We start from the raw sequence: 72,089 nt of genomic DNA on the forward strand, positions 1-72,089 counted from the left end.
GCAGTAAATAGAAAGGGGGATGGAAATGACACCTGCAGAAAAACAGCATCTAAAGAATTCCTTACCTTTTTAAAGATTATTTTTAGAGCAGTTTTTGGTTCACAGCAAAACAGAGAAAAATACACAGATTTCCCATATGCCCATTCTCACACATGTATTACACACACACACAGCCCTTTGTCAGCATCATTTACCAGATTACTACACTTTTTGCAATTGGTGGACCTATACTGGTGCATCACTATGGCCCAGAGTCCACAGATCACTTTAATATTTACTCTTGTTGTTATACATTCCGTGGGGTTGGGCTAACGTATAATGGCGTATACCCTTCACTGTAGTGTCATACAGAGTATTTTCACTAATTCTCTGTGCTCCACCTATTCATTGCTTCCTCTTCTCTAAGCACTTGTAGCCACTGACCTTTTAATTTCTCTGTAATTTACTCTTTACAGATTGTAATATAGTTAGAACCAGACTTCCTTCTTTACCTAGTAATAATCATTTTCACTTCATTCACATTTTTCTATAACTTGATCGCTTGATTTCTTTCCAGCACTGAAGAATATTCTATCATCTAGAAGCACCACAGATTATATACTGGTTGCTTCCAAGTTTGGCAATTAAAAGTAACGCTGCTATGAGGACTCCAGTTTGCAGATTTCTGTGTGGGCATTGCTTTGCTCTTTACAAGGACCAAGCTAGCAATGAATTTAAGGTCCTCTTCTTACCTATTGACCTTTATCACGTCCAGGACTGTTCCTTATTCAGTCGTCTATTCAGACCTGTTGGGTCTGGGTATGGCGCTAGGGGTTAATGATGCAAAAGGAAAAGAAAACAAGTCCTAACTTTCACAGAGCTCAGATTCCAGGGGAGAAGCACAGACAAGGGAGAAGAAGTGAAATAATTTTAAGACAGTGTTAGTGAATAATTATAGGGAAATGTAATAAGGAAAACTAATTCCTTGTTAGGGAAATGTTCTACCATCAGTCTTCAAACTTGGAAATATTGGAGAAGTACCTTTCCACGGAACAGCAAATAGTTTTTGACCTGGTAGACTCTCTAGGTCATAAGTAAGACAAGAACCAAATCAAGGCAAGCAGAAACACTGAGTAAAAGGCTTAACTAAAAGATTAAAACCTCAGTAACTGAGTAGCATTAGAGAATAAACGAACTCCAGCTGTTGTATCAAAATTCCCTACGTTCAGTGGCTTAAAGAACAGTCATGTATTTCTCCTAGTCTGGAGGCTGGCAAGTCCAAGATCAAGGGAGCTGACAACTTAGTTCCTGAGTAAGGTTCTCTTCCTAACCTGTGACCATCTGCCTTCTTGCTGTGCCTTCCTCTGGTAGAGACAGTGACTCCTCTGGTCCTTCTTCCTCCTTTTAAAAGAACATTAATCCCATCGTAAGCAGGTCAACTCTTGTGGCCTCATTGTGGTCTAATTTTCTTCCCAAGGCCCACTTTCCAATACAGTTCCTTTGCAGGTTAGGGCTTCCATGCAGGAGTTTTGAAGAGACACAAGCATTCCATCCATAGCAAGTGTGAACACCCTGCCAGGACACACACAGAAATGTTTTGGCCTGTTTACAGAGGTCAGAAACTTTGTACTGCAGTCAATGGTCTGGTTCCACACGGTGAAGGGTGATGTTTGCTACTGCTCCCACCAGACTTCATTCAAAGAATGAACATGAGTCTCTAGTGCTGCGCAGCCCGACTACCAATGCACGAGAGTCCCAAGTTTCCAGGACAAATTCTTCATCTTCTTTAGACATATTTCCTGTGAAAACAGTGAGAGGCATGAATTGAAGAGCTATACACAATTTCTTTTTTAATATTGCAAATAAGGACATTACTCTCATGATTATTACATAACAAAATAAAACAAAATATTTAATAGTATTTTCAATAAACGTTGACATAGTGGCAAAGCAATTCAAAAGCCTACCCAATTCAGTCCTAGGAAACACTACTCTGGGTCAGGTGTGTTGCTTTGCTTTAATATAACAAAGAAAAATAGCATATCTTACATACCTTCATATTAATTGGCTCTGTTTTGTAGGTGCCTACAGAGCTATGAGGAATGATTTAGTGTTTCTCGATCAAGTATAAGCAATACACTACTTGATTCTTTGTGAACACTGATGGATGATAAGGCCATGTTCAGAAAGAGCGCCATTTGAAAGAATATTCTTCCACGCTTTGGTCATTTTCAAAACAATGTGCAAGGACTAAAACTAATGCCAAAGTTATTACCTTTAGACAGTGGAGGAATAGTACCACATGGACGATGTAGACGATTATTAATGCCAATCCAGTGTGACACGGTGCAGCAAATGGGGAACAACATGTCCTCTCACTTAATGTTTCAGGAACTATTGATGAAAATTGAGGCTGAAATATCTGCTGTCAATCCATCATGGTCAAATATGAAAGAAACTGGACTGTATCTAGCCAGACCAAGATGGGCACAAAACAACTGAAACAAAGCCTTTGTAAATAAGGAGGAGAAGAAGGTTGAAGGGAGGGATGGGAATTCCTATGATGAATGTGGTCATTATGTATATCAAAGGTGTACCAATAAAATTAATTTTAAAATAAGTAAAATGCAACTGGGAATTGGTAGATCACATGACAAGCTTGGATGGTCCAGGGGTCTCGTTGCCAGGGGCACTATCTCAAGGATGAAGTGGGGTGCACTGGGAATTGGAGGACAAAGACAGCAAAACGTTTTCCGATATCAACTGTCAAAGATGATGAGCAACTGCCAGGCTCTTCCAGCAAGTCTAGCTTGAGTCACTCCCTATGTCTTGTGTGTCTGTGAATTGTGACAACCATTAAACTTGCTGTCAGAATTGGGCAGAAGGACATGAAGAAAATATAAAGAGTTGTGGGCCTATATTCAAGCACCAAACAATACTGATGTTTTTTGGCGCTTCACGAGCTGTTTTGGAGCATAATTTTGAAACAAGAAAACTAAAATGCACTTTTACTGGAACCATCTAGCTAGTGCCAGAGAGACCCTGTGGGTTAACTGAGCACCACAGCGTGGTAGAGAATCAGGTGGGGGCTGGGGTGCGAACCTTGGCTCCACCAGGAATAACCTGTTTGACAAGGCGAATTACATAACCTCCTGGAATCAGTTTTCTCACCAGGAAAATGGAGTTGACTCTAGTTGCTTTTCAGAGCAGAGTCACTTTATAAAGAAAATCTGAGCATATCTTCTTTCTTGTTGCCAAAATGAGGCAAAACAACTTTCCCTGGTGGGAAAAATGAGCTTCAAGACCTGCTGTTGTAGAAGGACAAAAAGAGTATTTTTTCAGTGAAGCCTATACTGTACTGCCTCTGCAATAATAAAATGAAATTATAAGGATAATTGTCTTTGAGGAGCAAAGCTAGGTGGTCACAGGAAGGGATTTGGTGGGAATGGCCCTCTCACAGTACAGTTTTTTTTAATATGCAGCATATGCATGTATAACCCAGACAATGAAAGTAAAATGCAACTTTCTAAAATAGCATTCAAAATCCATCCCCCCTTTCTGTGACCATCTTTATTCTAGGAGAATAGCAACTTAATGCTTTACTCTACTCCTTGGGTATCAATCAGTGTAAAAACTGCCCCATGTGAACACTGGAAGATGATGGATTACGATTGGAAAGAATCAAACTCATCAATTATTATAATTTTTCTTAATCAAAATATGAAATATATTAACAAGTGAAATCCTGCTATAGGAACCCCGCTTATCTGAATAGGATACATTCCAAGACACCCAGTGAATATTACATATATTCTGTATATTGTGTTTTTTTCCTATACATATATACCTTTGATAGAGTTCAATTTATAAGTCAGGTACAGTAAGAGATTAATAAGAATAACTAATAAACTAGAACAGTTACAACCATATTGGTAATAAAAGTTTTGTGTTCTGTTATTATACTGTACTCACACTTGTTCTTGTGATAATGTAAAATGATATAATGCTTACCTGCTGAGACAAAGGGTGGTGAATAACAAAGGCAATATGAGGTTGCATTAGGCTACTGTGTAAGGATTCTAAAATAAACACAAGCACTGTGGTACCTAGACAGTTGATCTCACAACCAAGATGGTGGCTAGGTGACTACTGGGCAGGTAGCATATAAAGCATGGATACATTTGATAAAATCATGATTCACCTCCTGGATTGCATGAAGCCATATGGCACAATATTTCATCATGTTGCTCAAGACAGCATGTCACTTAAAACTTATGAATTGTTTACTTTTGAATTTTCCATGTAATATTTTAAGATGGTGGTTGACCACAAGTAACTGAAACTGCAGCATACAAAACCACAGAAAAAGGGGTGTTATAATTGGCTTATCATACCCTAAGAGAAAAAAAATATCTAAGTTATGAATTTTTCCATCCCTTTCTCCTAATTAGATTTGTTTAATCAGTGGCCCCGTCTTCTCCACAGTGGAAGTACAGTCATCTGCTTTCTTTTTTGCCAAACATTAACTTCAGAAAGACAGAATCACTATCAGAGAAGGGAGGATGCAAATGTAACTTTTTTTGTGTGGAAAAGCAACATAAAAGTTACTATTTGTATTGCCAGGCATGTTGTCTTTTAGACTTTAAGTTCTCTGAGGGGAAGGCATTTTCATTTTCTTCCTCATTTAATTATTATCAAGTCTACCTATGCTTAAAATGGACATAATTTGATAAGAACCATTTCTGTGACTCAGAAGCAACATGTCGTGACATTTGATTTTGCAGCTGAGCAGAGCTCTCACTCTTACTTCATTGAGTCCTCATGCTGTCAGTGCATCTCTGGGCTCCCCATGGCCACAGGTCCCAGACATCATATCACATCACCTACTGCAGGTCTGTGGAGCACAGGGTGACTTTAGTGCACTTTCTAAGCAGCCGCCCCAGCAAAGCACCCAACTACAGGGCCTCCCATACTCCTCATCTGTTTACTGGAAAATCTCCCTTGAGAGAAACGACATTCTTCAGCTTTTCCTTATTTTCCCTTTTGCTATATTTATTTCTAATGTCTTAATGAGTCTCTTAATGCTCAGGAAACCTGAGATTTCTTCAGAAAGATAATGGGAATTGAATACATTTTTTGTAATTTTTTTTTTTTAGAGAAAAGAAAATGCTCTTTAATGTAATTTCTCTGTGTCCATACTGCCTAGGCTTCCATACTGGAAGTCTGTGTAAGGCAGAGCTTTATGGAGGAAATCTCTTAATTCTAACAATAAGGACTGCATTGAGTTAATCATTTTAATGATTCATGTTTAAATGAAACCATTATTTTCCAGAGCCTGCCAAAAACTTACCACAACTCATTCATATGATTTTATTACAAATTAAGATTCCTATAATTTTGAAAGAGAGATGTACCCTTCTAAGGTTTCTCAGGAAGGAAATACCTCAGCTTCAGAGCAAGGAACTGCACTTTAAAAAGGAAAGAAAGGGGAAAAAATTGTGATAATTCTGTGAATGGGAGATGAGGCCACCCTCCCCTCAGCATTCCGTGGTGGTTTAAAAAAGAGCCCCATGAACCACAGTGTGTCTGAGGAACACAGCCAAATCCTACTGGGACTCACTCAAAAGGAGATACAAAGAGGGAGGAGAGTAACAAACATTTAAGAAGCTTAATTTTGGTTTGTTGTCATTGTTAATCTATGGACTGATCAATCATCTGCACACCGTAGTACCTAGGAGATACAGGAAATAAGACATAAGATCACACAAAGATCATTCACAATCTTTTTTTTTCCTTTTAAATTTTTCTGTCAGGAAGAGAGGTATTATCTGCTCCCCTAGTCTAGAAACAGGAAATTCCAGAATGCTCCTAGAGGTAGAGGGAATGGGAATACAAGGATGGAAGAAAGAGTGGGCAACCTCTCTCTGACGACACAGAGCACAGCTGCTAGAGATGCTCTGCCTAACAAAGGCACAGAAATTGGAGATCCGTCCTCTCTGCCTTCCTCCAGTCTGCAACCCTTTCCCCCACATTCAGTATTTGTTGCCATCATATTTAATTTTATTTTACACACTGAAGCCTAATGTCCAGGTAAGTGATGGTTCAGAACCATTTGAAACAAAGATTTTCATGACAGTATTTCACTACTTTTCCTGTATATCCCACATACACAAGCCCATGAGGATTCTGCCCACAAAACCCAGCTGTAAATGTGAAGAAATCAGCAAAGCACCATGAAGAAGACATCTACACAAATAAGCAGAGAGAGAGCAGTTCCTCAGCACCTCCAAACTCCGCCTTATCTCCAGTGCCAAGAGCTCAGAGACAGTACCCTTCCCTGGAAATGGCTCAAGCCTGTAACACTAACTGTTTGCAATACCTTAGTCATCTTATCCTTAACAAGTCACCTCGCTAAAGATCTAGTATTATTTAAAATACAAAAGAATTTTCAGGTTCCGTGGAGCTCTTCACTTAAAATTGTCCATATGCATATTGATAAGTCTGAATAAAATACAAACATCTAAATTGTCTGTGCTATCAATTATTACCACAGATGGCAGCCACAAAGGGACAAAATATTATTGTGATCATTTTCATTCCTTGTGAAATAAGTGATTATGCAACATCTCCAAAATTTAGTGTTAAATTTTTTCAGTACACATGTCAAAAATAATTATGGGTGGGGGTTGGAATTTCATGCTTTCACTGGAAAAAAAAAAATCAACATATGTTATCTTATGCATGGAATGGTACTTTCCCGGAAGTCAGGGTTTTGGTTATTTTTATCCACTCTGTGACTGATGAAAACTGGACTTTTCACTCCTAATCTATGACAGGTGGCTAGTTGAATGTCTGTGAAGAAATTGGTTAACCTTCATATCCATGCTTTCAGTTTACTAGGAAGAAAGTTCTGCTCTTTTCTATCCGGGTCTCCCCGTAAAGAAACAGAGGCAGTACCGGAAGCGGAAGTGCTGTCTCCAGGCTGTAGCATGAACCTTACAGGGGTGCTGCCCCGGCCCAGTCCACTGTCGCCTTTGAGTCTACTCTTCATCACACATCGTTTGAGGGTGCCTCAAACCCGAGGCCAAATTGACACAGATATAGAAACTTCTTAATTGAAAAGCTAGAAATCATACACTCAGTTTTAAAGAAGCAAAACTTGTGAAAAGGTACAAAGACTCCTAAAATACATTGTTGATTACTTGTAAAACTTGCAACTGAAGAGTGAAACATCATGGTAGAAGTAGAAGATTTCTATCTGCATTGAAGAGCATTCCTACAAGTAAACAGCCTAAAGATACCAGAGAAAAAGGCTTCAAATTCCACAGATATAAATCACGATATATCTGGTTCCAAAAGTCAACACCCATTTGCTCCTCAAAGAGCTCAAACAACAGAAAGAAAGTCTTCTCTCTATTAAAAATGTTACTTAAAGTGAATTCCAAGAGAATCCAAAGGGGGGGAGGAAATTTCTTATTTTCACTATAAAGGTTGGACTTTGAAAATAAATGCCTATTGTAATTTCTGAAACTACAGTTAGTAAAACAACTTGGTAAACTTTTATTTATTCTTTGACTGAATGGAAACTAGATTAAAAAAAAAAAAAGATCTTACTCCAGATTTCAACTTTAACATCCTACTGTTGTCTTCCCTGGATTACAGGAAGGTAAAGCCTGTGAAAAATTTCATTATCAATGACAACAACAAAAAAATGGGCTAAGCAATAATTATACTTGGTTTTCCTATTCTAACTGAGCTACGACCAAAAATGATGTTCTTAACCAGGCAATAAAGACACACAGTACAGTTGATCAAGAAGGTGTAGATTTCCACATAAGGGTGAGCAAAAAGGGAGGAGCAGAGGCAACCTGAGATGCACACCTGAGATGAGAATAATTAACTAAAGGTCTGTTAAAACTAAGATGAAATAAAACATCCATGTTCTTACCAATCTAGAAAGACTTATTGGAGCTGGTAGGGTTTATTGTTTGTTGCTTTGCTTTGCTTGGGAAATGTACATTGCTTAGTGGGCTGAAAACTCACAGAAGGTTAAAAAAATTAACTAGGATGATCAACCAGGAGGGCTCCCACCTTGTGTGCACTTGGGGAAGTCTGCTTACCCTTGGGACCCTAGATCTGCCACAAAATCTCTGGAGAACAAGATCCTAGTAAAAGACAAGAAATTTGATGAGGACCTAAGACAGAAATTTTGGGGGAAAAAATGTCCAAATTTCTGCAACCTGGCAAAGACAGCACCAAGGTAAGAGAGAGGCAAGTCCCAAAACCACCGGAAAGGAAGGCGTTGCGAACCATGCAACACTGCTTTCTTAAGGCAGCTTGCCACTGAACGGCTTCAAAGCTGGTATCCAAGAACAGTGTGACCTATTTATCTCTAGTGTCTTAATATGCTGCTGCTGACCACAAAGTTGGTAAGTTGAAGTTTCTGTGGGATATTATTATGAAACACTGCACATCCCTAAATCATTCCCTCTCAACTGTTCCTCAAAAGCTTAAAAATAGCACTTAACTCTCAGAGTGACTCCACTGGCTTATAATAATTCACAGACAAGTTCCTAAAAGGAAGTAGGAAAAATATGGAGGTAGAACTTAAATTATCCAACAGGGATTTGTGAACATGGCCAGAGATGAATAGATTGGAACTAACAGATCAGACGGAGTCTGACATTCACAGTGGGGTTTATGTCATCTAGATCTCAAATCGCCTGTTGGATTTAGAGAGCATGTAGAGGTTCACAAAACCAAGGACGACTGGTCTGTGGGTAATAAACATGGTAGATTAAGGTGATAGTCAAGGAGAAAAATTCCACTTATCCTTATGTGTACATGATGTTGACTGTCAGTTGATTTTCTGTATCTACATGATAACAGTTGCACTGCCCAAGGAAAGATCATGCCCAAAGGTGGGCACCAGACAGGTTGTCTGGGGAAAGTGGCAAGAGCAGGAAGTGTGTGGGTTCGTTGCCCAAGTCCCCTGTAAACACCACAAAACAACATTTTTCTTTTGCTTTAAGCCACATTCTGTGAGCTTGTAAGTTAATTCATTAATTCATCGAAATTTATTTTTCCCTCATCACACATCAGGCAGTGTGCCAGGCCCTGAGGACACAAAAGTGAATAAATAACATAATTAATCATAATAATAGCTTCCATTATTGAGTGCTTTGCATGTGCCAGGAACTCTACTTCCATTACACAATGGAATGCACACAATAAACTTCTAAAGGAGACGTTATGTTCCCATCTGCAGATGCAAAACTAAGATGAAGACATGACATGTCTAAGAGGCCTGTGTGGTGCATCTCTCAGAGAACACCAGCGGGGAAGGAGGTAAGGGAACCACGGTGTGCAGTCGTCTATGGAATTGCCAAAAAAGATGGCAGAAGAAAATGCAGCACGCTAACTCAGCTTGGGGCAGGGGGAAAGGAGAGGACACGAGCAAGTGGAAAGAACATGGGTGTGGGGCGTGTGTGTCTATGTTAGCGTGTGCGTGGCCATGTGTGTATGTCCCTGTGTATGTGTGTGTGGGTATGTCTGTGTATGTGCCTGTGTATGTCTCTGTGTGGGTGAGTATGTCTGTGTGTCAACACGCGTGTATGTGTGTATGTGTGTGTGTGTGTGTGTGTGTCCTGGGCGGAGAGAGATAGGCACTGCAGATAAGCCATCCCAGAAGAAAGCGCGTGGTGCAATGCGCCTTTCACCCGTACCACAAAGCTTCCCTCTGCGTTTCTGGAAGACAAAGAAGGTTACAAAGAAAAAGCAACAGGGTTTGTGTGCAGTCTTTCAGAAATGACACAAGAAGCTGTGACAAAATACTTTTTATCTGCTTGAGGAAGGAGGACATTTATCATAACAGATTAATTGTTCTTCTTGAGTTAGATGTTGTCCCGTGCATCTATGTATCCAGTGTAGCTAGGTAGTAATGATGGGTTCCTAGACAAAGAAACCAAAGCACCTGGGTCCAGAGAAATGCTCCAGAGTGGTCACCGTAAGTTTAAACGCTTATATCAATGTCTGTCCCAGTACTCAAAGCATTTTAGGTACACGTCTTTTTAAACTGTCCTCAAAACCTATCATGTACTCTTTTGAATGTCCTTCAGGATAGCTGATCACCCAGTAAAATGCTAAGGTTTTTGTTTTTTAAGTCAAAAATTATTTTGAACTTAGCCTATAAGGTAATCAATTAGGTAAAAATAACTGAAAATAACAATTAAATGCCAGGCACTAAGCTATGTGATTTTTATAAATCATCTCATCTGATATGATTCTCAGCATGAATCAGTTAGGTCCATTTGGGGTTTTTTTGCAGTATTAGGGATTCAACTCAGGGAATCACACCTGTCAGGGAAGTGTACTCCCATAAGCTACATTCTCACCTTTGTTTATCTTTTATTTTGATGCAAAGTCTTGCACATTCTCAATAAGTCATATAAGGTAAGTGTTAATGTTCCCATTTAATAATATTTCTTCTTTCTTTTATATAGGTATACATAGGATAGCTAAGACAGTTGTACTACTGATTTCTGCTACTTTATTGAAAGGAACAGTTAATGTTTAATCATTTGATCAATCTTACATGCTTATATTTGTTTATCTGAGTAGCCAATCTGGACATATCAATATGTAATACAACCACCATTGGTAATTCCGTCACCTTGTCTGAAAATAAGTATTGCTTGTATTGTTTTTGTGTTATTTTGTAAATGTCTGTGTGTCTGTTAATATGTTTTCTTTCTTTTATCTTTAAAGCAAAAATAATAATAATAATATTTCTTTAATCATTAAAAAATTAGTACACATCGTTGCAGGGGTTTTGGAAAAATCTAAGAGTACAGAGACCATAAACTTCCGTCAGGGTCTTACCACACAGATCTAATCATTGTCGGTAATACCAAGCTTCTCTATCTAATCATCCTCCTGTAAGTATATGACTATGGTTTTCCCACCCAATGAATCACAGTGGGTATAAATTTATAACTTTTTGCTTAAAATTCAGAATCATTTTTTGTGTCACTGAATTTCTTCTGCAAACTCTTTTCTCACTACTTGGTGTCTCTATGTGCAGGAGAACAGTTCCAGTCTTTCAATGTTGCAAAGGCACATTCTTCATAGATGTGTCTTGGTGGATTTCTGTGATCATTTCCTGAGATCATTTCCTCGAGGTAGAATGGCTGGACCCAGGGCCTGGATAATTCTAGAGGCTGTTATAATTCTGGCTTTTTTTGATAAGGAAATGAAAACTCAAAGTACTTTCCAAGGTTATAAACCCAAAATGTAACAGAGACTGGAGAAGACCCAAGACTGTAATTTTCTGAAGCCTATGATTTTTTCCCACTAAAATAAATTAACTTTGAAGGAAAAGAGAAATATCAAAAAAAAAAAAAAAAAAAAGAATTTTCATGTGTGTAACCAAAACTTCTCCTGAAAGAATTTTTTAAAGAGTTAAAATACGTCTTGGATTTGCAGTTTCCTTAAATGACTCTTTAAAGAATCAAATTCATTCCTGAGTTTATATTTTGCTATTTCCCTTTTTAAAGCACTCACTTTGCTTCATTGTTACACTCTTAGATGTCAGTTCTACCCTTCATGAGTTGATCATATTATTCACCTTCTGGCCTAAACATTGGATTTTTGGTTGAAATGACTAAAAGCATAATCTCTTTGGAATTTTGGGACAAACTTAATTACAGTTCTGGCAAGCCATAGGCAGGTGGGGGAGTCCACACCAGCATGCTTCGAATACCAAATGACTAATAGATAACCAGTCTTCTTTAAGTCTGGCTCCATTCTGATAACTAGGGAGAAAAAAAACCCTTTCCCACCCAGAGTTCTACTGGTTTGTGACACACATAAAGACTGTTTGCCTGGAAGGATCAAGGAAAGGAGCCATAGAAGCACAACCAGCTCTGTCCTTGCACGTTGCCCTGAAATGTAGTTCAAAATGGATCTGAAAAACACCAGAATGATAGAGAAGCATGCTAGAAGGGGTGAGTGCGTGTTGCGTTGAAACTGTATTTTTAAAGTGGAGCCTACAAGTATTTTCAAACTGTCCCTAATCCTTTGGCCCCAGGCACTCTTTTCCTTGGGACAGGGGGAGGACAAACCAGAGAGGATTTGAAAGATAAGGCAGTGGAAGAAGCTGACTCATGCTTTCAAACCTTTGGTAAAGACATTCTCAACCAGCTTTCCCTGGTGTTCTGTTTTTTGATCAGCAAACAGCCTGGCCCTGCAGTGTCTCAGATCACTAGCCTCAACCTGTGTGTTTCACCAGCATCTCAAATGCAATTGAACCCAGAAATCTGGGTTCCTATCACCTCCTCTGGTGCCTCCCATGGCACTAACAGCACCTGCATGGACAAGCAACTGAGTCCTGCTTTTCTTTCCGTGCCGCTTGCTATCACCCTGGTGTCAGCCTCTAGCTTCCTTCTTTCCAACTCTGTCTTTTCACAGTGCTTTGGCCACATAATAATCACAAGCCAGGGGCCTGCCGGAAACCCTCCACTGGCTTTTTGTCTCGGAAGTTCAGCCTCTGTACCTTAGTACATAAAGCTGAGTCCCTGCCCTTAACTCTGCCCTCAGCCTCTCCGTGGACTGTCCCTGCCAGCCCCCCACCCCTCAAGTCCAGCTGTCTCCCCAGGAAGACACTTGCCCCAAGCCTTACTCTTACCATCCCAGTGGCTGGACTGCTCCCCACACCCCGTCCCCATGCTGCTGACTTTTGCATTCAGATCTCAGCCCCAACATTACTTCCCTAGAAGGCGTATTTTGCTGTCTTTATATCAGTCATGGCTAGAGGACATTATCTCCTGCTCATCTACATAATTGTTTACTGTTCTGTCTTCCTCACTAAAAAGTAGGCTCCTAGGGAAAGAACATGTCTAACCACTAATCCCTACAAGCACATAAAAAAAAGTGCCTAGCCAGAGTAGCTAGCCATTTAATAAAAAAAAAAAAAAAAAAAATGTGTCTAATAAAGGGATCAACAAATGACTGAGAGATGAGTGGATTTATTACTATTTATTTTATTATTACTGTTTTAAATTCCTCAAGAAAACATGTATTTGGTTCTTTTCAAGCTCAAGCAATGACACTGTACTGCCTTACATTGAACTACTACCTAACCTGCTCCAAGTTATAAATTAGGCACTTTTCATAGTTGGATTAATTCATTGGCTATTTGCACACTAATTTGTCAGTGGCCTGAAAGAACTGACAAATTTTCCAGAGTCCCTGACTTCTGACTACCATCAAGTTGCTAATCATAGAATTTAGTTCCCTGTGTTTTAGACAATTAACTCCTGGTATCTTCTTGGATTTTAAACTTAATGCTCTTTCTTTAAAGAATTTCAAATTGAAAAATAATTTCTTCAAGATGTCTGACTATAATCTTGTATCAAATGCACAAATAATTGATAAAATTCAAATTATTTTTCTTGTCCCTTAGGAAAAAAAGGGGATTGCACCAAAACCATGTACATGATGTATACAAACAGAGATATCAGTGAGTATATGTAAGAGCATATTAACATTAACGGGTCTGTTGTATGTAGGAAATTTACTGCATTATATAACCCGTGAGTGGCAAAATGGATCCAACAGTAGGAACCCCTCATCTTGGAAATCTTTATGACTACAGTACTGTCCCCTCATTATTTCTTGCCTAAGACATTAAAAATAGCCTGGCAAAGAATGTGAAGCAAAATAAAGGTCACAGCTCCTATGTGGCACACTCTAGCAGCACCACAGGCTGGGGTGCTGGTGTCACATTCGTGGGGACACATTCTTGTGGCTGGCACAGTGCTTCTAGGTCATCTGCTCTGAATGAAAAAGGATTTTCCATATATGTTTACTCAATGCAGGTTAGGATTTGGTTGCACATTTCATACAAACTGTGAAAAGTCAATGGTAGCAATTCAATATGCTAGCAATGATCTAAATGATATGCTTACTTTGTTCACCAGAGCATTATGGGGAAACACTCCTCAAACCATCCCTTTGATGCCGTGTTAGGATTTATGTCAGTTATTTCCACGTACCTTCCCCCATTTCGGTGCAGTCCTTCACTTTCCTCTCCGCTTTTCAGCAAAGCCATGTCCCTGGGAGACGAGAAGAAAATGAGCATTATCAAGACTCAAGGGATAGAGAGGTCGTGTGCAAGAATATCTGGGGTGTCTCAGATGTTCTCTGAGTAACTCGTGCAGGAGGATGCTGAATTCTGCTAGTCTCTAATAAAAATGTGAGGAGCTAGAGGGCTCATCTTTCTCAGATTTACCTCCTTTCTCCCAGGTCATTTTGTGCTCTTAAGAACTTGATTTCCCTGGCTGTGTCTGGAGCAGATGTTGCTTTATTGTTTCCTAACATGATGTTAACATTACACTCACAAAACAGTCTACAGAGCCTGACTTCTGTCAGCACAAACTAGTTATAACACAAGCTGGAAATTTTTCCCAGCCCCAGTCAGTGCGTCCCTTTAGGCAAATTGCTTAACGTCCTCATGTATAAACTGGGATCCATAATTATATCTGAGATCTTCAGAGAAAAGGTCACATTCCTTGTTTCTCCAACTCATTCCCCACAGGCACCTGTCTTTTTACTTTTCAGCGAGGAGAAATTCCCACTATTCAAAAATGACCCTCCTTGTTTAGTGAGCAGGTGCATAAAAACTTTCCTAGGACGTTATTTTTATTTTTTTCAGTAGCACACCCCCACTGAGCTACATTATCAGCCCTTTTTATTTCTTAATATAGGGTCTCACTAAGTTTTCCAGGTTGGTCTCAGATGTACAGTGCTCTCCTGCCTCAGCCTCCAGAGTAGCTGGGATTACAGGTATGCATCACAGTGCTCACCTAGGCTCTTTCATTCCAAATGTGTCTTTGTACTTCAAATATATGGCTCCTTCTTGAAATTTTATATATTTTCTCAAACTTGAATGTGTATGTACTCAAAGACAGATTATCAAGATGTAATTTTGAAGATAGAATACATTATCAATTTGTTTTATTCCTATATATATATATATAGAACTTATTTTTCTACCTGAACTACAATTGGTCTACTGAGTAAAATAAATGAATGCTTTACTTATGAGTCTCTTGCATGTACTTCTAGAAGACAAGAGGAGTTGGAGAAGTGTAGGAACATATTGTAGGACTTGTGGAGGAAAGGGAAGAAGAAATATGTGACTGTGGCCCAGAGACAGACAAACCCATTGCCCTGCTTCTAAGCTTTTTCTCCCAGAGTGGTAAGGTCCCAGAGTAGTAAGGTCCGGTATGATGCTGAGGCAGGAAGATGGCAAGTGCAAGGCCAGCTTGGGCTAGACCATGAGTTCAGGGCTAGCCTGGACTACAAAGAAAGATCTTGTTTCAGAAAACAAAGTGACAACAAAAGCATTCTAAATAGTTTTACTAACCTAGTTTTACTTTTTAAATATTAACTAGAGAATATTTGTCTACCTGCTTAAACATTTTTCAAAAATAGTAGACTATATCAAAAGAAATCTGGCAAGCTCAAAGTCGTGAGTTCGGTTCCCGGTACCAGAGAAAAAAAAAAAAAAAGAAATATTTAAAGCATGCATAATCATAAAAAAGCACTGTATCTAAAATATACAAAGAACTCCCCAAAACAGACAAGAAAAACCCAGTAACTCAGGAACAAAGCAGGCAAGCAAAAAGACACTTAACTACAGAAAAAAAATGAATAATCAATAAACACATAATTTGAAGCTCAATCTTTTCAATTATCAGAGAAAATAACACTAAGTCCACAAGATAACTTTCCATGTCTACTAAATTAGTAAGACTTTGAAAGGCTATTCCAAATGTTGGAGAAGATATAGAGCAGTGGGAACTATCACCCACTGTTGGTAGGAGTGTACTGGTTACTGACTGTGGAAAGAAATTGGCATCATCTAGGGAAGTTTCAGATATGTACATTGCACAAGAATGTCTCTGATGGCCTAGAAACAATCTGACTGTCCATTGAAAGGCGAATAAGTAGGTAACGAGTGGTGAACTTGTACGATTGAAGACAGTCAGCCCTGCATGTCTGTGGCTTCCATACCCATAGATTTAACCAACTAAGGACAGAAAATACTAGGAAAATAATTGTGTCTGTATCAAACATGTCCAGGCATTTTCTTGTTATTATTCCCTAGACAATACTGTATAACTACTATTTACAGAGTATTTACATTGCACTGGGGATATAAGTACTCTAGACCTGTCTTAAAGTACACAGTAGGATGTGTACAGAATACATTTAAGTGTTACTGCACTCCAGAATATATGCAAGTGTTTCTCCACTTCATACAAGAGGTTCATCCATCCACAGATTTTGGTATCCTCAGGAATCCAAGAACTAATCTCCTAGGGATACTGAGGGACAACTGTAATTTTCTCTGTGCAACAGATATGAATGAGTCCCACAAATAAAATGCTGAGTAAATAATCAAATCAGAGAAGAGATATAAAACACATACCTTTCATTTATAAAGTTCAAAGACTTGTAAAACATTATTTTGTTAGGGATATATACATAATATATGCATATACCATATATAACATATACATATGGAGTGTGTGCATGAATGTATGTAGTTATAAAAATATTAATGAAAAAAGTTACCTCTGAAATGAGGGAGAGTAAGAAGTAACTCGTAGGGAATGTCAAAGAGATTAGGAAAGTTTTCTTTCCTAAACTAAGTAGTAAACAAAGAGGGAAAAATTTTATTGCTATTTTACTTATTTTATAATTATTATTTTATTGGTCTAAAACATTTCATGCTTTGTAAGCAGCTAATGAAGAGATACACATAGGTTGTCATTATCAAATGCCTTTTGCAGAAACTGTTTATTCAGATGAAGATTAAAAAAGTGTAACTCTCTCTTCAGCTCTCTTCTGTTGACATACGGGGAAGGGTGTCTCATCCAGCATGGGCTTAGAGCGTTCCTCTCGCTGTTCATGTTCCGCATAGCTGTGAAGTTGTTGCATCAGTACTAATCACTGGTCTTACAGCTCTGCTTTGTGTTTAAGAGTGAGTCTTCTAGAAATCACCCCACCCAGAATGTTAGACAGACTCTCCAAAACATGTTTTTCAAGTGCTGTGAGGCCAAAAATTACTTGGCACAGTGAACATGATCCAATGAACACCAGGTCCAAAATATTCTGTGCTTTTAAAGCCTCGATTACAAGATTGCAGAAAGGGTGTGATTAAGTTTTCTCCTTGGAAGATGTTGATGTATGGCCATAAAGAAGATGAACACACTGAGTACTGTTCCACGCCAAGGAGAGTCCAAAAATACGTAGATCCTAAAACTATCCAAGTGACAATTAATGGCTCTCTAATTGGCACGCTTTCTTCTGTTCTGGGCCCATCTGCCCTCATTGTGGCCTCCGTGCCTCCTTCTCTGGTGACACGCACCTCTGTCACTATTGCCAGGTGTTCCTGTCAGCAGATCATTAGCGGCAACATCAGGCCTTCCAACAGTTGTCAGCGGGCCAGCATGTATCTCCCTCGTTGAAATGCTAAGATCCATACACATATCATATAGAAGAGAATTCACTCCCTATTGGAGAGAATCAGGAGCTCTACTTTTTCTGAGCTATATTGCTTTCGAGACCATTTTTTTAACCATTTCTGGTAGTCTTTCCAACGGAGCTACAAACGTCTTGACTCATACAACATCTGTTCTCAATTACAACTTAACTCTACTGGAATGCAAATCAAACATGCCAAAGTAACCTTGCATATTTACCAGTGCCATTTCATTTTGTCTCAGAGCTACCCAAGGAAGAGGGCATCTCTCAGACTACTGTGACAAAAACTAGAAATAAGACTTACTCAGTCTGTTATTTAAATGACCTTTTTTTCCTCTTGAAATTATTCCAAATACTTCATAATTTTAATGCCCAAAGGAGACTACCTATAGAACCCTCCCTCCTAGGTGAATGGCCATTTCTTACTGATATAAGGGGTCAGCGTCCTGTTACAACTTACTTGAATCTACACCTATTGTTTGGTGACTGAACTCACACTGTGTTCCACTTTCAACCTAGAGCTAGTTTTGACTCAAATCTGGGAGTGTGGCTGTATACTTAGGATGACTGAAAGTAACCTCTAAGTATAGAGGGTAAAGCTAATCCTTGCAGGATTACTAGAATAATAGAACTCTGGTTGAAGTTTAAAGAATGACACAATATTATAATACAAAATATCTGTGATATTTTCTAAGCAAGAATATTTTAACAGTCTAATACTAAAGAAGAAAATGACAATGGCATAAAATCAGAATAGGGATATATCATTTATGCAAGCATTGCTGTAGCACTAAGAATCAGAAGGCTTGGTCAGCCTTATCTATGTGGTCATATGGAACGCTGACTGGAGAAGACCAAGTCATCTCCCTTCCAATTTCTTCTTTAGCTAAATAGCACTAGTAACTCTATCTACTTGCTAATGGTATGGGATACATTCCTAAAACAATATTTATGAAGCACTCAAACTTCTTTCAATGGGAGTCCCATGTAAACACAGCCCTACACTTTTATGTACATCTATAACCACACTCTGCTTGTGGCAAACACCACCCTATACCCTAAAAAATGAAAAATTACCTTTCTAGTACCATACTATTTGTAGTTAGCTTGCTCTGAGAAATAAGATAACATAAATAGATAAAATTTTAAATATATCTGAGGTATATGATATACCACTCAATATTTTTCTCTACAGATTGCCTCCATAAATAGTATTTTAACACCAACATTTTATTTTTAACTACTGCCCTATTTTCAATGTCTCTAATTGGAGTCATGTATCAATCAATAGTGTTCAGAAAAATGTGGCAAAATGTCACCACACTGACTTTCTCACTTGACTGAAAAAGAGATGTTAATTAATAAAATGAAGCTAAGGTATATGGCAAAAAGGGAAATGGTAAAGTTGTTTGTAAAGAATAAGGAAGCTAAAACTCACATCACCTCCATTGTAAGATGAAAACGGGAGATAAAGAAGCTTATGGTTGGGTCCGGATTCCTGCCCCACAGCTGTGTTTTGAGTTACACCATGAATTCGATGTCACATCATCTGATTACATGGTCCTATGGCCTTTCCCTCCACCCTCAGAAATTCCTAACACTTCCTGCCTATGTCTCAGTGGACAGGACCATCACCTATGGGAGCACATTCCATCCTCAGTCTTAGAGGCTTTTTAAAGGAATGAATTTTAAGCATCTTCTTCCAGTAAAAATTGCACTAAAAAAATTGATTAGTAAATATAATTTCACCAAATCAGTCTTACATATCACCCTACATTACACCAACCTTCCTACTTCAAACTTAACATACTGGAAAAATACAAGGCATTCACGCAAATGTTAAACAAATTGGTAGTGCACATCTATTTGGATTTATTATTTGTTAGACTTTAGTATTAAAGATTATGCTTTTTGCTTTAAGTGATACAAATATGATCCAGATAAAACCTTGTCTGAAGAGTATCTTCTATCAGTGCAGGGAAGAGGATAGGAAAGAGGGGTAAAACAAAGAAATAGTACACAATGAATATCATCGAATGAACACCAAGGAGAAGTATAAAATACATTGCAATGACTGAAGAAGAAGAGGTGGACTGGATGAAGTTGTAAGGAAAATCTTCACGGAGAATATGTGTTTGAAATGGACCTTGAAATACACTTAGAATTTTACAGAGAAAAGATAGCCAAAGAGAGAAAATGTGATACAACTGCAGAAAGGAGCCATTTTCACAGTATATTTGGAGGGCAGCAAGTAAACAAGTCTAAAGGGAATATAGAATATTTGTACTAGATGAAGGAATAAGAGATGAGAAGAGTGAGGTCTAAATTACAATGAGCCTTGAAGATTACAATAAGGATTAAGAGTCTAGTCAAACAGCTCAGTAATACTCCAAGAGTAAATAAAACCCAAAAAGTATAGTAGATAATATGAAAGGGGAAGAAATTGTTCAAAGGAAGGAACAACTGGGATGAGGTAAAGAAGAAAAAGAAAGGAAAAACTAAGGCAAAAAAATAGTATATATATATATTATAGATAGCTGGGATAACTGTACTGCTGATGTCTGGTGGTTTACTGAAAGGAAGAGTTAATGCTTAAATTTTTTTTATAGTTTGACCAATTTTGCATGCTTATATATGGTAATCTGAGCAACTGATACGAAGGCAACAATATGCAGTAGAACAACTATTGGTGAATTCCTACCATCTTGTCTAGTGAAACTGTATTTTCTCTAATGTTTTTACATATTATTATTTTATTATTCTCTTTAATGGTTTGATCAATCTTCCATTCTTACATCTGGTAATCTGAGTAATTTCATGGAAGATAACAATATGTAATACAACAACCACTGTTAATTCCTATCATTTGGTTTGAAACCCCACATCATTTTTAATGTTCTTGCTTTGTTTTGTTTGTATTATGCTATTTTTTTACTATTCTCTTTAAAATAAAAAAAAAATTTTAAATAATCTGGTCAAACAGTCCAGGCTGGAAACCACCAGGTTTTGGAGCAGAAAAACAGCCTAATAGAGAGATATACCCTAACTCAAATAATTTGCCCACAGTTGTATAGGCTCATTCTAGAAAAGTAGGCATTGAGCAGATAGACCAGTCATAATGCTTTTGCAGTATGCTAAGGAAAAAATAATGAAGACTTAAATCTGAGTGGTAGCAGTAGGCATGAAAGATCCCTGGGTGGGATCCCAAGAAACACACTCTGAAAATCAGATGTTTAGGCAGCAAGTCTATTGAACCGCACTTTCAGAAACCACTTTCAGGTAATGTGAAAAGTTAGGACTAGGTAAAAGTTAGACTGAAATACAGCAGCAACCAAGGACAGAGCCAATTCTATATGAGATTTTAGAATTGGGATGGTCCCTTGAGGTCTCCAATGAGTCTGAGCCTTCACACTCAGTGGACTAGACATTTGATACAGAGGAAAAGGAAGAATCTTTACAGAAGTAAAATCTGAATGGATTGGCAGTTGATAGGATGTAAAGGTAGAAGGGGAAAAATGTCAAAATTAAAGCCAAGCTTCAGGAACACCCAGGAAATACCTAACAATGAAGTGGAATACCTGTTTTAGGGCTGAGGGGCCACTGCAGTTGGGATACATTGCACCCCTTGTTTTACGTCTAGGGAGTTGGAAAGCCTATAGTACATCACATTTGTGTTAATTCCAGTGCCATAAGGAAAAATAAACAAAGATAAGATGAGAATAGTTAACAACAAGAGCAGCATAGGAAAATGCAAAAGGTCAGACGGAGATTCCAAGCAGACATGACATAACAATTGGAAAGCAGGAATTAAAATAGACATTCCTTGTTTAACGACCAAGCTCCTATAAGGAACTGTATATAGTGTGTACATTATGATATTCAGAACAAAGAAATGGTCAAAGGAAACTCCAACTTGATGACTTTGCTTTTATTTTCATAACTCTTACATGCAGTACCGTAATGTATAGTGGAACATTAAACCACAGTACTGCACTGTACAATGAAATCAGCAAAAATTATAGTACTATATAAACAAAATGTACTGTATAAGAAAAGACATTGCTAGTTCAGATTACCAGGTATCAGCAGTACAATTATCCCAGCTATCCTTGTAAATCCATATATATTTTTCCTTCTTGCTTTCTTTCTTTCCTCCTTTCCCTTATCCCAGTTGTTCCTTCCTTTGAGCAACTTCTTTCCCTTTCACAGTATCTGTCGTACCTTTCAGGTTTTATTTACCTTTCAGTTTCTTACACTAGGGAGACAATGTGATGTTTACACATACAAGTCTGATTTATTTCACTTATGAGTATGGTCTCTAGTTGCATCCATTTTCCTATAAAAGCCTCAGCTTTATCTTTTTTGAAGATAACAATATGCAATATAACAACTGTTGTTGAATCCCTACTATTTTGATTAGTGAAACTCTGCATCATTTCTAATGTCTCTTATTATTTTTTATTCTCTTTAATTGTTTGATCCATCTTGCATTCTTACATCTGGTAATCTGAGTAACTTGTTAAAGATAACAATATGTATTATAATAACAATTGTTAACTTCCTGTCACCTTGTTTTAAAATTCTGTATCATTTTATTGTTTTTGTATTGTTTTGTTTTGGTTTTGATTGTTGTTATTTTGTTTTCTTTTCCTTTGAAGTAAAAAAATAAGAAAACAAGAAAAGACATGGAAGTTCTGTAAAAAAGATATACAAAACTCTACAAGAAAAAAGACGTGGTAAGTCTGAACAGTCATTAAACAGGTAGGTCATTAAATGAGGAATTCCTACATCTAGCTGTAGATGATATGATGAAGTTCCTGGAAATACTTAGTCATTCAGTGATTAAAATAGAAAGAATAAAATAGCTCAGTAAGATATTAAGATATAAAATTAACCTGTAAAAGTCAATAGTCTTCAAATATACAAGCCACAATCAATTAGAAGACATAATTTCTTTGCAAGGGCCATAAAAAGATAAAATACCTGGGAATAAACTTAACAAGAAAAATATGACACTTACATGAGGAAAATCATTAAGTTCTGAAATATTTCTGAAAAACACTAAAGTAGTCTTCATGGAATAGAAGTCTTCCCTTTCTCTGGGGTAGGATGACTCAGAATTACAAAGATATCAATCACGTGTAGAAGTGTATCAATTCAATGCAATCCCAATAATCATGCAATAAATCTGTGTAGGAGTCAGCCAAGATGACTAAAATTCATGGAAAAACCAAATATGCAAGAATAACTAGCAAAATACCAATAAAAAAGTAATAAGGGAAGAACTAGCTCCACTAAATATGAAAGCACACTATAAAACCTCTATGAGTACAAAAAAAAACATTGTGTTCTAATATGAGCAGATAAGCTATGGGACGGAACATAATGATAAAAGTAATGTTATAGGCCAACAGGGAAAAGAAAGGCTCTATTAAACAGGGTTGAGGAAAATACAACTACTTGAAAGGCAGATAAAGCTAAATTCACCAAAATCAATTTCAAATATATTAAATTATATTTCCAAAATTTCAAATAGATAATCCATGTAAAAGAAAAACACAAAATCTTTCAAGAAGTAAAAGGAAAGCATAGACGAGTATCTTCAAATCTGTTGTGGGGGAAATCTCTGTGGTTCAAATCCAGATATGAAGAAATAGAATAAGCATATCTAAATATTTAAAATATTATTTTAATCATGTGTATGGTAAGACAAAATGTCAAAAGTAAAGTTAAAAGACAAGTGACAAACAGAATGAAAATATGTGAAACATTTATCATAAATAGAGATTTAATCTACCCAATATATTTATCTCTAAAAATGTCTGAAAGGAAATAACCAAAATTCTAATGGGGATATGAGAAAATGCCCAGTTTACCCTCTCACCCATCCAAAAAAGTATACAAAAGGATGCAAACATATGTAAAACTGTTCCGCTTCATTCCTTATAAGAGAAATGAGAGTCAAAGCTATATTAATTTTATATGGAGCTATTTTTCACTTATCAGATTGGCACAGATTCATAACTTGACAACTCATTCTTCCACGTTTTGCTGGTAGAAATGCAAAGTGTTATAGACCCTATGGAAGAGAAACGAGCAAAATCTATCAAAGCTATGTGTGCATTTACCCTTTGACCCAACAATCTCAGTTCTAGGAATTTACCTCAAATAGGGGCCTTTGTAATTCCAAAACAACATATTCACAAAGATATCAACTATGGAATTATTTGTAGTATTAGCAAAATACTGGAAACAATCTAAACACGCCTTCCTAAAAGATAGTGGAACAAACCATGAAACAGACACAGTGAAATACCAAGCAACACAAAAAAGTAAGGAAAATTTCTATGAATTGGTTTGGAGTGGTTTCTGGGATATATTCCTAAGTAGAGAAATAAAGATTCAAAGAGAATATGGTATATTATATCCCAGCTTCTGTGTAAGACAGATAAGCTAGAAATTCATGAAAACAGTGACCTATAGATGGTAGATTGGAACATGAGCAGGACTAGGAATAGAAATGAGATTTTAAAGAACAAATCATTTCATAATGTTCATCTTTACTTTTGAAACAGGCAGAAGTTTTATTTACTTAGAAAATAAAATCTAGTTTTAAAATGAAAAAGCAAACATTGAGTGAATATAAACAGAAATAAATGAATAAATGAAGCTAGATATTAAATCAGTTATCTAAGAGGACAGTACAATACATTAATTCCAATAGCTTTTGAAAACAGCAGTCAGGTGTGGTGATGCACACCTGTAATCCCACCACTTGGGAAGCTGAGGCAGGAGGATCCTCGTGAGTTTGAGACTAGCCTGGGCCGCACAGTGAGCTCAAGACCAGCCTGAACTGCATAGCAAGACCCTGTCTCAAAAAGACGAAAAAGAAAAGAAAAGAAAGAAAGAAAAGAAAACAGCAGTTAAGATATATGGGATCTCTTATTATAATGGGTCCTGGAGGGAGATTTTGCATATGTATAAATGTATACACACACTCACACACAAAATGAACATTTGAATATATTTGCATATATTTTGTTTGTCACAACCGAGGTGGAAGTTACTAGCATCTAGTTCAGAGAGGCCAGGCATGACATAAAATATTGAATGACACACAGAGCAGCCCTGCACAACAAAGAATTATCCAGCACAAAATTCCATGTGTGCCAAGGGTGAGAAACCGTATCTTATTGGGAGATAGTCCAAGGACCATAAAACAGCAATTATTAAGAAATTTTTTAACTTTACTAGGGATCTGTTTTAAAAGCTGCTATTGTAAGAATTCTGAAAACTTTGGTGTACATTATAGGTTACAGCAAATGAGCAAATTTATTAGTATTTTTCAGAACAAAGCACTATTGGAGAAAGAAGAAACCCATACGGACTGAGACAGAGTGAGAAGCCCTTTGATTGCTGAGTATGACTCCTAAGTTAGCAAATTTACACCTGAAAAGGCACACAGTCAGGCCCTTCTGCAGCCGCAAGCACACTTTGTACCAGATCCCAGTTTCTTTTTCTGTCTTTTCCTTTCTAGCTTTTCTTTTTTGTTTGTGGTACTGGGAATTGAACACAGGGCCTTCACACTGAGCTCTGTCCCCAGCCCTTTGTTAATGTTTTTTTTTTAATTTTGAGATGGCCTTGCTAACTCACCAAGTCGGCAAGGCTGGGTTCCCACTGGGGCAACCCTGCCTCAGCCTCTCAGTTTGCTTGGTTTACCGGCACAGGCCACTACAGCTAGCTACCTCAGTTTCTAAATATCATTCCTCATGGAAAGGAACTGGGTCTCTTTAGGAAGCTGCCGACTCAAGGACTGAGGGACAAAGTGAGTCCAAAGAGCTGTGCCAGAATAAAAGGAAGTGCTGAAAGGCCAATGGGGTATACTAACACACTAGTTGGCCAACTTTTAAATACTGTGATCATGAAAAAGAATAGTGATGATACTGGATTACAGTACATTGAATCATAAAAAGAATCCATGAGTCCATACTGCTATTCAAAAAAAGGCAAGTATGAAAATCCCTATTCACAGAAGACTAGAAGCTACAGATAATATACTAATCTTAGAAATACCACAATTTTACAGCTACCAATGCAATAATCGATTCAGGCAAGATCAAAAATGGAAGCTAGCATTTTGTGGGGTTAAAGTCCAAACAATCTTAAAAATACTACACTCCATATTCTTATTAATTACAAAGGGAAGAGTTCCCCTTGCCATAGTGAAATCTGTCAGACTTTAATATGCCAGAGTCAAGTGCTATGTTAACTCGCCGATATTAGGACACACCAGCATGATGCAATAGTAAGAAACCAGCCTCGCCTGTGTAATACAAACACACCGTGCCTCAGGCAGCGCAGGGCAAGATTCTAAGCTCTGGCTCAGTCAGCACCGTGGTTCCTACACCAGCAACGGGAAATAACCAAAAGAGTAAAAAAGGGATGTGATAAGATATTATGCATGAGCCTTCACTGAATATTTTAAAAGATAGTTTCAAAAGACATTACTGGGACAAGGAGCAATTTGAATATGGTTTAATTATTAAATACTATTACTTTATGTTAAATTTATTTCTTGTGAAAATAGCATTGTGGTCATGTAGGAAAGTGCCCTTGTGTGCTCGTTTTGGCAGCACATACACTAAAATTAGAAAAATGTCCTTGTTCTTGGGAAATATATGCCGAAGTATTTAGGAATAAATCAGCACAGGATCTGCAACTTACTTAATCAGAAATGGATGCAACTTACTTAAAAGGTAGTTATACATTTATACTAAGTATATAGTATGAGAGAGAAAGAAAATGTACCAAAATTTTAACAACTGGTACATCTAGCCAAAGGGCATATACCTTGTCAGTTTTCTAAAGATTTGAAGTGTCTTGGGGCTGGGGATTTAGCTCAGCGGCAAAAGCACCTGCCTGGCAAGCGCAAGGTCGTGAGTTCAGTTCCCGGTACCGGAGAAAAAAACAAAAAAAAATAAAATAAAATAAAAAATAAATAAAGATTTGAAGTGTCTTATTTAAAATAAGGGTGGTTAAAAAAACAGTTTGAATCTATGAATTGATAGGGAACAAAAGTATTATTTAAAACTTGATACAGGGATGGAATCAATTATTTATTCTGCTTTCCCTAAAAGAACTGTAATTCAAGGCAACCAAATAGTTAATTAGGAAAGTTTGTCCATAGAGAAGGCTTCTGTGCAATAGAGAACCCTAGTGAACGAATGAATCTTGATCTAATCATCACCTGCCAACAAACTGCAAAGAAAAAGATCAGAACCAGTGTTCCTTCTGGTGGAAGTAGACAATACCAAGAAGCCATCTTGCCAAATTGAAATCAGTGATATGACTAAGCTTCTAGAGAAAACTATGGATACACAGGAAATAGAGTGAACAGAGGAACATGCTAAAATCACCCTGAGGATGAGATCATTCATTTCTGATAAGAAATTCCCAGGAGACCTACAAGACAAACACCTTTTTTCTTTCCTAATGAAATACTATAGTAAAAACTGTATAGAAAGAGAGTTGTAACTCAAAAAGAACATAGAATAGCAACTTATTTGAATGTACGAATCTTATAGATATATGAATCCACACAAATTTGTTAAATATATAAACAGGGCTAGGATATTTGACAATGTAAAGGACTTATAATTAGTCATTTAGAGCCAAGATAATGGGTTTGGGGGGTTGTTTTGTTTGTTTTTATTTGTGGTGCTGGGGATCAAAGCAAGGTCCATACTAGGCAAGCACTATCCTATGAGCTATATTCCCCCTGCCCCAGAAATTTTGATTATGTATTCTTAAAAAGAATTCTTATCTTTTAGATATATATCCTGAAGTATTTAGGGATGAAATAATATAATTTTGACGATTAACTTCAAAATAATAAGGAAAAAAGAGGCAAATAATTGATAGTTACTGAGGCTGGTGAGGAATTTGGGGGGATTCGTGGTATTAATCTCTTCACTTTTGGGAATAATTAAGTGTTTGAATTTTTCTGAAGTAAAAGTTAGCTGAGAAAAATCATATCAGCTTAGGGAAAAACAAAAAGCAGAAGGCAACAGGTGCTCTGCCCTTTCCCCTGCACGTACTGGCCTCTTAGCATGGATGACCTCTTGCAAAAGCTTTCACCTGTATTATCCTATTTAAGCTACACTAAGTCATCTCATCACCTACTGGGTATTGCAGAGACTAAGCAATGTCCTCTGGTGTCAAGTTTCCTGGGTTCAAACTTAGTTTTGCCACTGCACATGAAGCCAATTAATCTCAATTTCCTTCTCTCTAAAATGGGGATGACAACTACATTCTCCATTTCACAGGGTTGTAGTGAGTTTTAAACAATAGATTATCTCAAGTATTTAGGATACTCTACACATAGTAACTCAGTGTAACTATGGGTGCCTGTCACAAATAAGTGACAGAAATAAGATATGATCTTAGGTTTGCCTGACCAAAGCTCACTATTGCACACTATGCTATCTCTAGAACTGGAGCTGCATATGCATCCTTTCTCTGTCAAAGCTACTTCACTCATCTTATAGGGCATATCCTAAATTTTATGTATCAGCAACAAGGTTTAGGATCCACCAACAAAGAGATTAGGGTTTAATAGGATCTTATACAACAAGTTAGGTGAATATTTAACTCATTTATCATATATATATATATTAAACTTGGCTTTGCAAAAGATACTAGGTATTTAATAGTTAAAATAGATACAATCCCTTTTCTCACAAATTCAGTAACCAGGAGCCATGCTAGGAATTTCACCACTCAGCTGACTGGGAGGAAGAGGATCTCAAGTAAGGTCAGATGGGAACCAAGCAGAGAGATCTATCAACTAATACTCTGGTATCTATCCAGAAATGAGCATAACCAATTGAAACATGATTCTGGAAATCACCAACGCTAGTATTTCCACATTAACAAGCAGGTCCCAGCCATGGAGACTCCGGGCAATAGTCAAATGTGTGGGAACCAGGCAATGAGCAGAAGTATTTCCTGGAATTCTGCCAATTCATGAAAGAAATTTCCTAAGAAGTTGCAACATAAAAGGAAAGATTCTAATCTCAAGAAAAATGGTAAGTATAGGAAAAAATATTTGGTTCAACCATACCAGCAGAACCCTGGTTCTGAGGGGTCTCTGGCCTCATCCAGAAGCAAGGAAATGATGGAATTATCAAGGTCAGTTCCTAGATTGAGTTCTGAGGTCTACACCATGATAGATGGGGTTATGGAAGTTTCTCCCAGAACTTCTGTTTGAAGTTCACCTAACACTTAACCAGCCCATAACCACACTTCCCATACCAGACCCTGAGGCAAGAATTCAGGTGCGGGTAATTTATTAAATTCTCCCAGGAGAAGCCAGGAAGGGGATGAAAGAAGCAGGCATAGTGGAAAAAAAGATGGTGATGATACGGATGAAAAGAAAAAGAAAAGGATTAAGATTAAACCAAAGAAAAGGTGAACTTTCCATCAAAAATCTGAGTGTAGCTTCAGCTGGATCTGACAGAACTTATGGAATATAGACTTGTTCTCAGAACTTATGGAATATAAACTTTGTCTCAGAGTTTGTCCCAACTGAAGGCAAGAAAGTTCTGCTTTTCTGCTCCTACATAAGATCGTCCCTGGCTCACAGCTACTCCTGAGAAATCTACATGCCCAGTCACTTCCAATTCTTTGTACTTGTTGCCAAAGAGGTTCACACAGTCCCAAGCATGGCTCTAAGACCATGTCAGGTGCAGGTTTATTAGAGCAGAGTAACACAGAAGCCTGCAAAGAGCACATAGACCATTGAAATGTTTCTTAGAGCTCTGGGAAAAATACCAGTAATGTGTACCTCATCTCTGTACTCCAGATTCTGGGCTCAATGGTCAGTAAAGAATAATCTGAGGGAATGCCAGTTGGCCTGGCCATTGTGCATATGCTGTAGATAATTAGTGTATACACTGCAAATTACTTTACACTTCAAAGTGTAATAGGGCCAAGCTGATGATATGCTTAGGGACTCCGTGACGGTTGACTTTGAGATAGGTAATACTGCACAACAAGTGTAGGGGCAAACTATCACCCATGTCTGCTGGTTGGAGCTCCATGCCAAATGCTCTGCTGACCTCAGAACACTGGGGAGCCCAAGTAGGCAAAATCTCAGCATCACAGCTCTCTCTCCTCCTCTTTTCAATATCCCCAACCAATAAGTGAGATGAAGAAACATATCTCTCTGGTGAAATGCCAAGACATTTATAGGACCTTAAACATTTTAATAGGATTGCTATATAGTCCTCTAAACTTGACTCCAATCAGTAAAAAAGGAGCACTTGAATTACTCAGTCACTCTTTTTCCAGTCGCTCTTGGACGTCCACCGTCTATTTGTGCCTAGTCATAAAATGATCCTAGACCTGTTCCCCTAGACACTCAGATCCCTCCTCATTTCTTTCAGATCCATTCCTTGGAGCTGGACACTGTCCCTGAGGGATACTACTTCATATGAAGTCAGAAGTCCCTCATACCAGAAGTGTGGACTTTTACTTGAGAAGTTAGAGAGCAACCCATGACAGCAAAAGAATGAGGCTGTTCTAGTTTGTGTATACTTTTTAAGATAAGGGGAACAGGGGTGGCTATTCTAATTGAAGAGGGCAAAGGATAAAAGATGGTCTGATTTAAGAGTTACCAACCAGACAACAAGCCATAGATAGATTAGACAATAACACAAGAGTATAAAGATGAAGAGGAAGTGGAGATCCCCAGAAACCGAAGTGGCTGATGTCAAAAATGTGACTCATAAAGGCCCCAAAGCAAGCCAAAGAGGAGATTCCCCCAGCTACTCAAGGAGTTGAAAATCCTCATCAAAGACCGTTCCTTGGAACCGTATCACTTTTTCTTACCATATAATGTCCCCACTACACAGGAAAGCATTCCAGAAGAAAAGCTGAAGAGTAGAGAGGTAGTATTCTTGTTCAAATTATCATACTTTGCAGAGTTACAGAGACTGTATCCTGCAGCTGCAGGGCCAGAGATAGGTGTCTTGAAACATTGTCTTCCTTAGTTTTTGTTCTAATTGTTGATTCTTTCGAGTCATTCAAATCTCATGCACGTGTTAACTCATCAGAAAAGGCCTTCCCTAACCTCACTAGCTACCTCTATATTATTTTTTTTCCTCAGAGCACTTACCATTACCTAATATTATTTTACATAAGATTTATGAACATAGGTTCTGTTTTGCTTTGTTTTGTTTTGTTTCATTTTGTTTTGTTTTGAGCAGTGTACTAGCACTAAACACAGTGCCTGGTAGGTGTTCAACAAGCATGAGGTGATTGAATTAAAGACCATATGAACTGACATGAAGGATTGCCCATAAATTACCGCTGTGTGGGAAAAAGACACACTGTAGAAAGATATGCAGTTGATTCCCATTATTCCTGGGCCCTCTATTTGTGAAATTACCCACTCACTAAAATTTATTTGTAACTCCAACATCAATATTCATGATGCTTTCTCCGCCATTCACAGACGTCCACATTCTAGCTGAAGTTGAAGAACAAGACAATACCTTTCTTGTTCTAGTTCACATATTGTTAGCAATTGTCCTTTTCATGGGCTTTTTAATGCCAGGTTTTTTGTAGTTAATTTTGTTATTTCAAATGGCCCCAAACTTAGTGCTAGAATATTGTGTAGTGTTCTTAAGCACAAGAAGTCTGGGGAACCTTATGGAGAAAACACATGTGTCAGGTAAGTTTCATTCTGGCATAAGCTATAGTGTTACTGACCATGAGTTCAGTGTTAAACAATGGACAACATATGTTGAATAAAGTATCTTTAAACAGAAATATAAATGGGATAAGGTGATTGGTTGATTGATTGATTGGAGAAAATGTTAGGACCAGAGGTTCGCAAGAACCTAATTTTGTATTTCCCCTCAGAGCAATGGTTCAGTATTCACTAATCAAGTGTTTATGATCATTTTCTAAGTCATAACTTCTGTAAATAATGAAAATCAACTATATATAGTGTCTTGGTCACTTTTCCTCATTGCTGAGACAAAATAGCTGACACACAAAATTAAGAAAGAAAAAGGTTTATTAAGCTCACAATTTGTGAAGGTTTCAGTCCATACTTTGCTGGCTCCAAGGCAGAGTGGCACATGGCAGAGGGCAACCATTCATGGTGGGGGAAAACAACAAAAGCAACAACAGCACAAGGGGCAGAAGCAAGCAACCTCTTTCCCTCCCTTACATTGTATGCAAACTACCAGCCCCAGGGCGGGTGTAGCACTCATACCCATGAATCAATCTTAACCTCTAGAAGACTGCCCCACGACTACATGAGGCTTTGAGAGGACATCCAGACACAAACCATAACATATAGTATCCTGGATTTGCTAAACAATATGTATAATACAGACATATCGATATACACATAGATAGATAAATTGGTACAGACATAGAAATGTAACTGGAACTATAAATACCAAACAGTTAACAGTAGTTACCTCCAGAGAGTGTGTAAGACGTAGTAGAAACATGTAAGAGGGGCTGGGGATTTCGCTCAGCGGCAAAGCGCCTGCCTGGCAAGCATAAGGTTGTGAGTTCGGTTCCCGGTACCAGAGAAAAACCAAAAAAAAAAAAGAAACATGTGAGAAATTTTGTTTTGTGCCCTTTTTTATACTTTTGCATTTTTGACAATTTTTCAATGAGTAATTACTATTTCACTAATCTCTCAAGCCAATGTTTTAACAAACTAAAACAATAAATTTTTCTAACAAAACAAAAAGAGTTAAGCTTAAACCAAACCTATAAGAAAACACATAATCTTTGGATAGTTGCCCTGTAGAAGAAACATTAATAAGAAAGTGCATATCTATAAAATATAAAATAAAAATTGACCAGGTAGGTGACTGAGGGGCAAAATAGTATGTGCAAATAACAACATGTCTTATCCAAACGGCTGCATAAACAATACATAAATAAATAGCAAATGACTGGGGTAATGAGGCTGCCTCTAAGCTAGAAACAGTGCAAACGAAAAAGAGCATGCAAGAAGAAAGGACAGTGTTCTAGTTTGGCATAAGCATGGTCACCAAAGAATCAACCTAGAAAACCAAAACAAACACAAGAGCTGGGGGCAAAGTGTCCAGTTGACAATATGGTGGAAAAAAAAAAATAGGTTCAGAACAAAGGAATTTGGGGAATTTGATGTTTCTGTATCATATATTTAAACAACCAGCTTTGTTTTTGTTTTTGTTTTAAGGAGAGTAGTAAAAAAAAAAAAGAAGAAGAAGAAGAAGAAGAAGAACATTAGCAAAATACCAACATCATAGACCAAAAAAAAATCAAAACAAAAACATTAAAAATGATACAGGGTTTCAGAACAAAATGATAAGAATTAACAGTGGTTGTTATATTACAAATTGTTATCATCAACAAAGTTGCTCAGATCCTAGTTTTCTAAAGTAGCATCTTATCAACTTTTCTCACAATATTGGTCCATTAAAAACAAGATTTTATTTTATTTTTTCTCCAAAGAAGGAGTACAGTGTTAGCTTGGTTATTCTCAGACCAAGTTATTTTTGTATAGTGTTAGGTACTGGTGAAGACAAAGATTGCTGCTAATTAATTCCCAGAAAAAAGAGACTTGGGGCATGCACAAGTAGATGAAGAAATAAGATTTAGCACTCACTTTAGCAGAATGTGTAAGAGGTAAATGCTGCTTTTCTTGTTGCATGCACAGAAAGCCATGAAATTAAAAGAATTTGGGTGAGGTTCTTCCTCTTTTGGAAATAGACATGCTCAATGGCACCAGCAGGGTATTATAGTCAACAAGAATTTAGCACTATTCTCCCTACCTCCTCACACCACTGCCACCGCCATGGGTTCCTTTTTACATGGTTATCCCTGTAAAACGTCACCCTTAAGAGGGATTCTGTGGGCTAAACATTTGAATTTACAGGCTTTCATGTATACTCAACATAAAAAAACCTAGACAAACGAGCCCTCTTGGAGCTTTAGCCCTGGGAGGATCAGAGAAGGTGGAGGAACAGGTCTCCATGAGAAACAGCATGTGATGCTGTCGCTTGGAAGATGGCCCTATGTAATGTTAGACCAATGTTTTATACCAGGGCAAACTTAACCAGCATGCACTGCAATCTTCAATAAAAAAAAGCATATAACTATGTCTTGCCCTTTAGAGTCAAGCAAAGGATAATGAACATATTACTGAATAAAAATTTGGAATCTTCATATACAAAATGTTCCCCAAGAGAGTTACAGGTAGCATGAGTGTATGCCTGATCAATGGGCATGAAATTGTATTTTATTTCTTTCCCAAATGTATTTTTGTTTCCTTAAGTAAGGAAAAATTGCATTTAAAGAAAAAAGCTTCCAGGCATTTATTGATCTTTCAGCATGAACTTTTATATTAATGGGTGAGAACAAAATGTGAGCATTTAAGGGGAGGAAAAAAATCTCTATGCAAGCTAATCTTATGCCAAGCCCGCAGCCAATCTAACTGAATTTTAAGTACACTTGTGAGTTCTTCCTTCTTCCACCTCTAATATATTTTACTGAATGTCGAAACAATTTTTTCATTATATGCTTAAAAACTCATTATTAGACAACATTATGGCTCACAGATGGGTTAAGGAGAGGCTTCTCCTGGGGTTTTGCTGTTCATCTTACTTTCTTAGTCTGAAAGAAAGGACATAGGTGGGCCTTAATTAAAATCTGGCCTTGATGATTCTTAGAGCAGGCAAATTCTAGAGAAATCTTCTAGAAAATGTCACAAATATTCAGCACAGTCGATACATTTTAGGAGCTCAGAGTTAACTTCCTCTAATGAGCCTACAATGAAATTGTTTTTGGACTAGCTGCCTGAGGTATCTGAGCTTTGTTATTGGAACACAAGAAATGTTAGACTCTGAGAAAGGCCACTTGACTCAGCATGGCTTGACACTTTCAAATTCCCTGATTCCAGCACCCTATAGTTTCTCAATTTACAAATTCATCCATTTAAAGCAATAAAATGATGCGCCTAGGTTCTGCAGAGTTTTTGAAAACTGCTTATTTGTGACGTTTTCCTTCTAGGTAAGAGCAATTTGGCAAGAACATCTTTCTTTCCCTACTGTCCTGGTGGAGTAAGGTCAGGTTGGCCTCTATACTGTGAGCGTCAAGAACTTAATTGGAACGATATTATTATACTTCACAGTTTACATGAATATAGCTGGCCTCTGTGAAGTGTTGTTTTCCTCCAAAAGAATGACTGCCTTCCTTTTTAAGCCCTTTGGAAAAACACAAATAGTTGGTGAGTTTGTTTTAACCCCTTTGTGCTGGCAAGACGTTCTACTCTGCCACCCCTAAAGCAAAAGAATAAAAGAAATACCATGACCTTAAAGTTTTATTCTAAAACAATTTCCAAAATGAAAACATGGAAAATCATTGGGTCTGTCTTGAATTGGTATGTTCCATAGGTTGTGTACTACCAAACCCGCCTAGAAAAGGATTTACTTTGTGAGAAGGTAGAACCTGCCATGGTGTGATCTCCATGCATGAATCTGTCATGGTCATTTTTATTGCTAATCCCACTCGTGATGTCCTCACCCAGTCCTGTGGCAGTGGCTCCTTTTTCTGCAAAGGTTTCACCTGTCCTATGCAGCCAAATCTCTGAGTTCTCTTTCCCCCAGAACTATAGCAGGAAAAGCTACAACTAGAAACCCCATCTTCTCAAGATCAACATTAATGGAACCATGGACTTTTAAAAATCCCATTTCTATTTGTCAGATTTTTATATATGTTACTCACCTTCAGCTCAACATTAGAATCTACCACTATGTCCCCAAGTTCTGGACCTGCCTCACCTTCCCCATTTTTTCCCTCAATGGTAACATCTTTCTCAGCTTTCTGCTGATCCTCTGCTCCTCTAGCTGGCTTTCTTTCACTGTCTTCTTTCGCTTTTTGTGCAGAGAATCTTCTTGATTCTTTCTCAGTGGTCTCACCTGTATGGTCGCTTTTTGTGCAGAGAATCTTCTTGATTCTTTCTCCGTGGTCTCACCTGGTTTACTCCTTCCTGTATGTCTCCACAACCATTGCCCACCTTAGCCAGTCCTTGCTACCTATCTTTACATGACTAGGACATCTTAAGTATTGGTGCTAAATTTCTCTGCTTCTAGTCCTTCCTGATTATGAAGGCTCAAGATTGCCTAATGCATTTATCTAAACTCTTCTGGCCTTCAGTTTTAATGTACCACATGGCCCACCTGTTCTACCACATTACCACAAAACTTACGACCCCAAAGATGGATCCTAGCTCCGGGGCTCACCAGTTGAGAGAGCTCCAGCAAATAGCTTTACCTCTCTGAATGTCAACTTTCTTATAGGCCCTGCTACTAGCACCCATCTCAGAGAAATACTGAGAGTGAGACAATACTCTCTTCACAGTGATTTTCGTCTGGTTCTTTGGTCAATATTTTCTTTCCCTTTTCAGTAACAAAAATGCAACAGAAAGTCAACACTTTCAATTAATTTCAGTGATTAATTTCTTGTCACCATGGTATTTTTTGTAGAAAAGCTCTCTAACTCCATGTACATACTCTCACAAATATGTTGACCACATGCCACATTATCATGCTCTTGCTTACACATTACATTACCTTCTGTTATCCTTTTTGTTTTTCTCTTATATAAGTCTCTTTCTCTTTCCAAAATTAATTTAAATTTCCAAAAGGCATAAACATTATTTTCTGTAAGCCACGTGATAAGAACTGAATACTGTGCTGAGCACAAAATACTTTGCCCCCAAGCTGAGAATCTCAGATTTACATTTCATAAATTATTATTTATTAACCATAATATCAGTTACCTTCCCCTCCCTCTCTTCTTGCTACGGTCAAATTCCTCGAGTAGATTCTAATCATCTCAATCCAAGGTTCTAATATCTGAGCCCTACTCCCTGAACCCCTAGTAATTTGCTCACTCACTCATGAGGAGGATGGAAGACTAAAGGACAGCCAGTGAGACCGGAACAGGAGAAAGTGAGAGGACACAGAGAAAGATTAAGTCCAAGACAAAGGGAGAGCCGGAACAGGCACAAGTCTATTGGAGACGGCACAATAGCTGAGCGCATGCCTTCGGGACCTAGACCTCTGAGGATCCTGATCATTTAACCGTGAGCAGATTCCACTTCCTCTCTGCGATTCCTTAGTTGTACAGTGGGAACAATAATAATAATAATAATAATATAATAAAAGTTTGGTGTTACTCATCTGCTCTCCAGGAAACAGATTCTGAAGTAGAAATTTGTATACAGTGCACTCTTAGAAAGAATGTCAGAAGCCAGTGAGAAAAAGACGGAGACGAAGGAGATGTCGAAGTGTAGAGCAGTTGCGACAGAGACCTCAAGTAATCCCACAGGGCTCTGAAGAGACATGGACTGGCCATTGAATGCAGGCTGTCCCTAGCAAAGGACAGCTCCTTCTGGCCAAGGTCAATGTCTAGGAAGGGATTTAGCTATGAGCTGTCAATACCCAGAAGACAAGGAAGTGGATGCCCTGATCCTGAAAGGGAGTATGCGTGTCCCAGCACCCCATGCATTACAGCTGGTTGAAGGACAAGGTAAATTAATACACATAAATAACTTAGGCTGTATCTGGCATATTTTAGCTCAAGATCCATGCTAGCATATCAGTCTCATTCCCTAGGAGATCTCTTTACCTGAGGATTTCCTGGGTAAAATTTGAAAAGAAGGTTAGCCATATTTCTTTTCATTTTGATGTCTGTTGCAGCTAAACTCTGTAAATATTTATGCATTCATTTGATTATTTATGTGTTTGATTTTCAGCCTATTACATAATTCCTTGGCTTGTTGTACTTTCAGATGTTTATTTCCATACTGCCTATCACAGCTTTAAGCAAATAGAGGAGAACAGTATCTTCCTGCCTGAACATGATCACCCTTGAACACACGCCAGAACAACTGATGGTTACTTAAAGAGTAAATTAATTCAGAGGTTGTGAAGAGCAAGATGATTTTTTTTAACTTAAATTTTTAAAATCCATTATATTTATTATTGCAAGGTGATATTTTAAAAATAAGACCAAACTTGAAGTCATACTTAAGTGCCACCAGGACCGGAATTTAGTAAAGCCCTGAATGGAGTATCCTTTCAACTGTACTTTGGAGCTTCTCTTTCCACTTGGAAATATTCTGAGGCAATGACTTTCTCATCCTGAGCCCTAGATAAACAGCAACCAATGCTTGGGGACCCTGTGGCTGTTATTACAAGAAGCCTAATTTATGTGTGTAGCTACCCAACTCAGAATCTTGTTGGTCAAAGGATGTAAAATTTCCGTTAAGAGGAGTATATTCAAGAGATGTAATGTGGTGACTATAATTAATTACCATGTATTTTATCCTTGATAATTGCTAGGTCGGTAGACTTTAAGTGTACTCACTGTAAAAAAATACATATGTGACTCTGGGCTTGGTGGCTCACACCTGTAATCCCAGCACTTGGGAAACTGAAGCAGGAGGATCGTGGTGAGTTTGAGGTCAGCCTAGGCTATATAAGTGAGTCCAAGGCCAGCCTGCACTACATAGCAAGACCCTGTCTCAATTAAAAAAAAAAAAAAAAAAGTATGTGAGGTAATCTGTTAAAGTAATCTGTTAAAGTCAATCTGTTAAAGTTAACTAACTTGATTAAGCCATTCCACATGTATACATATTTCAAGACATGTTTTACATATAAATATATATAATTTTTAGTCAGTTAAAAATAAATAAATTTAGAAAAATTAATAGATTGCATCTTTTACCACATTTACCAGTATTTGTCAAAATAATATAATTCCTTGATTAAAAATGTGCAAATTTGTTTACTAACGTTATTGAAAAACTAGTTTTCTCTTTTAAATTATTTTAAGAAATATTTAATATAGAAAAACCATTGTAGGGGCTGGGGATTTAGCTCAGTGGCAAAAGCGCCTGCCTGGCAAGCGCAAGGTCGTGAGTTCAGTTCCCGGTACCAGAGAAAAACAAAAAACAAAACAAAACAAAAAAAGAAATACCATTGTATCCACTGTGGTAAGAAAATTAATCCATAAACTCTAAACCTCCACATTCCTCTCATCTCTAACACTCTTTTTCATCCAGAAGGTCTCAGAAACACTAATCACCCCTTACAGCTATAGATAAATGTCTCCTGAATCTGTGAATATCTTTTCTATAACAGAAAAAACAAAACCCCACATAAATTCATACTTACTTATTGCACTCTTAGTTTGTGCCAGATACTATCCTAAATGCTGGAAATATAATACCGAGCAAATATATACATTGTCTGTTCACCTGTAGCTTACAGTCTAGTAGAAATCGCAACCCATAAAAGAAAAATCTATACTTCTGATAAATGACATCAAAGAGAAATAAAGGGTGTGCTGAGTAATCACTTTAGGGGAAGTTGTTTTGGGTCGGATGGGCAGGAGGAGCGGGAAACACTAGGAAGAGAAGTACTGCTTATGCTGAGAGGCAGAGGCTGAGTAGGAATTCACCAGCAGGACTGACGGGAGAACCGGCTGGAGAGAGAATATGGTACGGAAGCAAGGTGGGCATGGACACGCCCACCTGCAATTTACAAGAATGAAATTTAGAGATCAATTTAATTGAAAGCTTAACATTCGGGTTTTTTAAAGTTGCTTACTTCAAAAACAATGGCAAGAAAATGCATAGTTGGGGTGCTTTGGGTGGGTTTTGTTTTGTTTTTTGGTTTAGCAGCGAAATACTCATTCAACTTCAGGATCAGCCATCATAGTAGGTGTTAAAAGTACAGGGTGGGCAGGTCAGTGTCCGTCTTCCAGAAATGGTTGGTGCAGCCAGCAGGGGAGCTTGGGAGGCAGTTCCACAAGGAAGGGCAGCGCTGGGAAGGGGCTAGTACAAAGAGAGAAGACAACCCCGAGAAGGGGCCCTTAACTTCAAAGAAGGCCTCCTGCTGGACTTAGCATCTAATTGGAGATGTGCTCTAGGGTCAGCGCCACAATAGCAGCCAGCAAAAAGGTACAGAACAGCTGATGGGAGAGGATTATTTTGCCTACAAACACTGGGGAGCCTGGAAGGAAGCTGTGACCCAGAAGAGGGACCTCGAAGGAGGCCGAAGTGGGAGGATGATGCATGAAGGAGACAGAGAGCAGGAGATCATTTAAGCCTTAGAATTTTTAGTTTAGAAAAGAAGGGAAATAAATTGAAATACACTTAAAATTAAACTAATACATCAAAAAATAATTTCCCGCTACATGAAAAGCAAAGCCAAGTGATTTGGTATTATTTCACTTAATGCTTTGCAACAGTTTTTTTCCAACCAGGCGAAAGTGCGTCTCCTTTCAATTTATCCCATGTCTCTTCTTCAGTCAGACTTCTTAAATTTTGTACACACTGTCTGTCAAATCACAAGAGGGGGCCACTTTTACATAAGGTCCTTATCATAGATATGCCATGCATTTTTAAAATAATGCGAATACTAATAATGGAAGCCACATTATCTTAGCATTTCCTGAGTGTTGTGGCTTTGATAGTGAGCTCTTTCTGGTATTCTAAGAGAGGACATTCATTCTGGAGTTTTGTTTGTTATCTCTTCAAACATGCCCTTCTGTGCTCACTCTTCTTTAATTAGTGAAACTGTTGAAGAGCAAAAGCTTCTTTTCCTTGGGGAACTAGAATCTTGTAACACGGACCTGCTGCAGGCTGCAGCAAGAGGGGGATCCCTGATCATACACCTTCCTCTGGCCCTCAGCGCTTGAGTTTGCATTCTGATTCCCTTGCATGTGTGAGTAAGACAGGAATTCTACATAGACAAGAACAAGAAGCTGGCAGTGGAAGAAGCAGAGAACTAGTAGACGGAAGCGGGTGGTCAGGAAGAAACAAAGAGGAGGAGAGTTTAGAACAGCAAACAGGAGAAGAGAGTGTCAAGGGACTTGAGCACTCTTTTTCTACTAGGTTACCAAGGTTTCTTAAATCATAAAAGTCCTAGCAGTTATCTCATTACCATTTGGCCACATTTTATAATGATCAGGTATTCCCAGGAGGCTGCATGCCTGGCATTTTTTAGTAACTCAATTCATTTCTGACCATAGTCTCAAGCATGCTGGCACACCCCACGAATATTATCCAGTGGACTTGTACTGAAAGCCAAGCTCTGCCTTGAAGAATTCCATCTACTTTCCCACTGCCTAATCAACATAGAAGGTAAGAAAAAGGACAGAAATTGCTTCGATCTGCACTTTGCATTCAGGGAAAGTGCTAGGAAAATTTATTGTAATGTCTGAAGTTACAGAGTCAATCAAAGGCAATGCCAGCCTGTGCTCTACTATTGCATTCAATCTGCTTCTCTCAGTGCATCACAATGGATTATTCATTTGAGTCGAGTCATCTGTTAGCCATGAAACAAGCAAAAAGATAGTTCTTTGGTGGTATAATTTTTTCCCTTAACACTGCACCTTTTGAGAAAAGAATATATTTACCCTGAGCGTAACAGAATGTATTAAAACCCTGCTTGTGAGCTGGCCATAGTGGCGCATGCCTGAAACCCCAGCACCCTAGGAGTCTGAGGTAGTAGGATCAAAGGTTTAAGGCCAACCTGGGCAACATAGTGAGACCCTGTCTCAAAACAAAAAAGAGTAAGAAGGGGTTGGGAATGTGCTTCGAGTGAAGGCCTTGGGTTCAATTCCCAGTACCACAAACAAAAAAAAACCTCCTTGTTAGTTTTGGGGCCTTTAATGGCAAGTATGATGTGCTCTTGTTTGTAACGTCTCTCTAAACTCCCTCCTGTTGCCAGTGAGCCCTGGCCCAGACTTGTGCACTATACAGCAGAGGAAGCACTTAAGGAGCAGGGTAGCTAATATTTATTTGAAAGACAATTTTTATTTAGATTCATGCTTCACTTCATGCTTTCAGTAGATCACTACTAGAGAAAGGCAGAAATAACTGGACATGCCACAGATTCCAAGTGCCGTGTTTGCCTCTGGTAAAGGAACTCAACTTCTGTATTTCAAATGTGGTCTCCAGTCTCTCAGAGATGGTCTTGGGGACCCTGAATGGCATATGAGCTCCTCCCACACTTCACAACAGCACAGAGCTGGTTTTCAAATGGAGTCATTCAGTTAAACAAGGGCGTAACAATGGGAAGTGGTGGATCCACTCTCCAGCTGGTGCTAAACTGCGTGGGGTATTATGAAATCCTTTCCCCAAGCCTCGCATCTTCCTTCTGTCCAATAAATCCTTCTACAGAATCCATATACTTCAGGGTTCAACAACTGCAGCCTGAGCACTGACAATCTCCTGATTCTTTCTCCAGGGGGTATGCATATCTACAGGGTTCACGGCTTTCTGCGACTTAGACAACCTCCGTTGACACCATCTTGTAACACAGTGTGAGGGTATTTGATTTTATAGAATTATTGAATGTAAAGGGCCAACAGGGAACCTGAAAATCGAAACTCAATGTGTTATAAATCCAAGAGATGAAGTGACTTCTCCAGTGATGTCAACAAACAGTGACCCAACCAGGACTTTACCCCTGGTATCTTGGGCACCAGCCTGACTCTCCCTGTATCTTGTTTTCTACATCATAATATCCATGAATGAGGGACCTGGCCCAGTTCACTGGTCACTACATGTCTGGCTTCGAGCATAGTGTCTGACACAGCCCAGAGGGAGGAAAAGAAAGAAGAAATCATTAATGGTTGAATCCTGACTCTAACTCAGATTTGTCTCAAGTGTTTTAGCTTATGCATTTGGACATGGAATCATGGTGGAGAAAAAAAAACAGACAAAGGCTCAGCAGGCCCATGGGGAGCAGCGTGCAGTTTGCAGAAAAAAGCTAAGGGTGTTTAGAAATATAAAGCATATGAGACAGAGAGCAAGTTCACTCCTTTTCCCTGCTCAAGCATGAGACAGGGATACTTCACAGAGCTGTCTGCCAAATTCTGATCCATACCCTCCCTCCTTCTGGGAGACCTTGCTCACCTTGAAGCATTCCCTCTGAAGGCCACTTGTACAAGGACAGGTTTGAATGCAATCTCCTGCACCCCTCTGAGGTCACCTGGAGCCCCACTTATACCAAACTCCACTGCAGAGTGTGAGAAGAAGCAGTGCAGCAGGAAGTTCATGAGGACCTCAAGTTCCTGCAGTGCCATTGTTCTACCACCCCTGCCCCTGGCACTACAACTGCCACTATCCCCCTTTCCCATCCTTACTGCATGTACATACAGTGTACATAATCTCTTATGCCCCACAATGATCCCCATTCTCACAGTCCAGCCAATGAAATACTAAAGTGCTTCACATATCTATTTTCTGATTTAGAATCTCTCCTGGATTTCCTTCCATGATTCACCAACAATATTTTAAAGGTCAAAAGCAAAATTTCCAAATCGTATGAACACAATGGATCTTTATTATTAGGAAGCAGCATACTTGTGCTTTTTCTACTCCCTAAAGTTTATTTGTAAGCCCCTAAATTAAAATTTATAATGTTTCATTGTCACTCACAGATACGTACAGAGAGGTGAAGAATGTGAGTGGCTGGACAGTAGCAAATGTTCCCAGCAAGTAGAGCAAGGCAGTGCTCTTCAGGAGATGTAAGTAGTTTTTGTTATTTCTACATGCAGCATTTGTGATTTCCCATACTGCGTAAAATGTATCTGTAACTCCAAACTTCATAGTCCAGTGCTTCTTCAGCTATCTGGGGACATGCGCAGAGCCACAAAACATCTGAGTCTCCTGCTCAACTCACATTCTAGCTGACATTGAAGAAGGTTGCACTCTTTCTTCTTGTTTCAGCTGTCATACAATAAACAAATACCTTTTAGGTAGCCTATTTAGTACCATGTTTCTCACATTTTTGTGCATTGTGTTGGAGATTTCACTTTCAGAGATTTTGAAATGCTCCAGGGTTAGTGCTGATATTTATCTAGTGCTCCTTGGTACATGACGAATGTGATGTGCCTTACATGGAAAAGGTAAGTTTTGTTCAGACATGAGCTATATGGTGCTGTTGGCTGTGGGCTCGATATTCATGAATCAACAATATACATTGAATAAGGTGCCTTTAAACAGAAGCATCCATAAAATGAGGTTTGGGACCAATAGGTTGATAAAAATACTGTGACCAGAGGCTCAAAGGAACCTAACCCTACCTGTCCACTAGGAAAAATAGTTTAATATTCTCTAACTCAGTACTTGAGGCAACTTTATAGAAATAACTACTGCAAATAATGAGAATCAAGTATCATTCTTTATTTATCCCATCTTCAATTTCTATTTTTATCCATAAATTCATGTAATGGCCCAGAAACTGGAGAAGTATCTGTATTGTTGAGGACATGATGACCAAAAACGTATGTACAAGTTTCGAACAAATGCAATTTTTAAAAATATCTTCAGTCCAAAGTTAGAATTAACAGAACCATCTTCCAGGGGTCCAAATAAGTAGTCAGCTATTATTAATCTATTTTGTATTGATTTAAAAAATAATGCTAGAGAATTAATTGGCTGAGGTTACTGAGAGATAAGGTTTGAGGTGGGGATAAAGTTGGAAAAACTTAAGGGGATTTAAGTGAAAAAATGATAATGGAGAATTGAGAGTGACAAGCATGTACTGACTCTAAGAGAAGATTCTGAGAGAACTCTGCTGGGTCACCTCCGGGCAAAGGAGGAAAAATGCATAGACAGAGGCTCTGAAACAGTATGATTCCAAGTGCATGAGGTTTGGTATGGAGAGAGAAACAGTACAAAAAGGAAGCGTGCCTTCTAGAGCAGGGGCCAAGGGGAGACTGGCTTGGTTAAGGCACACAGAGCTAGAGTTAGCGGTCAAACTGGGCAGGAAAGGACTTCAACAAGATCACACAAGGGGACAGAGGGCAGAGTAAGGGGGAGCTCCCAATGTGGGCGCACTGTGGAAAGCTTAATCCAGTAGGGGAACTTGTGACAAAGGAGTGTCTGGGATGAACTGTAAGTGTTTTAACCTCAGGAAAGGAGAGTCTATGTGAACTTTAACCCACTGTACTTGCTTTATTCCTCCAAAGAATCTTCACCTTGGTAAAGGCCGGTAGTGTGCTTGTGCGAGTCACTAGGGCTGACTTTTCCGTGAAACACAGAAAACTGAGTGCCCTAATGGCACTGTTAGGGGGCCGGGACAATGTTTTCACGTTAATTTCTTTTGAAATCAGAAAGAAAACAGACATAATAAATTACAAATATACAAACATGAATCCAGCCTGCCTGGATTATATCCACGCTCTATTGACATGTTTATAAAATAGGATGATCAAGATTTTTATGGAAGAAGGGGTTCGTGAAGGCAAAAGCTGAGTGAACCCCTTACCAGATAAAGCACACAGCGGACCCATTCACCCACTTTTATGCAGCATCAAAGATCACCCAAATACTCTGGCATCCACATTTCTATCATTTCCCAAGCTCTTCTTCACCTTCAATCTGTATAGCACCTAATCTGTTGATGGTACTTTAAAATGTTTAAAGAATGACAGTATCAATTTCCCCTAGGTTTTGAGCTCTTAAATCATACATTTTAAAGAACGGAATGCTCGTACTGTGTTCTATAACCCATACATCCATCTTTATGAACTACTAAAATCAGTTAAGAACAGCTTCCATCACTGAGCTAGTTTAAATGATTAAAACAGAAAAAGAGTTATTTTTTCCTCTTATTTTGTACTAAACACAGTTCCTCGGGGTTTATAAATACACTTTATCAAATCCCTCTGTGCAAGTAGTCCTGAGTGTTTGTTCCCCCACCAACCCTGCACCATGAGAGAATGAATAAATGAATATCTAACAGGGCCCGCACAATACCCACGAGATAATCGGCATTCTGGAAGTGTCTGAAGATATCATGTATGATAGACACCAGAGAGTGACCCTGTGCATATTACTCCCGAATTGCTGGCTGGCAAAGAGGCCTGAGCCACACAAACAGCTCAGAGAAGGACACACGAGATAAATTTAGAAAACAGGGTCAGAGTGATTAGTAGATGTCAGAACTGATAGTTTTTGGTGCCTTCTGATTTATGCAGGACACAGTTGCTGATTTCCTTTGTTTTCAATCCCTATACATTCAGGCTCCAGTTATTCACTACAATTGGCCTCACTCTTTACTGAAGACTGGAGTGTCAGCTGTCGAAGGAAGAACGGACAGAAGACACGTTCAACACCAGAAGCCCAGTCCCCGGCCCCTTTGGGTTCCAGCCTCCTGGGTGGTTGTTAAAAACTGCCAAAACTGATCTCCAAATGGAGCTTCTGCAAGGCCAGCTTACAATCACAAGAGGACACTGCAGGAGCCTCCCAGTGAAAGCCGTACTGAGAGTAACTGAATGCGTGAACACCAGCAAAGCTATGAGAATGGTCTGGTAAGCTAGGTCTGCTTTAATAGAAACATAAGTATTATGTATTGCAGTCTATTATAAATTGGTTGTAATTTTCTCCTGACAGTTTCTGAATTAAACTAGTTAGTATACAAATAATAATAACAATAATAATAACAAATGCCACAAAGCAAAAAACAAACTCAGTGTCTGAAGGTTAATGATTGCTCATGAAAGCCACAGAAATAAATTATCTGCCTAGGGACACTGTCACGTGATCAGCACAAAAGCTGCAACAGCCAAAAATGTTTATGTAGAGGAAAAAAACACTGTCAGCGTCACAGCACCCTTCCCCCCACAGCTAAATTCGAGTCCCGAGCCAGCCAGCTGCTCCTGACTGCTTACATTAAACTAATTTGTGCTGCTACATTGCAGCTGCTTAATTTTTAGTCTCAACTTTATCACCAATAAGTGTTACAATAACAAGCGATATGATGGTATCTCTGAAGAAATATCCATCAACCCCCAAACAATGACAGCTTTACAAGAGTAGATTGCAGAAAAACAAATTAAAAAAAAAAAAAAAAAAGAACAAGAAGAAGAAAGAAATCACCCCCACACTGCCTCTTTAAAAGGGGGGGGAGGGGCCAACTTTTAGTGGAAAAGGCTTTAAAACGCTGCTTTGTTCAGAAGGCCATTCTGCAGTGATGAAGGGGATGATTGAAAAGGTTAGCAAGCAGGGGAAGAGTTAACAAGTAAGATGTGCTTTTGCTAAGAGGGGGTGATTTGCAAGGTGAGAGCCTTAGCAGGGAGAAGGCAATTTCCTTACAACAATGCAATCTGTATTCTCTTGCTCACTGTCCTCCAAACGTTTTGTGAACCCAAACTGCAGCTCAGGCTGAGTTGCTCCACACACTATTCTTTGGCCAGCCTGGCATTAGAGCTCACAATATGAGTTGTTGTTCCCCGTGTTTTTCTGTGTTGTTTTCCTGGTCCAGGGTAAATGCACAAACTCTTCTTTGGGCAAAAAACAGACATTGACCTGAACTGGTTTAAATTCCTGCCAAATATGCAGGCCCTGTTTTTGCTACATTTTGGAATTTGGCTGAGACCATATGTCAGACATTTATTTGTACTCAGAACTAGAATAGAGACCCAACAACTTAAAAAAATAAAAGATTTTTTTTAAAAAAAAAAACATTAGGAATGCCATGAAACTTTTCCATTATTAATTAATCTGGATATGACTAATGCTTTCACTTGAGATATCTCATTACACACTCTTCTGTTTACTGCTGGGGACAATTCAACTTTATCCCACTTAGTAATTACAAAAACAATTCCTTTGAAAGCAGGGGAAGAACACCCATGTCAGCTATTTACAGCATTTTTTAAATTCTGTGGTTTTCAGAATTAAGGTTCAAAGTGAGTGTTATTAACGTTAAGTAATAAAGTAGTTTTTCTTGCACAAAGATATCCTCAATTTGAAAAAGAAATGTTTACACTGGAATAATTTTCTCAGGGCAGCAAGGGGGTGAGGGTGATGGAGTGGAGATTTAGGCCCACCCTTGTTTTTTCAACTTGACACCTTCACACCTCATGGTCACAGCTCAGGTTCTAGCAGTATTTTCTTTTTTCAGACAGCTGGTAAATCAAGCTACAGGACTGAATTAGAGCACCATGGGACACGGCTCTGTTTCCGTGGGTTTCTCGTGAGGACCCTCAACTGTGGAAGGTGATTGTGTTTGTAAGAGCTCTCCAGGGGAAGATCCCAGGGGAAAAGATATGGAGTCCCCAAAGCCCACCAGGATTATTCTCCTCTGATGCCAACTGGGTCACTGTAGCACAATGCAAGTCTTTCTCTTTGCAGAGCTCACCGTGATACCTTGTTTGCTATTGGTCAGGCATTGAGGCTGCTGGGAACTCAGACTAAAAGCATTCTGGAGCCTAGAGGTAAGGCAGGGTGTAACTTGAATGAAAGCAACTTTTTAAAAGACACCTACCCATAGGCAGGCAGGGAAGGGCTTAGGATGGAAGGGTGGCAGCAGGGAGAGTCTCTGAAGAGTAGCTCACTTCTTAATGATGAAATGGGCAGTCGGTTTGGTTGGCCTTCAACAGAGGCTGGTGTGTGGAGGCCAGACATGCTGTCAAAACATCAATTGAGAAATGAAGAATTCATTTGATGGGATCTACCTGCGCTCTCTGTTTTCTTCAGAGTTGGACTAAATTGGTGCAGTGAGGACACTTGAAAGCTGGTGGACAAGTTCACCCCATTTTGTGAAAGGCAGGGGAACAGCCAGGGGTTTATGTGTACCTGTGAGCGTCCGCGCTTGAGGTGCACACAGATGCACTCAGAAGCAGTAGGTATGCAGAGACTCTTCCCACAGCAAGCCCACGATGACAGAAAGGACTCCCTACCAGCCAGGAATGATCTCACAGGGCTGAGCAGTTTGAATTGGCTACTTTCCTAAAAATCTCTAGAAACAAATTCTTTTCGACATAGCCTTTTCCAGAACGTGCCAAGTTAGGGTTGGCTCTGCAAATCCTGAGTGAGGATCATAATTCAGGCAAAGTGGTTGTTTTTATCTTTGTGGAGTTCATAAGCAGGGAAAGGCTGTCAGGTTCCTTCGTCATGTCTCTGAACTGCCTTCAACCTAGCTTTGCTTGTTAGCTAGAAGGTAGGCCTTTCTGGCATCTATCTGTCGGAGAAGTGGAAATAGTTAATGAGGTATATAGTGAGGTATGTTGTAATTTCCAATTAACAGCATTAGAACTTGTAGTCATAAGCTTGAAATGTATCATTTTTCACAGGAATGAAGTGTGGAAAGTAATATATACCGTATGACTGGGGAGTACAAATTTTGTTTTCCATTTTTGTCTCCGTATTGGACCATAGGCCAAATTCTGAAATGATAAAAGGCAAGTATATACCTACATTTTTCAATATTTTCTTCAATGAAATTATAAATGATGAACAATCGATCTAAAATTAAAATGACATTACAATTAATACATATATACATAAATTCTAGAATATTTGTCCTAAAATCTTTATGACTTCAAAAGTTATCAAAAGAGATACTATACATGGAAGTGTTTTTGCACAATGTGGATGTTATTAAATATAAAGAATATTATATTATTATTATATCCATCTTCAAATTTTAACCAGCACTTCACTATATCTTTTATTTGCAACATAGGTTCAAAAAAAAGGTATGTGTAAAGAAGGGTATATTGTGCAAAACCCTCCAAGAAACCAAACTAAAGGACAAATCTTGTCTCAAGTGTTTCTTCACTAGAAATAATTGTGCGTTTGTAGTGTGTGTAGTAAGGGAGCTATCCTGATGTCAGCTGACTTAAGAACAGACTAGCTTCTTCCTGCTCAAAATGTGCATCCCTGCCAATGTAAAATCCTACCGTTGTCCCCCAATTCAATCACCAAGAAACCAAACAACAAAACAAGGAGACAGTACCTCTGCTGTCCCTCAGTTGGCATGCATCTGTCTGTTCTGAATCCAAACTGCTAAATGACAGGGAAGGTTTGGACAGATATACCCATAAGTGGAGCCAAGCTACCCATTAGGCACACCTGCCATTTTGCTCAGAGTCCAGGATACCTTAGGTGTTCATGAAAATATTGTAATTTTTTTTAGAAATCAGAAAAAATGATCTTTTAAGTCTAAATGTTTCATAGTGTAGAATATTAATATATCCATCTTTATGTTAACAAAATCATAAAATATTATTTCTATTCAGTTCAGTAAAGAAAAGAGCCCATGAAGGCAAAAGGCTCCTGCATTAGTTTCCTATTGCTGCCGCAACAAGTCTCCACAACTGAGGTGATTCTGTTATCCTATGGTTATGGTAGGCAAAAGTCCAAATATGGTCTTATAGGGCTAGAACTCAGGTGTCAAGAAAGCTGCTTGTTCCCCTATAGAAAGAATTGAGGGTGCCCCATTCTATTAAGGAACAGCCAGAGCACTGCAAAAGATGTACCTTGCTTAGCTGTATATCCCTTCCAGGCTGCTTATTTCCCTATTGTACTTAAGTTGGTTCTTACTAAGAATCTCAGTTACTGTGCCATTTTGATAGAGGGCTGTGAAGAATGCCTCCTGGACCTGGACACACACTGTTATGGTTTAGACCTAAGTTCCCCTCTCCCTCAGAATTCTTCTGCATATGGAACATGGCCAAATCATGGGAGCACTGTACTCACCAGTGAATTCATCCATTGACAAGGTCAGAAATTAAAGGTGCTGTTGGCAGGTGGGGCCTGGCTCCTCCCTTCTCTCTTTGCTTCCTGGCTGCTCTAGGCTAAGCACTTTTTTCCTTCATCACATCCCTCTGCCATCCTGTTTCTGCCTTGGAGCCAATCAACCATGGGCTGAAACCGTGAGCCAAAATAAACCTCTCCTCCTTTAAGTTGTGGCTGTTGGATATTTCCTGCCAGCAATGAGAAAGGGACCAAGACACTGACTCAAAGGTAGTTCACTTCAGAGTAAGTTTTTTAAACCTAATACTAACAGCTGTGGGTAAATGGAAGAGGATTATCAAGATACCCCCACTCAGTCACCAGATGCCTTCTATAGATACTGTCTTGTTCCCAATCTGATTTTCTGAGGTCCCAGCAATATGTATGATCTTGAGGTGATCATTAAGATCTGATAGACATGTTTTCAGGATTAGAATTAACATGACAAGAAGAATGAGGAAGGTGGCTATTCCTGGCACTGTAACAGACAGGAGAGTGATTTTATGAATATGAGCTCAAGTTGACTAATGGTCCAGTAGATTTCATCTTTCCAGGGAGTCTTCTCTCCATAATATTATATACTTAATTCAAATCTTCTGATTTTCCTTTACACACCAAGGCACAGCCTCAGGAATGCCAAGCCCCCACATAGTTCACTTTTTATCTGATATTTAGCACTTACAAAACACATTTGCAGCCTAAACTAAGCAATAGGCTGAGACACTTCTGTTGTTGTAGGTTGTAATTTCAACTCCCTGGTAATCCATTCCTCTGTATTACCATCTATAAAATGGATATAGCAATAATAAAGCAAGCCATGAAATTATTTATGAGGTTTAACCACTTATGAGATTGTATGACTCTTTACACATATAAAATCCTGAGTAGTCCAAGTAATAAAAAGTAACATTTCCCAGTGACATCTCTATGAAATTCTCAACAAGTACGACCTTTCCACAGAGGATGTCTCAGCTATAGAGCTGCACAGACCGATATGAAATGGCACCTGAGTGAAAACCAGAGAAATGTAACTCAATCTGAATTTGAAAATTGGATTTTATCACATTCACAACATATTTCACAGTAGTCATCTGTTTAATTACTATATTATTCTCCTTACCATCATGAAGAAGAAATATCACAGAAAATTATTTTAAAGAGAGCCTACGATTTTTTGAGTTTTCTAGTGAAAGATAAAGCTTTCAAAAATCTTTGCCACGGGAAAGTCTTTGAAGTATTTTTGCTGCTGTTTGATCAGTTAAACTTCTGTTTATTTTTTGTTTAGGGGTCAGGGGAAGAGGTTTGAATTCAGGGCCTTTTGGCTACTAAGCATGTGCTCCAGCATTGAGCTATACCTGCAACCCCTAGTTGAGATTTTGAGTATTTGCACTATTTTGAAATGTTTTAATTCTCTAAAGCCTAGTAATAGGGTGCATAATTGTGGGAGATGATTTCATAAGAGAAAACTAAACATAATAATGTGGTATATGTGTAGAATTCCTGACTGAAGAGAATTGAAATAGGAAAGGAGTGGTTAAAACAAAGAGCAGAGCTAACTAAAATTTTGAGCCGTTTTATATTTAATGGGAAAAATTCTCCAATATACAAAGTCTAGGTTTAAAAAAAAAGGAGAAAGAGCAAAGTCAGGAAGGTCAGGTTATTAAAGAGGATTTCTGCCGAGAAATTATATAATAATACTTCGGAAAAAACTTGGTGAAGCTGGAATAATGACATCCTGAATATTGTTTGGCCACAAACAGTAGAAATTTGCAATGCCTTCTACCTCATCTCTACAAAAGAGGATAGGGACCAGGGAAAACTCTCAACACCAAAGAACTAAGTCCAACCAATGATATCAAAGGAGAAAAAAGAAACCACGATGTGGGGTGTTTTATATTCCAAACTATTATTTGATATTCCCTAGAATTTTTTTTTCATCTTGCTAGTGTACTTGCCCCACCATGCTGGGGAGTTATGCTATTTTAGACATGAGTTAACAGGTCTCTTACATGCACACATTTCCACATTCCAGTGAGACCTATTATATCCTTTTCCTTGCGACTCCACCCTCACCACACACGCTCACGCACACAGACAAATATCACTCTCTCCTCTCTGCCCACACAGTGCCCTCCCCTCTGTTCAGTATTCCTCATTGTCTAACACTTTCCAACTGCTGAACGTTTCCAAGGCCATACAAATCCACATGCCCCAGAAAGGCTTCCTACTGTGTAATGTGTTTGATTCTGCAAAATAAAATCTCTGTAGCCAGACAGCAGATAAAACAGAACCCATGGCAAGAAGAAGGAAGGACTTTGACTTGGCTGGTAATTGAGAAAGTGAAAATAGATCTCAAGGCATCCTGTAAGCCTCGACATTCAACAAGCAGACCATGGACCTGGACCATGGACCCACAGCTGAGAGCTTGTCAGAAATGCAGGACCCACACTACATCACACTTCCTGGATCAGAATTTACACTTTAATCAGATCCCTAGATGCACATTACAGATAGAGAAATGCTTCACTTTCTCAATCTCCCCTACCACCAGGAAACAAAAGCCAGTTGTCAATAACTTAAATATTTATATCCAAGGGGCAGAAAACTCACAACTTCCCTTGGCACATATTCCAGAACTATTAGCCTAAGTAATCAAGATGCAGCTATACTTCTCACCTTCCGCTTATCACCCTTCTCATAATTTACTGCCACTGTCTTTGTTCCACACACTGATTCAGAATCTTTCTCCTAACAACTTCACAGCAAAGTAAGAGAACTACAGTCTTCAATGGGCTTTGGAACGAAGACACAAGGCTCCGATACTCTGGACCCCCTTGAATATTTGAGAGATGCTTCATTCTCTACCACTCCCTTTGAAACTACCTTATAGAAAGAAAAGTAAGAAGAGTATGACTGCTCCAGAGGCACTGTCATCAGACTCGGAGAAATTACTGAATCTATAGCAAGAAGAAATTACTGGCTCTATAAAGAAGGTTAAAATTCTTTTTTTTTTTCTTTCTTATGTTAAGAAGTTAGCCTGGAAGACACTTTTTTTTTTCTTTCTTATGTTAAGAAGTTAGCCTGGAAGACACTCAGGACACTGCATCACATCTCACAGGTATGTACCCTTTTTAGGACAGCCTACTTCTCACTTTGCAAGTGGAGGGCTAGAAGTTATTGGAAAAGGTCTCTTAGGACTTCGACCTGGTGGAAAGCAATAAGTGAAGGATAGTAGCAAAAGTATGCAAATTCACTTTAATAAAGAGAGAACTGCTCTACGGAAAGATAAGTCAACTTGGAAAGGGTTCATTGCCAAGGAAGGAGAGCACGAGACAAGTAGCACAGACAAACATGGTGGAGCCCATCCAAGGACTCTAGGGAAGGCACTATCCTACTGAGACTCTGATGCTGAGCCTTGCCAGTCCTAGTGAAAAGTCATGCTTAGATGGAGACAGATGCACAGCATGTGGCCACAGACTATTTCTGGACCTATTGGCAAGATTGTTCTTATTGTGTCTTGGATGTTTTGAGACAACTGAGGCCACTATACACAAATTTATCTAAAACTTACTTTTAAGCTTCCACTCTACAAAAAATGACCTATGAGTTCAGTTTCCTTAAAGCTTGATTGATTACAACAAGGAAGGGGCAAGTTCCAGTATTCTGATTCTTCATGTCCTAACATCTCACAGTAAATTAATGAGTTGACTTTCTAAATTATATATCATTCCTAAAAGCTGGGCTAATGTGAGTGTCCCCCTGAGAAAGGGATGCTCAGTGTACTTACAAATCAGCTTCCTGGGCTACCAGCCTGGGGCTAGATGAACCATGATTCATTAATCAAAGCCCAAATGGCTACTGCAGGAAGCTTGTCCAGAGACAGTGCTGGGCCCTTGGCTTATGGTAGCCATATAATTATTAAGATGGGATTATAATTAATCTTTAAAGTCTGTGGTCCAGGAAACTTTTAGGATTGTTTAGAAATACTTATATATTTCCTCATACACTGCTGGGAATACCAGAGGAATATCAAAGGCAACCATACAAATCACTAAGGGGGAATTCATCTACTTATTTCTCAGCAAATGCTGTCTTTATTTCTCCCATGTGCCTGGCACTGTGCATAATGCTTGGGACATTCTGAATGACAAATACACAATCAAGAATCCACAAAGCAGTGTGCCAGTGCTACACTGGAAGCATGTTAGCAATGCAGTGCCTATAGAAAAGGTGCGCATGTCTTCCTGGGAGCTCAGGGTAGTTTCTAAGTGAAAATTACATTTAAACTGAAACTTGAAATGGAAGAATAACTGGCTAAGCAGGTAATCTTGGAAGAAAATCTATCTGATCAGCAAAATAAAATGGCTGATGCCTTACAGCAGTTAATACAATGAACAGCAAGAAGAAAGAACTGTGACTCCTCTGGTGATGTAGACACAGTCTAAAAATAGAGCATGTGGCCCTGCCTAGTAAAGTATGGTCTATGGACCAGCAGCAGCATCTGGAATCTTAATGGAAATACAGAATCTCACACATCAACTGCACCAGAATCTGTATTTCAGCAGGTTTGGAGAAGTACATGTATTAACATATAACTAGGGGCTGGGGGTTTAGCTCAGCGGCAAAAGCGCCTGCCTGGCAAGCACAAGGTCGTGAGTTCGGTTCCCGGTACTGGAGAAAAACCAAAAAAAAACATATAACTAGATGGTAGGGTAGCAGGAGGTGAGCCTAACAGGTAGGATAAAACTAGATTAAAAGGGGTTACATTTGCCATATAAAAGGATAAATTTAAGAATTTGAAACTGAAGAGATGTTATATATTACATGTGTCTTTAATAGGGTGGAGAACAGATTAAATCTAAGACAAGCTTGCTAGTTCTGGACCAAAAAAAGACTAAGGCAAGGTCAGCATTAGCAGGAAGAAAGCATTTAGAAGTTTTTGAAGAGGCAGAGAGGGCAAGAAACAGTGATAGACTAGTCTGAGGGGTAAGAGCGAGAAAGGAGAGACTAGGATTCTGAAGGGTCTGACTTGGATACCTCACTGGATGATGGTGCCTCTCAGGCAAATGAAGAAAATGGGAGGGAAAAGTTGGCTTGACAATTACAAGGATCTCTTCCAGACCTTCCAGTATGAAGGCTCTGTACATAAATGTACATTAATATCTACGATTTGAAATCAAGCTAAGGAGCATAAAGAAATATTGACCTGGAAATTATTGAGATAGAGGATAATTGACACTGTGAGCAAAGATATTATTTTCCAAGGAAACTATGTAAAGTGAGAAGAGAATCTTTCTTGTGTTACTGCTCCACAAGTGTGATCTGCCTTCCCTCCTTACCCCATCATAATATTTTCAAGACATTGTTGTCATAACTGGTAAGTATAAATTCAAGATTCTGTAATTTTTGTGACACTCCTAATTATCTTTAAAATACATATCTATCCAAAAGTCCATGTCACTGTGGTCCTGCCTTAAGCTATATGATTGTATGTGAATTTTTTTTTTTTTTTTTTTTTTTGGTTTTTCTCCGGTACCGGGAACCGAACTCACGACCTTGCACTTGCCAGGCAGGCGCTTTTGCCGCTGAGCTAAATCCCCAGCCCCGATTGTATGTGAATTTAATTTTAAAATGCACACTAATGATTTTTGAAAATGAATAAATCTCTCATCCTAAGAATTAAGTGCATTTCACAAAGGATATGTAATTTCCTGGTAATTTCCAACACCATGGCCCAGCAATACCAGCCATTTTTGGGAAACAGATGAACTTTAGTTGCTCTTCCTACCACATTACTAAGTGGAAAGCCATGATTTCTCTTCCTACTTCCCCTCCCAGTGAAAGGCTTGTTCAGCCCAGGGATGGAGTGAAGTGTGGGATTGTCTTTAAAATACTCCATTGAAACTCAGGGAGAGAGAAAATAGAATGCATAGGATTATGTATGAAAACAAGACTGGTCATGAGTTGATCATTGTTGAAACTGGTTGAGTAGTACTTGGAGTTATGTTTATGTTTGAAACTTTCATAACAAGAAAAAAAAATTTAATGAACAGAAATGATTATTAAAGAGTGGACCTAAATTCTTGCTCTGGAAAAGTCCTATTTCTAAAGAAAGGTCAGGACATAAAGTAAATAACAGTTTTATCTTTGGATTTGCCAATAGTGTCAAACTATCATACTTTGCTTAAGGCATTTTTGTCATTCTAATTAATCCAACATCATTCAACACATTCATTAACATTATATTTACTACATCTTCCAAATCATAATTAATAGAACTAAGACCAAGTATTTTATGGTGGTATAAATCACTAGGAAAACCTTCTCAATTATACAGTTGGTGAAAAGCAATGAATGATAATAATTCTGCAGATTCACTTTAAGATGATCCTCAACAGATCTGTAAGGTTCATTCATTTCATTTAAATTTCTACATAACACATTGAAATGCCTCCAATATTTCAAAAGGCAAAGTTAAAAAGAGAAAGTAAAATGACAGTTATGTTCAATTTAGCTCCTAATTTATTGGGTGGGGGTAGATTTTTCACAAGAAATGCTTATAAATATAGCCTCAAAGTCTCTGTCTTATTTCATCATTTAGAAACAAATCAGAAAAAATGTATTTTAAAACACTGAATTTTTTAGCATAAATACAAAAATTCCTAACCTCAAGTGAGCAGAGAAATGTATGTTTGTTTTTGAAGCCATATGTTGCTAAAATAATACAGGAATAAAGAATCACTTGATTGGTAATGTGATTTATAGATATGATGTGAAAAGAATTCCTGAGTCTAAAAAGGCTGATAAATAATTGATGTTGTACTTTATTCCATGCTGATATTTTTAACCAAATATACCTGGATAAATATATACAATTATGACTAAATATCACTGAAAATATCTTACATGAAATTTGATTGTTACATAAATAAAACATATTATTCTTCTATTACCCCCTTTGTTCAGGTCATTTGTCTGTTTACTCTCAAAACCGTTCCCCATTATTCCCCTGGAACTGCACTTATGTCAGGGCAAACTCTATAAACTACATTTCCCAGAGTCTCTTTCAAACTTACTTCCTGTTAGACTTGGCCAATGGGAGGCACCAGTGGGAGAATTGGGCAGAAAGAATCTAGAGTATTTCCCCCTCCTCCTACTTTGGGTAGTGGCTGTGTCTCATTCCTAGCCCAGTTTCTGGTGGAGAGCCTCTCCCTTTGAAGCTCTAGCCTCCTCCCGGTCCCTGTAGACGTGGTCCTAGTTTCTGCCCATTGGTTCTGACCACAGGAGCATGATGGAGGCTTCTCGCTATCGCTACTATCTAGTTGCCTTCCTTCCTGCTTACCTAGGAAAACCTTACCTAGGAAAAACTATTTACCCATATAAATGCACTTAATGAACTATTTCTAATATAGTCTCTCTGTTCCTGACTGACCCCTCTTCATCTTCAGTTTTTTCAATTTTATAGTGGTCTGTCTATGACAGGGTCTCACTACGCGCTCCTGGCTAGGCTTAAAATTGCAATCTTTCTGCCTCAACCTCCCAGAAGGCTGGAATTACAGATGTGCACCACTATGGCAATTATATAGTGTTTTTTTAAGAGTCACTTTGCATGCTGGCATAATTTTTACTCTTATAAGATGCGTCTATCTATTTACAATCAATTGTTTCTTAAATTTTTGAAAATATCCATCTCAACAGTTCTATTACTTTACAAGTACTGATGAAAGACTATTTCCTATCGTATGAAAGGAATTTTAATTTAAAAATTAGTAACAATATTGTCTGTTTTTAATGAACATTTGATGGTCACATATTAAATCCACACCACAGTGAAACATTAGAAATAGATTTTTAAAATATCAATTTTCCTGGAGACAAACTTTTCAACTTGCTATGAAAACTGAACATACTCAATGAAAACAATAACAAGTTATTAACAGATCTAATTTGCATTACAACATGTATACATATACATTTATCTGTTTGTGTAGTAGGTGTGTTCTGGAAAACTTCAATGTAAAGCATTATTAAGTAATGAAAATGTAAACAATTATAGAGATATGTAATATAAAAATCCATCATTTTACCTCGTTTCCTTTCAGTCTCTTCTAGCTGTCCTAGTTGTATTCCCCAGAGGTGAATGTTATTAACAATTTGATGGGTAGTTTCCTAGACATTTTTCAATATATGTATTAATTCATTTTCTTATTCCACAAATATTTATGAGCATTTATAATGGCCAGGCAATTTTTAGGCACTGAAACAGCTAGAGAAGGAGACCAAGATATGGTATGAAACTTGTTTTCTAGTCTGAGACAAATACACACATAAAAATTAAATGGGCAAGTAGTGTTAGAGATTGAGAAAGAAAATAAGGTAAAGTAATTGCAACAGAGAGCGGGGCTTTCTATTCTAGTGATTTCTCAAGAGCATATTGCTCTACAGATTTTAAGGGGTTCTCCTTTGGATACAAATGTTTAAAGGTTGACAAACTCTTGCTTTAATTTTTTAGAGGAGGAAATGGTCTAGATAAAGATAATCTCTTTTTTCCAGTGTTTATTTTTTATTAGTACATAATGATTACATTCCTAATGGAGAATTGGTACATCTATGTAGCAGTTCTTTGTTTTATCCTCTTTCCTTCCGCTACTTGCTCTCTCCCTCTATTTTTTGGTCCACTTCCCTTTTACAAAAAAAAAAAAAAAATTGATCTCCCTTTTTCCTATTATCTAACATTTATTTTATTTTTTTCATATGTTTTGGGGTTTTTGATATGAAACACCATGTGATATTTAAGCCACTTGTCTGATTTATTTCACTTAACATTATAGTCTAAATGTGCACTCATTTTCTTATAGCAACTGTTTTTCTGTCAATGCCATGCTGTTTTCATCAATGTAGCTTTGCGGTACAACTTGATATTCAGGATTGTGGTACCTCTTGTTTTGCTCTTGTTATTCCACACTTCATTTGCTATTCTAGGTCTCTTCTGGTTCCCTGTAAATTTAGGATTCTTTTCTCTAGTTCTCTGAGGAATGCTGTTGATATTTTGATTGGGATTGCATGAAATTTGTATATCAGTTTTAGAAGTATAAGCACTTTAACAATGTTGGTTCTGCCTACCTAGGGATAGGGGATGTTTTCATTTTCATGTGTCCTCTTGGATCTCTTTTTTCACGGTATGGTAGAGGCGTTTCACTTCCTTGGTTATGTAAATTCTAAAGGATTTAATTTTTCTTGATGCTATTGTGAATGGTATTGCTTTCCTAATTTCTTTCTTGGTGGATACATTATTGGTGTAGAGAACCATTTTGATTGTTGTGTGTTGATTTTGTATTCTGCTGTTGCTGAATTTGGGTATTAATCCTCTGAGTCTTGCAGTGAAATATTTTGGGTCTTCTATGTAAAGGATTATGTCATATGCAAATAGTGATAATTTCACTTTTGCCTTTCCTATACATATCCATTTTATTTATTTTTCTTGCCTGCTGCTCTGACTAATGTCTCCAGTACTATATTCAAGAGGAGTGGTCATAGTGGACATCATTATTCCTGAGTTTAGAAGGAAAGTTTTCATTTCTTCTCCACTTAACATGTTGTTGGTAATGTGTTTGTCATAAATAGCTTTTTATCAGATTGAGATAAGGTCATTGTATACTTTTTCTTCAGGGTTTTTATCATGAATGAATGTTGGATTTTGTCAAAGGCTTTGTCTTCATTTATTGAGATGATAATGTGACTTTTGTCCTGTTCTTGTTTATGTGATATATTACACTTACTGATTTGTGCATGTTGAATCACCCTTGTATACCTGGATGAAGCCTACTTGCTCACAATGTATGATCTTTATGATGATTATTTTTGTCAGAATATTGTTGAAAATTTTCCACCTATAATTACTAAAGAGATTGGCCTACACATCTCTTTTCTTGGTATGCTTGTGTGGATTTAGTTTCAGAGTAATGCTAGCTTCCAGGAATGACTTTGCAAGTACTTTGTCCTTTTCAATTTAATAAAAAGTTTGAGGAGTATTGCCATTATTTGCTCTTCTTGAATTTCTGGTAAAAGTCAGGAGTAAATCCATTGGAACCTAGGCTTTTCTTGGTTGGTAGATTTTTTTATTACTGCTTCAATTTCATTGCCTGTTATTAGATTATTCAGATTTTAAAATCTTGGTTCAGTTTTGGTAATTCATATGTATCTAGGAATCTGTCAATTTCTTCTGAATTCTTCAATTTATTGGAGCATAGGGTTTTTTGTTTTTTGAGACAGGGGTGTCTCTGTGTAGTTTGGGCTGCCTCTGAACTCACTATGGAGCCCAGACTGGCCTCAAACTCAGAGCAATCCTCCTGTCTCAGCCTGCCAAGTGCTGGAATTACTGCTGTGTGCCACTACGCCCAACTTGGAGTACAAATTTTCAAAGTACTTGTTAATCATCTTCTGTTTTTGGTAGTGTCCATTATGATTTCATCTTTTAATTTCTAACTGTCCTTTATTTCTTCTGTAAAATTGGCTAAGGGTTTTTCAATTTTGATTATTCTTTCAAAGAACCAGCTGTTCAGTTCATTGTCTTTGAATTTTCTTTTAATCTCAATTTCATTAATGTCTGCTCTGATCCTTATAATTTCCTTTCTTCGACTACCTTTGGATTTGGATTTTTCTAGTCTTTGTAGGGCTCCTGGATGCATCATTAGATTATTTCTTTGGGTCCACTCAGCTTTTCTGATGTGAATATTCACTGCCATAAATTTCCCTCTTAGGGATCTTTTCATTGTGTCCAGTAGGTATATTGTACTGGCATTATCATTTGATTCCAAGCACTATACAATATCATCTTTGATTTCTTCTGTGATTCATTGATTATCCAATAGCATATTGTTGAATCTCCATATGTTTGCATAATTTCTGTGGACTTTTGGCCACTGATTGATAGTTTCATTGGTCTATTATCTGAAGATATACGTGGGATAATATCAATTCTTTTGCATTTGCTTAAGCATACTTTATGAACTAGTAGGTGGTCTGTTTCGGAGAAAGGTCCACATTCTGCTGGCACAAATGTATATTCTGTTGTTGGGTGGAACAATCCCTAGATATCTATTAATGCATTCCTGTTGGCTTGGTTTCTGCTGGCATGGTTCATGTTTGACAGTCCCATTGCGTGGGTTGAACCACTGGTGGTTGGCTATTTAACATCAGATGATAGAATTCAGATCAGAGCTGCCGCACAATGAGACATAGAAATTACAGCCCTATTATGAATATGTTATGTGCATTTGTTTGAAGGTTTAGTTAAACTCTGATATATCTTTGTTGATTTTTAGTCCAGTTCTATTTGTGATAGTAGAGTATTGAGGTACTCCACTACAGATGTGTTAATGTCTGCCTGATCATTTATGTCCAGTATACTACTTTATTTTATAAGGTTGAATATGCTGGTGTTTGGTACACATGTATTTACAATTGTTATTCCTTTTGTTCAATTGTTCCCTTAACTAATGTGTAGTGACTTTCTTTGTTTCTTCTGAGTAGTTTGGGCTTAAAGTCTACCTTCCCTGAAAATAAAATAGCTATTCCTGCTTGTTTTCAGGCTCTTTTCCATGGAATATTATTTTCCATCCTTTGGGTTTTAGTCTGTTAATCTCTTTTTGTATAACATGTGTTTCTTGTCTATAATATACTGTTGGATTTTGTTTTATGATCCATTCTGCCAATTTGTATCTTTTGATTGGGTAACTGAGGCCATTCACACTGAGTTATTACTGAATGGTAATGACTATCATTCGATTATTTTCTTTTTGTCTGATTTCCTTTTTTTTGCCTTCCATGTAACTGCTCATCCTGACCACTGTATTTGTTCTAGTAGACATTTAGGCTTTGTTAGATTCATTGTCTCTTTTTAGGGTATCCTTGAAAATTTTTTGGAGGACTGCTTTCGTGGCCATAAATTTCTTAAAGTGCTCTTGTCCTGGAAAGACCTTATTTCTCCATCAATTTTGAAAGATACTTTTGTATGGCAGTCAGGGCTAGAAGTTATTTTTCTTTTAGGGGCTGCAATATTCACTCCAAGCTCTTCTGCCCTAAATGTTTGTCTTGAGAAGTTTGCTGTAATTCTAATGGGTTTACCTTTATAAGTGATTCATCACTTTTCTCTAACAGTTTTTAAGATCTTGTTATTGTACTGCAATTCTGTGATTTTGCTTATATGTTGAGAAGTTTTTCTGACTGTGGCAATTTGAGAGTCTATATTCTTCACTTGTCTGTATGTTAAATTCTCTGCCCATGTTTAAAAGTTTACAGTTCTTCTTTCTGTATACTGTTATTTGTGTCATTTATGCTATCATCTGATTCTTCATTAGTTAAAATTAATCTTAGGTTAGTCTTCTTTGCATCATCTAACACCTGTTGAATATATTTCTCATCTTCTCTTGCTATTTTTAGGGTATCTCTGAATAATTGGTCCCCAGAAGCCTCTTCTATTTCTTTTTTTTTCCTCTTTCTGTTTCTTTTCTGGCACCAGGAATCAAACTTAGGACCTTGCAATTGCCTGGAAGGCACTTGTACCACCGAGTTATATCCCTGGCCCTTATCTTCTCTTTCTTATACCCTGTCTTCCCAAAGGTGGTGTCTGATGCCCATATTCAGTAGAATTTTTAATCTCTTCAATTTTGGATTGGTACCTTTTCATGAACTCTAAAACTTTGTTAAACTGGTCATTCTTGTTCTGTATCTTTTTGTTTAACTCAGCTACTTTTTTATTATTGTCTTCTGTAAGCTTGCTGAATATTTTATTATGTCCATTATCTATTTCATTATATCTTCTTTGAGCTTTGTGAGCACCTTATTGATCTGTTTTCATATCTCCTTTTTTATCCTTTGGTTGTTTTTATTTTAAAAATTTAAAAAATCTAACAAAACAACAATGAAGACAAAATCAAAACAACACAAAAATGATACATGACCTCAAATCAAAATGATAGGAATTAACAATGGTTGCTAGTATAGTTGTACGACTAATATCTGTTGGTTTATTAAAGGGAATTGTTAATGTGTAATTGTTTGATCAATCTTGCATGCCTATATCCGGTTATATGTGTAACCATTTTGAAGATGACATTATGTAATATAATGACCATTGTTAATATCCTATCACCATGTTTTGAAATTCTGTATCTTTTTTTTTGTTGTTCTCTATGCTGTTTTGTTTATCCTTTTGAATAATTCCACTGTGTAGCTTCTGACTTCCTCTCACTCAGTGCCCCATGTATCAGATTTTGGGGAGTTAGAAATTTCTGAGGCATTTTGTTGCCTTGCCTTTTCATGTTTCTATTGGGTTTTGTTTGTTTGTTTGTCCAGGCTGTGGTTTGCTAGTTGACCATAATAGAAGAATTTGTTGCTGTTATATTGACCTCTTTATCAACTTTTCAGGGATATACACTTAGTGTGGCTAATTATAGATCTTTCCTTCTGTCCTAAGATCCAACCACCCCTGTTGGTTTCAGAAGGGAGGCTGCAGTGTATTTGGCCCAGCACCCAGCTTGTAGAGAATGGACTTCAGTATTGTTAATGACACAAAGACAATCCAGATATTGGCAGAAAGAGGAAATCAATTAATACCAACAGCTATGCCACTTTGGTAATATAATAAAATCAGTAACAGTAACAAAGGTGAAGAAAAACTGGATATTGACAAACCCTAAATACAAGTATTATACTGCTCCTTAACCATAGAAAAGATATCTATAATTATAATCTAAACACTAAGACAAACCAAATACTGGCATAGAGCAAATACCTACTAAATGCAACAACTATCCCCCCACTGACAATAGAACAGTACAGAACAATAATAGCATAAGCTATCTGAATATTCATAAAGCTGGGGGCTGGGGATTTAGTTCAGCAGCACAGCACCTGCCTGGCAAGTGCAAGGTCATGAGTTCGATTCCCGATACCAGCAGGGAGGAAAAAAAAAAAAATATTCATAAAGCTTAAAGAAGATACTAGTGAAGGTAAAGGAGGTGGGGAACTGGAGAACAAAAATAGTAGAATTTGAAAAATTAATCAATAGAAGGAGAGAAAAGTGAGATAAAGGATCCTACTGAGGTGTAAAAGGGAAGTAATAGTATTAGATAAAAGTAATAAAAAAAGAACAAATGAGAAAAAGAAGAACAGAGCAAACACAGAGAGCAAAATAAAGGATAAAAACAAGCATAAAAAAAATTAAAAGAAGAAAAGAAAAATCCCAACCCCCCTCCGAAAAAAAACCAATGATAGAAAAAGAAAAACTTTAGTTAAAAAATTCCTCTCTCAAAAAGACTAGAGTATACCCACAGTATCTGGATCCAGCTAGTCAGAACTTTTCCCACCTAGCTTTATGGCCTGTGGGTTTAGGAGATGTTTTCCCTGCTCCAGAGGCTCCTCTGTGCATACACCTCAGTTAGTGGCTGCTGTTCAAGCCAAGGTGTGTCCTTGTTCACTTGGTAGGTGCGGAAAGCAATCTAACCTTTGATTTCTGCTGGATGTAGGCAGCGGGCCACCAGTCCAAGCAGATTGTTGGACTAATGACAGCAAATACAGATCCAGCTGCCTCTGAAAACCACACTCACCAGGCCTGGTTTCTCACCACAGAGGTTGGGGCCTGTGTCCTTCCTGGCCTGAGCTTAAACTTCTCAGGAGTTCTACATCTAGCCCACATCCTCTCTGCAGGTGTCTCCTGTGGCTGTTGCTCACCCAGTCACTTTGGGAGGGTAACACTGGAAACCCTGAAGTGGAATTGCTCTCTAGTTTTTCTGTGGTTCAGTCTTAAATAACCCCTTTCCAAAATGGAACCTGATTAAACTCTCTGGCAGTATGACAGGTGCTGACTGGGTTGTTTCTCCAACTCTAGTCTGCCATGAAGGTCACGCTTTCAGAGTAAAACTTCACACTGTTTTTGTAGTTTATAATAGCCATAGGTTTTCTGGCGGGTGGCTATAATGCCTGCCAGGTCTATTATTTCTCTCTGGAGCTGCCACCTCTCAGCAACTCTACAGGATTTACCTTCTCTCCCAGGGCACTGACCTCCTCCATGATCAAGTTGATCAGTTGGTCAGTCCCTCTGTTTCCCAGTGCCAAATGGAAACAAAACACAGAGCGGGCTTGAAGTTCATGGGTGGTTGCAGCCAGGGTATGGAATCCATGGGTACGAAATTGGCCGTGACAAATGCCATGAAGGGGCAGGGTGCTGAAGCAGGTTCCTCCCAATAGTATGTTCATACCGGAAATGGTATGCAAATAAAAGTTTCACTACACCCTTCCTAGATGTTCAGAGTACCTGACACATCCATTTTCCTGAAGAAGGGTCCAGACACATCCCAATTGGGCCACAAATTAGTAGACAGGGTCAATTCCTGAGTTAAGGACAACTGGCTCCAGACTGACCATCAGCTCATTTAAACACCAGCACCAAATATGTGCCCTAAGCCAGCTACCTTAAACCAGGCCCCATAAGATACTATCTGACAAGTAATGTAAATATGGGGCTTGAAACTATGTCAGCAATCACAGAGCAATTATATAAATAATTATGCAGTTGCTGTCATGAAGCAATAGAAGTAGAGTGCAAGAAGAAGGCATGCGCTATGTAAAAGAAAAGTGGAGAGAAAATTGCACCATGGGGAATAAAAGCAAAAAACCCCTCCTCTGAAAGATTTGGTTACAGTGCCCTGCCAGTCTCCTGGAAGGGTCACTATGTCTTCAAGGAGAGAAGTTTCCTGGTCTGTATGTAAGCTGAGACAGTCTTGAGTCCTCCTTATTGCCCCAGGGATTAGCCTTACTCAGAAGTCTATTAACTAGGGTCACCTGACAGTTGTAAAGAAGAATTAAAATTGCATCTTAAAAAATTTGTCAATATCACACATGTAACAAGTTAACCCTCTTTGCCTGTCTGGTGAGCCCAGCTACCAATAATATATCCTAAAAGCTTACTATATATAGAACACTCCAAAAATATAAATGACATTGAGACATTATGTCTCAATGAAAGGAAAACTAATGAATACTAATTCTCAGGATGAAGTTTTACAGTAGGTCTGCCACAAAGAATTCTACCATTGCACTAGTCGTGAGTAAGAGAACACATCCTAGACCTACATGACCAGGATTTCACCCTCATCCCTTCAGTTCAGAAGCTGTTTAATCATGGGTAAATTACTTCTCTCTTTGACGTGTGATGATTAAATGACTTCTTATATGTAAGAGGTTATTGTTATGCTAGCATTTATAGCTTATGATAGTGAGAAGTACAATCACAAATGTTGAAAATGATAAAAAGAAAAAATGGTTTTAATCATATATTTATCTTTTGCACTTGTACTAGTTTCATTGTACATGAACCCTATCCAACAAAACTAAGTTCTGGAAAGCTTAGGGCTATGCTTAATTAGCATTCATTGCCTCTTGGCAATGTTTCTATTAGATCCTCAATGTTTCTATTAGATCCTCAGTGTTTCTATTAGATCCTCAATAATGTTTGTTAGATTAATAAATGAATAATTTAATCTCATGTTATGCCCTTTCTTGCTGTTAGGACAAAATATCCAACATACACGCAGTTTAAAGGAGGAGAGCTTTATTTTGGCTTACAGTTTTGGTAGTTCGGTCGATGGATATCCCACTTCACAGCAGAAATGGTGTGGTGAAAGGTGATGGTGGAAGAAAGCTGTTTAGGTTGTGGCTGCCAGGAAATAGAAGAAAGGAGGAGCAGGGGAAGACTTCAACCTTCCAGGTTTTATTATGCCACTGGTGACCTGCCTCTAAGCAGGCCCTATTTCCTAACACTTTCAGTTACTGAACTTATCAATGGATTATTCCACAATGAGTGTAGCACTTCCAGAACCAATCACCTTCCAGAAAAACCATACCTGTGAACACAAGACACTTGGGGGACTTTTTTGATTTAATCCACGACAACATACCTATCTCTTATTGTTAAGATTTGCAGTTAATATCACAATTATGGCCCACATTTTTTTTTGCTTTTCATGATTTCCATTGCATCGTATATTGTATTTGCCTTGCTGCTTCATCCAACTCTTCACAGCTAAAGTTCTTCAGAAACAGTGCAAAAGGATGCAAATTTGCTGTGATCATATTCCTAGTTTATAAGTATATTTCTCCCTTAGAAGTCTTTCTATCTATTCTTTTAAGTGTACACAATTTGTCATGCCTATTCTTCATTCAAGATTCTGCCAAGAAGAGTAGAAAACTCTGTATCACACAGTACCCAGCCTATCCTTTGGTCCCTCCATCCATGGATTCTGAATATGTCACAGTCAACTTACTGTGACCTGTGTACACATGTGGAATTCCTCACTATATCCTTAGATCTTTTTGCATATCCTTTGCCCTAATTCTAAAGGAAACTAACTATCACTCCTCTGGCCTGTGTTGCAGATGTGTTCCACACCAAACCATCTGTGATCCCAATGGAAATGAGAGCTGAAATTTGTTGCATCTGTGACTGGGCCTACCTTTGTAATAAAAGTAATGAAATTTTTTTTCCAAACTAAGCCATCTTTATGCAGACAGCCCAAACTAACCTGCAATTAAAACACTAAAGGTAGACACAATGGGAGACACAAATGAATGTGGGAAAAAGCTCTTTTTAGTAACAAGCACATGATCTTTTTTAAAAAAAAATTATTAGTGCTTGTTTGCAGTACATAACACATTCCTTGTGAGAAGTTGGTTCATGAACATAATACATCTTAATTCCCTTTTCATTCCCTTCCCTGTCCCTCTCCCCCTTTTCTCAGCCCCTTGATCCTTTATCCATTTGAGAAAGACTTATCTGCCCACTTCCTAGTAGCTAACTTTTGTTTGCTCTTTTTCATAATTGGGTTTCTCATATAAGAGAAACCATGAGATATTTAAGTTTGGTTCTGATTTATTTCACTTAACATTAAGGTCATAAGGCTCGTCCATTTTCCTACGAATGACTCAAGCTTATCTTCCTTTATGGTAGAACAATACTCTGTTGTGAGGAATTTAAACTAGTATATTCACTGTGGAAATCAGAAAAAGATTCCTCAAAAAGCTAAAAATAAAAATTCCACTTGACCCAGCTATTCCCCTTCGAAGTATCATCCCTGAAAAGTTAAACACATCATATTGCAGGGGTAATGCTGAAAAACATCAACTCCAAGAAGCATCTACAATCCAAATGGGTAACAAATAAATTTATGTGAAAATTGCATTTTGTTAGTTCACTTAAAACTGTGGAAATGAGTATTTGATAACCTGAAATATATTCTTTCCAAGGCAGTAATTTTATACTGAATCTTGGAGGCAGCTATTATTTTGTTATTATTTTGTTTTTGGACATATGAGTTAGAGAGAAGGAACATAACTGTGATTGCAGTTAAAGTGTATTTAGAAGAGGCAATTAAACTTATTTTCAAAAAGAACATTAGAATGATAATTCTATCATTCAAAATTGAAGCTGTTTAATGTAGATAGTAAATTGGCAATTTTCAAGATTTCTAAATGGTGGAGTTTTATATTGATTACACAGGCATTAAGAGATTTCAAATGTCAAAAGGTTTAATAATCTTCATGTATACCTAAAAATATTTTGAAATTTCTGAAGTATGTTAATATCTTAATCATGTAGATAATAAATTTCTAGCCTCAGGAGAAAATTTACTCCTATTTTATTCCATTTAACATACCCCTTCCATGTATGAGATCATTGCCAGGTGTGGTGGCACATGCCTGTAATCCCGCCACTAGGGAAGGAATTTAAGGTCAGCCTTAACTGCATAGCAAGACCCTGTCTCAAAATAAAAAGCATATATGAGATCATTTCTCTCACTTTCCAGTGGCCACACGCGTGACTGAGGAGAAGCTGGACCAACGCCCCATCTCTGCCCTTTCCATCCAATTCCAGTGAGTCTACAGCCCTACACTCCACAGAGTTCAGACAATTTAACTGGTTAACAAGAAAAAGCCAGGAAAACTACCTGCGCATTGGCTAGTTAAGTTCTTGTGACCCGTCGCAACGTCACTAAAGGTGAATATTTATTCTGCCATAAGAAATATTTTGGTTTCAATAAAAATAAAGAATTTTGCAAAACAAAGATTTGAGATATAATCAAAGTTGCTGGTTAAGACAATAACATTTTTAATAAAACCATTATAGGGCCATTTTGCATGGAAGAATCAAAAATTCAATATTAAAAAGTACAAACACGAATAAAAATGGTATGCTCTGCAGAGATATATGCTGCAAATCTTACCAACATTATTGGTTGCACCACATTACGCAGCCATAAAACTGAGTTAAAATTCCATTTCAAGGAATTTGATTTATAAAATAACATGACTTATACAATAACATGGCTGTCTTTGGAAAGAAACAGCTCCGGCATTAGGCTAACTGGATTCCAATCCAACTTTTATCATTTCCTAGGTGGCACCCCAGGCAACCTGCTTAACCACTCTCTCGGTCACAGTTTTTCCATAGGAAACAAAAAGTATATACTAATGTCTAACTCAAAGGACTATTTAGTACATGGTGAGTTCCAAGCAAATATTAGATCACTATTGTTGTTGTTTATATTATCAGTGCTAGGTTGCCAAGTTATCAATACTACATACCCATGGGTTGTGAATCCTTTAGAAGACACTGTGAGGGGATGTGAAGGAAAAATGTGATTCTTTAACATTATGATGCAGTGAAAGAGAAGTACAAATACATGATACGAATATGTAAGTGGCATGATAAAGCTAATGAGATTAAGTGGAATCCTGTAAACTAATACCACACACATTAATGATAACATTATTACTACTCTCCATTGATGATCAAGAAATAAGTAAATTATGCCTGTGGTGACACCTTTACTCACAACACAGTTTTCTTCAGAACAGGTGGCAAGAGCTAGCTCACAATAGAAAGGACATTGTTTAAAATTAACTACTGATTCCTTGACCTGGAAAAAAAATTATCCATAGCTAATATTATTTCTTACAACATGGATGCCTGTATTCCCAGCACTGAGGCATGAGGATCCTAAGCTCAAGTACTACCTGGGAAGTTTAGTGACTGAGCAAGACCCTGCCTCAAAATAAATAAAAAATGGGCTTGGGGATGACTACAAAGCCATTAGGTTTAATTTCCACTACTGCAAAACAAAACAAAAATTGTGGGACAGTTCATTTTAAAATAGAGATGTTCATGCAGGGTATGCTCACACGTGACTTGTACGTGTCTATAGTCCCAGATATTCAGCTGAGACAGGAAGAGCATTTCCATCCTAGGATTTGAGGCCAGCCTGCACAATAGAGAGAGACCACATTTAAAGAAAAGGTGTGTTAGCTTTGTCAATCTTGTTGTACGGGATGTGAAATGAAATTGAAAGATATAGCTATTAGCAAATGCAACTAATGTAAGTCTACTTAAAAATTCAAAGGAATAAACTGAAAAAAATGAATAAAATAAGGAAGTTCACTAAGATGATTGAAAACAAAGTACAAAAAATCAACAACTTTCTGAAATAATACTCAAAAAAAAGAAATGTGAGGCTAAAAATATACTTTGCACAACTGCAATTAGAAAATGTTAAACATGTGAAAATAACTTAGAAAATGGTAAAACTTCAACAACTCTCCCTTCAATGCACCTCCCCTTAAAAAACCCTACAACAATTTACTTAGAGACAGAAGAAAACTTCAGTAAGTTTTATATGCCATGTTCTTAGGTGGAAGACAAAGTATTATTAAAAATAGAGAAAATAACAAAGCAGTTTGGAAAGTTAACTTCAGCTCTGAGGGAGGGGAGCGTGTCTCTACCAAGGGTAAGACCTGAGAGCGGCAGCAGCTCCAGGAAAAACAACAGACTGGGTCCTCAGCATTAGCCTCAAGAACAGCCCATGGCTATTGTACACAGCGAAAACAGCATGGGGTTTCACTCTGAAAATTACTCCTTCAACACGGCAGGGTAGAGTTGGAAAGGAAATCCAGTGTGATGCCTACCATGTTTGAGAGTGTTTAATCAAGAGCCATTTTGAGAAGAGGTTAACTGTTTTAAGGGTTTCAGGAGTTCCCTACCAGAGACTGGGTGGAAGACAGCAACAAGAGACAGTCATAGAGAAGGTGCAGCCTAGACATAACCCTCCTGAGAAGTTTAGACTCAGACAGGGAAAGATATGAGAGACAGTCCTGCCCTCCAAGTTGAGAAGCCAGGCCAGACGCATGTGCCTTTCAAAGGAGGCTGGGTCTAAGAGCACTGGCATTAAGACCAGTGAACTGCCTGACTCCTATCTCCCACTGCCCACATCTGACACCGATGTCAGTGGTCTGTTTGTTTTCTGTGTTTACTACATGATCAAGGATACGCCTCAGCTTGGATAGCTGCAACAGTCTGGGGTGTATGGATAGAGGCTCTCTCTCTGAAGCAGAGGGTGGGAGTACCTCACAAACCCACAAGCCATAAATTTAGACAGAGAATGCAGAAACTTGGAATGGCTGGAATGAATACAGTCCTAGGACAAATACCACTGACCAACAATGCCCAGAAGGAAAGGCAAGGCAGAATTCAGCATTCACACACAAAACTCTAAGCGTGAAAATAAAATAGGTCTGACCAATTTTGCATGCTTATATCTGGTAATCTGAGCAACTGATTTGAAGGTAACAATATGCAATGGAACTACCATGGTGAACTCCTACCATCTTGTCTAGTGAGTGTTTCACCTAATTATTATTTTCTAATTCTCTTTAATGGTTTGAACAATCTTCCATTCTTACATCTGGTAATCTGAGCAACATAGGTGAAGATAACAATATGTATTATAACAACAACTGTTAATTCATATTATTTTGTCTTGAAACCCTGTTCCACTTTAAACATTCTTGCTTTGGTTTGTTTATGTTTGTGATGCTGGTATGC

The 72,089-nt window shown here is 38.1% G+C and overlaps 1 long non-coding RNA gene across 1 annotated transcript; it reads left to right on the plus strand.

Moving 5' to 3' along the window:
- The first annotated feature begins 47,546 nt into the window (after positions 1-47,546).
- On the plus strand, positions 47,547-53,181 carry LOC106149036. The gene is made up of 3 exons (XR_001234936.1): positions 47,547-47,635; positions 47,771-47,853; positions 52,919-53,181. It is a non-coding gene; the product is annotated as an uncharacterized LOC106149036 (long non-coding RNA).
- The last annotated feature ends 18,908 nt before the right edge of the window (positions 53,182-72,089 follow it).

This window comes from Chinchilla lanigera, unplaced genomic scaffold, assembly GCF_000276665.1.
Source record: "Chinchilla lanigera isolate Chin_1 unplaced genomic scaffold, ChiLan1.0 scaffold00035, whole genome shotgun sequence".
In the NCBI taxonomy this organism is placed as follows: Eukaryota; Metazoa; Chordata; class Mammalia; order Rodentia; family Chinchillidae; genus Chinchilla; species Chinchilla lanigera.